The sequence below is a fragment of the Ixodes scapularis genome, unplaced genomic scaffold (assembly GCF_016920785.2).
Source record: "Ixodes scapularis isolate PalLabHiFi unplaced genomic scaffold, ASM1692078v2 PGA_scaffold6__148_contigs__length_123643588, whole genome shotgun sequence".
NCBI lineage: Eukaryota > Metazoa > Arthropoda > Arachnida > Ixodida > Ixodidae > Ixodes > Ixodes scapularis.
The window spans coordinates 69,170,450-69,233,881 of record NW_024609881.1 but is presented as its reverse complement, the minus strand read 5'-3'; the positions used below and the strand labels follow the sequence as shown (position 1 = coordinate 69,233,881).

General features: G+C 46.1%; 1 protein-coding gene across 1 annotated transcript; it reads right to left on the bottom strand.

Moving 5' to 3' along the window:
• Nucleotides 1-10,929: 10,929 nt before the first annotated feature.
• On the bottom strand, nt 10,930-47,364 carry LOC115317859 (collagen alpha-1(I) chain). Its single transcript, XM_029977607.4, has 3 exons — nt 47,286-47,364; nt 14,910-18,560; nt 10,930-12,659 (listed from the first exon to the last, which is right to left on the bottom strand). Exons 1-3 carry the CDS (start codon nt 47,362-47,364, stop codon nt 10,930-10,932), a joined length of 5,460 nt encoding a protein of 1,819 aa, XP_029833467.2.
• Between the last annotated feature and the right edge of the window lie 16,068 nt (nt 47,365-63,432).

The window sequence follows — 63,432 nt, the reverse complement described above, 5'->3', positions numbered from 1 at the left end:
GGTGGTAGCGGCAAACAGTTCTGATCAAAAGTCTATGTTCGTATATGGTTTTAATAAACGCGTAAGAGTGAAGTGTAGTAACTCTTCGTGGTCGAAAATAGGGTGCACGTGTTGTTTTGATTATGATCATACAGAAAGATGTAAGAAACGAATGCGCCGCGCAACTCTGTTTTGCGCGGACAGAGTGTGACCGTTCGGACGGCAGATTCCCGGCCCTGGGCGCGTGGCGTACGAATCATCTCGATCGTTCCGCTAGTCTCACCCTTCCACCATCATTTTGGATTAACGTGACTGAAACATCACGTGTACCATATTTTGAGCCATTGAGAGTTACTCCAATGCAGTTATCAGGTTTGTTTCTCGCGACCACCGCCAGGGTATTATTTCCAGCTTCTGGTTGGTCACATTCGAATTTCTGAAGACGCCCTGGAACACGCCCACCCCGCTTTTGGCCAATGGCGCCTCCTCATTCGTCTCCTATACTTCCCAACGAATGGCCAAACTCTCCACATTTACGGCTCTGACGGTACCGCTAGTACCGCCGCGTGAAGCCAGCAGCAGCTGACGCCATTTTACGAACGCCGTCTGCTAGCCGAAGCCGAACGCGGTTTGTCAGATCAACCGCCTTCGCCGGTGCGCCGCTGGCAAAGACGACGAAGCTGAGGCACGCCGACGGCGATTGAACAAGCAACAGCACCGCGGGACGACTGCAACGGTGGCATTTAGTGGGTTGATATCAAAGGCGCGAAATAGGCAAGGAGAATTTTTATTTGAATCATAACACGCGATGCCACGGTCGGCATCGTTACAAAGACAACAGTCGGACCCGACAAAATAATGAAAAGTGAATAAAAATTAAAAAAAAAAAAAGACGGGAGCCGTTCTCGGGCGGCGTGTTCTTTGATGAGTTAATTCCAGATTTGCCTGAAAATTTGCTAAACACACCAACAAACATCGCTGAAATAATAACCCAAATATTGGGCCAAAATCAATATTTTTCGCGAAGGTATCGAATTTACAATTTTTGTCCTCACTGTGTTGTTTTCAAGGTGAAAATCTCTACTGACAAACAATGCAAGCGAAGACACGGTTCACACTTTGGACTGCACACTTTGTTCCCAGCTGATTACGAGCAGTTTCACGGTTTCAAATGATTGCTTTGGAAGCTCGCTCCAGCAGCAGCACGAAGCAAACGCTCGGCATGGTCCATTTTTAGACTACCCGCTCAACCTGCAAGTCCGCCTTCCCCTGACTTCGCGGCACTGAAAAGCGTGGGTTTATTTAAGTGTAGGTTTTGGCATCATTTTTACTTGCCGATTTTATAACACCTAATCTGAAATTCGCGATACGAAATAGCATGCCGGAAATGGTAAAGGCCAGTGATTCCGAAAATATAGTTAGTTGGGGTCGCTCAAATCATTCCCGGAGTACCCCTTTTAGCTGAAACGGAATATAGGCGTCAAGTCACTAATTATTGCACTCATTCCACTTGCCTTCAAATTTTTTGTCTGTCTTTTCCCTACGCAAAAAAAAAAAAAAAAAAAAAAAATCACTTTAGAAAAAACCGTAACGCCCACGCCCTTCCAATGTCCAAAAAACGCTGTCGCAAAAAGAAAAAAAAAAACAAAAAAACAACGCTGTTGCTGTTAATTTATAAATAAAAAAATTACCTGCATTACTTTTTATTGGTAATGGTAGCGCGTTCCTTCTATTTTAAGTATAAGTAGTTCGGTAACACGTTCTTTTATTTTGCAAGTAACAAGTAACGTGTTTGGTTACTTTTTTTTTTTTTTTTTTTTTAGTAACGCCTACAACACTGCTCGAGACTAGGGGGTCATATTGTTCTTGAATAATAATCAAAATGTATTTTTTTTAAACAGAAATTATTTACTTTTGTTTCCATTCTTTTTTTACGTGGACCTGCGGCGCTTGTAGCGACAAATTTTACTAGGGCGGAAATCGCCGAAGTTTCCTGCAACAGCAATTTATCTAAGGATGTTGCTCGCGCTCTATCCGTTGAGTGCGCTTCTCCGCTGGCGCCAGCGCACTGCGGAGAAGCGACCGCCGCGCACAGGTCGTCGCGAGTTTGCGTCCCTTGTTTTTTCAGCTGTGCAGCCGCGTGCAAAAGAGAGAAGCGCTTTTCCGAGGGGAGAATAAACATGCATGCGACGGGCATCTGAAAGAGGGGAAAAAGCATTGTTCCAGGAGGGGTGGTTGAGTATAGCGACGTAGCCTCTAAACAACCTTGATTAGAGAGTTTTAGGAAAGCGTTTTTGCACGAACGATACGATACGATCGGCTCTCCGGTATGGACCGCGCATGCGCGGGGTCCCTACTGCCTTACCGTCGTCCAGTGTCCGTACCGCAAGATGTGATCGTGTGGGCTAAGCGGCTCACGGCAGAAGCGTCTCGACTCGAAGCGTCCCAAATTGCGGCCAGGCTCTTTAAATCGACCGCAAAAAATCAGTTTCTTAACCTATCGCGTCCCACAGCGTTGGCCGCAGGTGGTGCAGTTTTTTTCTATAAAATTCGGAAAAAGCGAGCTTACCCGAGGAAAAAGTAAAAAAAAAAGAAAAGGCTTAACTCCCATGGAAACGCAGCGAACCCACCGGTCTTCAAATTATAGAGCAGCCTTAGGTTTGAAGAAGAAAAAAAAAAAAAAAGGGAATGAAACGTGAACAGTGACACCGACGCTTTCTTAGAATCATATTGTTCGTTTGTCTCCGTTTGCGGGGATGTGGCATAGCTCAGTTGGTTAAAGAGTCGCTGTCCCATTTTGATGAAGGCGCCGACGACATGGGTTCAAACCTATTCCTAAGACCCAGCTGTTGGGGGTTAGGGTGTCTGGGTTTTGCAGCGCGGAGTGAAGATGAGCTACATCGGCTTTGTGGAAGACGAAGTGGCGCAGCCCATCCATTTCGTCCTTCGACGCGAGGTCGAACGTCCCGTCTCGCCGTCAACAATCTTCGTTTTAGGCTAGCCAAGTCAAATAAAAGTACTTTCTCTAAGCTTTCTGCATTGAATGAAGCCAATTCAAACTCATAATCAAAAAAATTCTAGGGCCATGATTGCCGCAAAGATCGTCTGCTCCTTTAGCAGACGAACTGTTCAGTCACAGTGGGGACGCCGCCGCTACATTTAGCGCTCTCATTCTAGCAAAACGAAAGAAAATGCGGTTATCACAATTTTGACTTCAGGCTATTTCTGAAAGGGGAAATGTTTTCCCGGTAGTTCTATGAAATGACCAAACACTATTCTCCCCAAAAAAGCATATTTTCTCTTAACCAACTTTACGAAGCCATTGCGCATTTCCGTTGCCAGGGTGGCGCGGCGACCTGCGCCGATCGCCTGCTAATCGTCTGGAACCGTCTGCAAACGCGGTTCTCGAAGAGCCGTTTCATGGAAAACGATCGTTCCGAGCTCCCGATCCGAGGTACCGATCGTTCGGACTGTCGACCGCGTTTTATTTCCGTTAACTGAGACTCTCCATTATCTGTAGCTGGAGTGAACTATAGGGTGGCGCAAGTCACCAGGCTTGGCCTAAAATGGACCGTAAAAATCGACGCCTACATTTAGCAATCTAAGATTTTCATCAAAGGCGTATTTCACACGTCGGTGTTTTCTTCTAAAATTACAAAGCGTATATTTCTTTCTGTAAAAAATAGGGCCGAGAAACTTGCCTGGGTCAACGGCGGGTGGCGAAGCAGACCAAGGTCGAGGTGCAGGGTGTGTTTGACGCTCGTATTGACAGATGACGCTACCTCCTTGGCTGTGTTCGAAATCTTACCCAAATTCGCGACTCCAGCGAAATGGACGCCACCAAGCGGGAAAACCGGGAACCAGCCGGTCCAGGTCGCTCCGCGCCCCTCCGCGTCTCTGGCGGCTTTCGCGGACACGTGTTGTCGGCGCGATGGCGAACAGTGAAATTTCACGAAGGTCCGAAAATTTCTTAAGTTTGCCTGAGTGTTCATTAGTGTGGTGAAGCCTCAGTAGATTGCTTCTTTCCATCACGTGTTTTCGATTTCTTGGATGGGGAGGAATCGCGGAGAAACGTTTTGATTTCTTGTCTGCCTCGAATCACATTCAAAGTGACGACTGCTTGGTAACTGATAAGGGGTTTCTTTATAAGGATGTAGAACAGTGGGAGGACGACAGACGAGGCATTTCACTGGAGGGAACACCAATGCCACCCCCTTTAAGTGAATGGGAAGGTTCGATAGCTGCTTTTCTTGGGTTTGGTTGGGTTCGATTAGCTTCAAGTTTGAGCCACCCACGCCGGTCGGTGCGTTGGCTAGTCATCTTGGCTGCTTTTCGCCGAAAAATCCTCTGGACCACTCTGAAGGAGTTGGGCTGATTTCGCAATTATTTGATTCAGGAAAGCCTGCTCGCTGCAAATAATAAATGAGGGAAATTATCTTTTTTTTTTTTTTTTTTTTTTTTTTCAAAAGGTGGGGCACGCGTCTCGCAACGTTAGAAGCTGTCACGGCATTATGATCTATCGCACCTCCAATATTTATATTATACCCCCGTCGAATTAAGCCAGCAGCAATATACGTCTACGTTGCTCAGGTTGACCGGCCACAAAAATACTCATTTTTTCCGTTAAGGATTCGAAGTCAAGTTCAATGCAGAGAGGTTCTACGTGAATCTCCAATGAGACTCTCTTCAGTTTGTCCGCATTCGTCTCCGTGCTACCGGCTAGAACCATTTCGCTAAGTTTAACTTAGTATCTCTCTGTCTGTCAAATAAACTTTTATTCAGCAGTTCACCTAATAGCTAATTACCTAAGCTCGTATTTCAAACTGAAGAATATACTAATATCGCTTTACTGGGACATAGTACGTAATATAATACATAACCCGCTCGTCAAAATGACTTCTCGATTGCTACTAAAACCTGAATTGAAATACGAGTATCAGCTGCTTAGTGGGGCGCCGGCGGTTTAACATGCACCTTGGCTCAAGAAGCGCTTGCTTAATTTTCGTAATTTTCCTGCAGCCTGTGTTGTTGACCGAGCAGACGACTGAAGCTGTTTTTTAAACGCGGATACGCACACAAGCCCGATTTCGCGGACAGATAAGTCGCATGGTCGAGGCATGCGAGTTGGCTAAAAATTACTGTCGGTGGGAGAATTCTGCAGTCATTGCCGCTTTCCTTAGATGATCAAAACTGATTAGTATATTACCGTCTCTCCAGAGCCCATAGTTTCGGTTTCGAACGAAATCTTCGAAACGAAAGTTTGACATGAAAAGAACAAAAAAACACAGTTCGAAAATAAAACTATGCTCTGCAAGTTTATGTGCACCGGCTACACTTAACCGTATCAGTTCAAATTACCTATAAAATAGGGCATTAAACAAAAGAAAATCTGTTAAATTGAACGCGCCACCTGTTCAGGCGGCCCGGCCGAGGCGACGCGACCTGGACTCAGCCGCCATGTTTGTTTGGTGGTGGTGACCCCTATAGGTTGCTGGAGTCGCGAATAGATCTGAGCTAGTCCGGCGGGTCGTGTCACGTGATAACCCAGATAAAGCGACGCTGGATGCGGGTTGGTTTTCGAACGCAAAAGTACAAAACCCTTACCCTGGAGTATGATCGAGTAAATTTTGGAACACGACCCTTGTTTCGGTCGAAGCTCCGGTTTCGGTCTGCTTTTAAAGAAATAGCGAAAGTGTCTGCGTCGACCGTAATTTATTAATACGAACATAATTTTCTTTTTTTTTGTAATCTACTTTTGGCTGAAAAATAAATGCAGACAATGATAGCAAAACTTCAAGTAACAAAAACAAAAGAAAACGCGGTTGCATTACGACGGCGCTCTTGCTGCCGGCGGATTTCGTCTGCATGTCGTCTCCTTTCTTTCGCTGGTCGGTTGCATCCTCCGACGCTGCTTCCGAGACCTTTTTGGCGCGGTTGGTGGCAAAACGGCCACAACCTGACCTTCCAAGAGAGGGCACAGGTAGTCCTTCGAGCTCATTTGGCCTCATACTCCTGCAGGAGTATGAGGCCAAATGAGCTCGAAGTTTCGAGCTACTTTTCGTAGGCGTCCACCCACCCCTCGGACTGTCATGCGCTGGGTACACCGATTCAACATGGAAAATACTGTGCAGACCAGGCTGCGAGTACTCGAAGAGAGGTCGCCACAGCAGAACAATCGTCACGCCGTGCTTGCGGCATTTGCATTGAACCCACGGCTGTCCGTGCAACAAGTCGCAAGACAACTTGGTATCAGTAAAAGTTTCGTCTGGAGGGTCATTCGCCAAAAAATCTGTCTGTTTAAGCCACAGGTCCTGTTCGAGCTGCAGCCAGATGACCATGAATGGCGAAAGAAGTTCTGCGTGGACGAACTTGGGCGCATCTCCACAAACAGGAACCACCTTCCGTTTCTGCTTTTCACGGACGAAGCTATTTTACATCTGGATGGGCACGTCAACAAGCAAAATACCCGCTGCTGGTCAGAGACAAACCCCCACTGGTTCATTGAAGAGGCTGTCCAGTCACTAAAGGTCGTGGTATGGTGTGGACTTTGGAGACAAGGCGCTGTCGGTCCATTCTTCTTTGAGGGCACAGTCACCGGCGACGCCTACCTTCGTATGCCCCAACACTAGCGGGACGTCTTGCCGGAACTAGAAGCTTCGCACATGCAAAGGGAGGTGTGCATCTTCCAGCAAGATGGAGCACCCCCGCATTACGCCACCGTAGTGAGAGACTGGCTTGACAGGACCTTTCCCGGCAACTGGATGGGTCGGGGGTGACCGACGGTACCCTGACCTGACAATTTGTGATTTTTTGTTTTGTTGGGGGTTTCATAAAAGCCCAGGTCTACACCATTCGCGTGCGCACGATGACGGGACTACGAGAGCGCATTTTATCCGCCTTCGATGCGATCACGGACAACATGCTGGAGGCAGCCTTCAGGGATTATGAGCGAAGACTGCACAAGTGCCTCCGAGTTCGAGGTGGACATGTGGACTGAAGAGCGCATATCTAACCATTTTGCACATATGACCAGCGGCTTGGACAACCGCGAAAACCGCGGACTTCTGCTGACAGGCCCTTTCAGAGCCATTAATTACTGTTTATCTGGAGTTTGCTTTGGTACGTATACCCACCCGTGTTTCAAAAAAGTGCTGTCCAAGTAGCGTCCAAAGTGACGCATTGTGGCTGTTTTCCCACCAACCGCGACAAAAAAGGCCTCGGAGGCAGCGTCGGAGGATGCAACTGACCAGCGAAAGAAAGGACAACACGCAGACGAAATCCGTCAGCAGCAAGAGCGCCGTCAGCGCCGTCGTTATGCAACCGCGCTTTCTTTTATTTTTGTTACTTGAAGTTTTGCTATCGTTGTCTGCATTTATTTTTAAGCCAAAGGCAGATTACAAAAAAGATTACGTTCGCATTAATAGACCACGGTCGACGCGGGCACTTTCGATATCCCTTTACGAGCAAACCGAAACAGGGAGGTAGCGCCATCTATCCATACGAGCGTCTAACACACCCCGCGCCTCGACTTGGTCGTCTGCGTCGCCGCCCGCCGTTGACCCAGGCAAGTTTCTCGGCCCTATTTCTTACAGAAAGGGAGCTACGCTTTCTAATTTTAGAAGAAAAACCGACGCGTGAAATACACCTTTGACGAAAAGCTTAGATTCCTACGTGCAAGCGTCGATTTTTACGGTCCATTTTAGACCGAGTCTGGTGACTTGGGTCACCTTATTATATAGGAGTTATAGTCATGTAAAAAGCCTTGCTTAGCGACCACCGTTTTACAGAACGCTGGTCAAATCGCTCCCACGAAAAGTGCACATCGCACAGAGGAAAGGTTGATTTCATATTGGTCGCTGCCAAGGAGCGTCTCTAGATAAGTTAGAAACGTTCGAAGTAATGGGGCTCTTAATTACGTTTGAGTAATTCAATTTTTATTAAGTAGAAATCTGGCCTCGGGCACTGCACTCTTTGATTCTACAGGATGTCTCAAATAGCGGCCAGGCTCTTTAAATCGACCGCGAAAATCGCGCTACGATTTCGTGCAGTGTTGCCCATAGGGGGTGCATTTTGTTTCTATAAAACTTGCAAAGAGAAAACTTACCTCAGAAAAAAGTAAAAAACAAACAAAAAAAAACTCAACTTTTGGAAACGCAGCGAAGCTACCGGTCTTCAAATTATAGGGCGCCGTTTGGCACGGGAGACAAGAGATGGCGCAAGCGGTCGCGACGCCAACTGCCGTCAGCAAACGAGCATACGGCGCTGAGAGCCGGCGTCAAGTAGCAGACGATATTTTTGACTAAAAAGCGGCGTGTGTTCCGCAGGCGGCGAGAACTCCTGCGAAGCAGACGACGTAAGTACCCCTGGAAAAACAGTCAAAATAACCCGACAAACCATTTTTTAATCGATTATGTGTCCATTCATTGTGTTTTATTAGTAAGGGTGATAAAATGATGCATTGGCAACTGACATCGAAGAAGCTCGCGCCGCTTTTGAGTCGAAAATATCGTCTGCCTTTTGACGCTGGCTCTCGGCGCCGAATGCTCGTTCGTTGGCGGCAGTTGGCGTCGCGACCGCTTGCGATATCTCTTGTCTCCCGTGCCAACGGCGTTCTATTGCTTGAAGACTGGTGGATTCGCTGCGTTTCCATAGCAGTTAAGCCTTTTTCTTTTTTTTTTCTTTTTTTACTTTTTCCTCGGGTAAGTTCGCTCTTTGCAAATTTTATGGAAAAATGCACCCCTGTAGGGAACGCTGCATAAAATCGTAGCGCGATAGGTTAAGAAAACTATTTTTGCGGTCAATTGAAAGAGCCTGGTCGCTATTTGAGACGCCCTGTAGTACACCACGCAAACTGCGTGACACTGTTAGCACGAACAAAGCAATCATCGGTTTTATTTGTTTTTTGCTCGTAATATCGGAAGTCTCTCATTAAGAACTGCTAATGTGATGGAAAGTGCTTACTTGGGGCACCAACCTAAGCGTTAAAGTATAGTGCCCACCTAAACCCTTTCGGATCAAAACGCGGAAGAGCGCCGATGTTGCGTTCACGCTAACAGTTTTGCGCAGTGTATACTCGTGGCGGGGTTGGGATATAGTTTCCAGCCAGAGCAAAAAGGACTACAAACGTTCGTCGCGAAGGAACAACCACGGGAACAGGTGTACAAGGTCTAACGTTTTATTCCAACACACACATGCAAGAAAACATAGATCATCTTTCGCGACTCAAACATCGAAGCGACATTCAAAACGGAGAACCCTGCCAGGGGTATCCCGCTCCCACGTACAAAGAAAGACCCAGACACCGAACCATGACAGCCTCCCAACCTCTCCTATGTACAGCCCGTTGAAAAAATTGCACCTTTAAATACTGCTAGATTTATAAAACAAACAGAAAACCAAGGTGGTGCCTACGAAAGCTCCCCCAATAAGAGAGGAGCTCCCCTGTATATAGAAACATACAGATTACAAGTAAAATAATGCGAGGTGTACACATATAAATAGACTTATGACATGGCTAGAGCGGGGAAGTTGAGCAATACTATGAGGAGCTCGACATAAACATCCCGACTTCAGTATAGTGACGAGTCCTTCTCTCCAGAGGTAATGAGGTGGATTCATGTTCTCATATTAAATGGCACAAGCAAATAGAGGAAGCGACTATAACAAAAATAATTAGTGAAGAATTGGCGTAAAGAGCAGCAAGCGCTGCTGTTTGCGAAGATGCTTACAGACATGTTGCTTATCTAATAGAAGCTTTTTGTTTTGATTTTTGCTCTACCGGTCTTTTTTTTTCTTAACTTGACAAACTTTGCGAAATTGAAAATGTAACCAAGCAGTTTTTAAATAAAAATACTAAGTCTTATTTAGTTTAAAAGTGACGAACTATTCCCCGTTTCATCTCAAGGTCTTCCGTCGTATATAGGCTGAAACGAAGCATAGATCGATATCGATTATATCCCACAGAGCTTGCTGCTGCAAGCGGTCATCTTCGAGCTAGACAAAGTGACTCTACCGTGAATCGCCCTGCGATGTCCTCGCAGATAAAGCATCCTTGGAGCAGTCTATGAAAGCTCGCCTTATTTTAAACGTCGGGTTACATGTTGCCGAGAACAGGTGAAACGCTTGGCGTTCTGTGCATGTTCGGATACTCTGTATGGCGGTTCGTCCTTGTACACCTTTCAGGGTGTCTGGTGGCTGGCAGCCCTTTACTTTTACCCGGCAAAAGCGAGCAGAAATTGTGTCACAGCAGTGGCCTTTGAAGCTTCAGTAGTAATGACGATTGTACCGCTTCCTTCACTTACAACGTGCTCAAGCAGCAGCATAAGCACTTATCATCTAGACAATTTTCACATTGGTGGTACAAATAGTAAAAAATGACAAGTAGTAGAAAGCGAATAGAGTGAGCGAGCAAGCATTGAATGATGGATGGTTCACCTGCAAAAGATGGCGTCTCCTAGACGCGTGATGCATTTCCGATGGTGCTTCCAGTGTGCCGTGCTCGCGGTTTTTGGCACGGTTTACAAGATACGAAAGGACAATAGCTTGTTCCTAAATCTACACCTGTGAATAAGCTCCCGAACACGTCCGCACGTAGTGCGTTGAAGGCACTTTTAGCAAGGACAACAGCCGTAACAACGAAATGTAGACAGTTCGGTTTGGCGCCCAACAAAACGAGCACGTCACACGAGGAGAAACACGAAGGAGGCTACTGTAATAAATACTATACGGCCACGCAAACGATTCGACACAAAATGGATCGTTTCGAAATTATGGCAGTTGGGCCGACTTGAGTTTTCTTTACGCTTCCTGCTGCACCTTGAACCTTGAACGGTTGAACCAGGACAGGTGTTCGCGGGCCTTTAAAACTCTCACGCACACACCGAAAAAAAAAAGTAGAAACAAGAGGAAGCACAAGATAGGACGACGGCCATACTACACGGATGCATACACTCAATCCCATAAGAAGCCCGGTCCAGCTTCAATGGCTGACTGCATGAAGTTTGCTGGAAGTCGGGCCATAAGTTCTTCGGACGGCGTCTTGTCGCACTTGAAGCTCTTTCGCTTGCGCCGGCAGAACTCGATCTTCGGATCAAACACATACTTATCGGGGCACTTAAACAACTCGGCCTTCTGTTTCTTGTTGCTGGTGCAACGGTAAAAGTGGATGCAATCGCCCTCGAAAGCGAAGTTGCCCATGCGGTCGCAGATGAGATCATCGAGTTTCTTGGCCTGTCGTCTGGACGGCGTTGTGGTCATCGGAGCCTCCGTCGTCGCGGCTGCGGTCGTGCTTTCCTCCGCGGTCGTCGATTCTGCCGGGGTCGTTGCTGCGGCCGTTGTCGACTCCATCGCAGTTGTGGCCTCCGTCGACATCGCCGCAGTGGTCGACTCCTCGTCGCTGGAGGTCGTCTTGTCACAAGGCGTTGACGTCTCTATGGGTTCTGGCCTGCTCGGCTGGTCTGGCCTTTCGGGCTCACCGTCACAGGGAGGAGCATCGTGAGCCCAGTTGCAGACGCTGTACCTCTCGTCGAATACTAGTCCCGCCGGGCAGTCGAAGTGAACTGCCTGAAGTTTCCCGTTCTGGTACGGGTCAACGCAACGATAGAACTTGTGACAGTCTGCAGGGTCTCGAAAGAAGCCTGTCCGCTTGCACACCGATGAGTCAGCTGGCCTCGGAGGTGGCATAGGTGGCTGCGGTGGCCGGGGTTGAGGCTGGGGTTGAGGGCCGGGCTGCGGTTCCGATGGGCCGGACGGTGGTGAGGGTCCCCGACTCGGAGCGCAGCTTCCCGCGCCTCCTTCGCCCCCTGAGCTGTCGCAAGGCGGGGCGTCGTGCGGCCAATTGCAGACGCTGTACCTTTCGTCGAAGACCAGTCCAGCGGGACAATCGAAGTGGAAGATGACGTAGGACCCCTTCTGGTAGAAGTCTACACAACGGTAGAACTTGTTGCAGTCGCCTGGGTTGCGGAAGTAGCCCGTCCTGCTGCACCGCGGCTCGCAGTCGCCCGCTGGTTGATCTGCCGGTTCTTCGGGATTTGGTTGCGGGCTCGGCTGTCCGCCTTCTGTCGGAGGATAACTGGGAGTGCCACCTCCACTGGGAGGGTAACTAGGTGTCTCTTCTTCCGTTGGTGGGTAGACGGGTGTGTCGCCACCCGAGGGCGGGGAACTTGGAGTCTCGCCTTCTGAAGGTGGGAAACTAGGAGTGTCACCATCAGAAGGTGGTTGACTAGGAGTCTCCCCTTGTTCGGCCGGAGGTGCGCCTCCGGTGGAAGGCGCGTCTTGACCGCCGTCGCAAGGAGCCGCGTCGTCGGGCCAATTGCATACACTAAACCTCTCATCAAAGACGAGTCCAGCGGGGCAGTCGAACTCATAGACCACGAATCCCTTGCCTTCGCTTGAGAGGTCAACGCATCGGTAGAAACGGTGGCAGTCGCTCGGGTTCCTGAAGAATCCCTGACTTGGGCACGGGAGTCCCGTAGACTCTGGCGTGGACGGCTGCTTTGGCGAGGTGACATCAGTGGCGGGGGGAGCGACTCCAGGTTGACCGGGCTCTCCTGGTCGACCCTGTCCTCCGGGCTGTCCTTGACCTCCGGGTGGCCCTTGACCTCCAGGCTGGCCCGGTCCCCCAGGCTGTCCTGGTTCACCGGGCTCCCCAGGTTGTCCTGGACCTCCAGGTGATCCTCCTTCTAAAAAAAAAATGGATACAAAATGATTTGTGAAAAATGCCAATATATCTTGCACGTATACACGTTTGTTGTAATTACGACCCCTGGGCTCCGCCATTTTAATGCCGGTGTTTGTAGATCGTCTTATAGGGAACCCTTGCTAAGATGTGCCCACGGTTGCCAGATTTGTGCCCTTACGTGTTTTTTACACACGGTGGCCTGTCAAGCTTTGGAAGCGTGGCTACTTGAGAACGTATACAGACACAGCCAATAAATATTTGACAGATTGATTCCCAGCGACCCTTTTACAGTTTGCTGGTGCCACCATCTGATCTAATTATGATTGTATTTGTCGTCGGAGTATGTGCTTAAATAATCACTGGCGTATAGACTTTTTTGCGCTCGAGGGTACATAACACTGACGTTCAATTATGGGTCACTTCCGAACGCCGAATAACGAAAGTCTTACTTGAATTATCTCACTGGCATGTTGCTTTATTTTTTCAAGTGAAGTAGCTACAACTAAATCTGCGCCCTCGCTCGCCTACCCGGCCAGATTTAGATAACTAAAAGAAAAGTGATCGCGCAAGGGAGCTGGCGACTCTTGAACAAACAAAAAAGTTTAACGTCTCCTTTCCTAATTTTATTATCTCAGGTTCTAGCAATGTCGAATTATAGAGATAAGACACGTGTTTTTCTGATATCTATAGTTGTTCGGTTTCAAACATGTTATTATACAAGCCGATCTTCAAGATCACTGTCTTCGGGTTTTCCTGACGAGCGAAGTGCAATAGGGCTGCCGAACCACTATGCAATGTAACCATTTTGCAACTCCATATGCCAGCGTATTGCAAAACCTTGATCTTTACGACATACTATCCCATGAAGTTTCGAAACAGTAACCACCAGTGTCATCGTGTTCCTCAAATAAAAAAGTACAAAATAAAACAAGTAGTATCATACGAATACCTGTCTATTTGTAGGCGCTTTAGGCATGCGTCACGTTGTATTGCACAATATTTTGTTCAAGACACTTAAGTATAGTCTCAGTTGTTCCGTCGTATTTGTAATCGTTTCTTCGTCTAGTTTATTTCTTCTTTTTTTTCTTTTTTTTTTAGGATTGAACTTTAGTTGACAACGTTCTAGGGCTTTAAAAGGGGTACGGAAGCAAAATTTTAGCACCTATTTCTATGTGCAGTCGAGTTGCTTTTATGACAGCAGCTCACAAACACCTGTCTTTTGTCTGTCAACGCAAGAAAAGTAATTAAAAAAAAACAAATAAAACGATTTCCCAATACCACCTGGTGTTTGGAGAGGGGGGGGGGGCGTGTTTCGTTGGAATGTTTGAAGTCATGGGTCCATCAGTAGCAGCACCACGGCGCTGCGTGTCCGATGGTGTATGGTGTAGACACCATACCTCGGGCATTCCCAATTAGCGGGATTGTAACGCGTTGACGATAAAGCTGGCGCCACCTAGTGACGACGGTCGTAATTATGGTATCCTTGGCCGTTTATGGGCCCGTGACGTTCCGTACGTGACGTCACGGGAATATATCCCGAAATGCATCGCGCCGCCTCGATGGTTGATTTCGAAGCGCTCGACAGGAGCCGTTGGTTGGAACGAAACATATAGCCATCCGCTGAAAAGACAAACGTGTGATTATAATTTACGGATATCATGTATCATATTTCACCCGTTTTTAAGTGTTCCAGGGATATGTTATGTTTCGATCCTGAACCCCTTTAAAGGATCATCATTTGTCACAAGAGCCCCAAAGGATACGGCACACGAGTTGTCCTCGAATACACAATTTGAGCTAGGTTTTTTTAGTCAGTAATATAACTGTCTTTACTAAGCTCCAGCGATTATTATTCTCATTCTTGTCCAGCTCGCTTGCACTTTTGCATTAATTTAATTATAATCATAACCGTAAAATCCAGGTGGTTAACCCTTGTTGGTGTTAGACTGGTGGCAGCTGATAAAACCCGTTTGCTCTAGTGACGTCTAACCCCTGGTTAGCTCAGTTGGTAGAGCGCTCCACTGGAAATGGAGAGGTCCCTGCTTCGATATCAAGACCAGGCGGATTTTTTTCGGTCGCGCACCAGTCACCTAGCTGTGTTTGGAGATTTCTGTTTGTTCTTTCTCCCCCTTGTTCCCCTTCTCCAGGGATTATTTTTGTCATTCTTGTCCAGCTCGCTTGCACCTTTGCATTAATTGCATTATAATCTACTTAACCGACCCCTGAAATCTAGAACTGCTGGGTAACGTACCTTGGGATCCTCCTTCCGGACCTGAAGGCGCTTGCCCCGGAGGTGGCGGTCCTTCTTCGCAAGGAGCTGCTTGTTCGGGCCAGTTACATACGCTGTATCGTTCGTCAAAGACTAGGCCTTCGGGACAGTCAAATTCGTACACAACGTAATTGCGTCCGGTCATGTAGAAGTCGACGCAGCGGTAGAACTTGTTGCAGTTGCCCGGGCGTCTGAAAAAACCTGTCCGGGGGCAGCTGAGCTCTGAAGGTTTGCCATTGGGTTCCTTGACAGCCGCTGGTCTGCCCCCGCCGCTAGGCGGTTGCTTTGTGGTCTTGTCGCAGTCCTTCTCTGTGGTCCCGTCTGTAGCGGGACCGGTAGTTCCCGTGCTGTCAGTACCAGTAGGTGGAGTACCAGTGGAACCTGTGCTGTCGGTACCCGTTGACCCGGTGCTGTCAGTACCGCCTGGAGTTGTTCCTGTGCTGTCAGCGGGAGTAGTTCCTGTGCTGTCAGTTCCTGTAGGCGTTGAACCTGTGCTATCTGTTCCGGTCGGAGTCGTGCCCGTGCTGTCCGTTGGAGTGCTGGTGCTTCCAGTGCTGTCTGTACTGGCTGGTGTGGTTCCAGTGCTCCCTGTACTATCTGTACCCATTGGAGTAGTTCCAGTACTTCCTGTGCCATCTGTACCCATCGGTGTGGTTCCAGTGCTGTCTGTACCACTGACAGTCGTTTCCGTGCTGTCGGTGGGGGATCCCGTCGTCCCAGTACCAGGTCCAGTGGTTTCTGCACCGGGTGTACTGCCGGGGGAAGATTCGGGACCAGAAGGCGTAGAGCCAGGTTGAGATGGAGATGGTTCAGGTTTTCCAGGACCTGGTTTTCCAGTGTCTGGTTTTCCGGAGCCGGGCTTCCCACCACCGGGCTTCCCGCCACCGGGCTTCCCGCCACCGGGTTTTCCGCCAGGAGCTGGTCTGCCTAGTGGAGGTTTCTGGTCACAAGGAGGCGCAGCATCAGGCCAGTTGCAGGTACTGAACCGTTCGTCAAACACCAGCCCTTCAGGACAGTTGAACTCATATGCTACGTATCCACTGCCGGTGTCGACGCAGCGGTAAAAGCGGTAGCAGTTATCGGGGTTGCGGAAAAATCCCTCGTTTGGGCACGGTAGGTGACTCTGTTGTCCTGAACCTCCAGGCTGACCGCCTTGACCTGGCTGACTAGGTCTTCCGCCTTGACCTCCGGGTTGTCCGCCTTGTCCTGGCTGACCTGGTCTTCCGCCTTGGCCTCCAGGCTGCCCACCTTGGCCTGGTTTGCCTGGCCTTCCGCCTGGGCCTCCAGGCTGTCCACCTTGCCCTGGGGTCCCTGGTTGCCCTCCCTGCCCCGGTTGTCCTGGTTGTCCTCCTTGTCCCGGTTGTCCCGGACCTCCACCCTGTCCTGGCTGCCCGGCACTACCGCCTTGTCCGGGGCCTCCAGGACGTCCTCCAGGCCTGGACGGGGCCTGACCTTCCGACGGCGGCATCGCCGAGTCACAGGGGGGTGCGTCAGAGGGCCAGTTACAGGTGCTATAGCGCTCGTCAAATACTAGACCTTCGGGACAGTTGAACTCATATACTACAAAGTTGTTGCTAGCACTGCCTGAATTTACGCAGCGGTAGAATCGGTAACAGCTGTCAGGGTGCCTGAAGAAGCCCTCCCCTTTGCAGGGCGGCTTTGTTGGTTCTTGATCTCGACCGCCCTCTGCTGGGCTAGGCCGGCTTGGACTCGAACCCTCGGTAGGACCTCCTTGTCCTTGCTGCCCACCCGATTCTGGTTGTCCTTGACCTGGACGTCCACCCTGTCCTGGCCTCCCTCCTTGCCCTGGCTGTCCCTGACCTGGTTGACCACCCTGGCCTGGCCTTCCTCCCTGTCCGGGCTGGCCACCTTGTCCCCCCGGTTGGCCGCCCTGACCTGGTCTTCCTCCCTCTCCGGGTTGGCCACCTTGTCCTTGCTGTCCACCCGACCCTGGTCGTCCTCCTTGTCCAGGCTGGCCACCTTGTCCCGGTTGACCACCTTGCCCAGGTCTACCCCCTTGTTCGGGTTGGCCACCCTGTCCTGGTCTTCCACCTTGTCCTGGTTGTCCTCCTTGTCCGCCAGGTTGTCCACCTTGTCCAGGTCGTCCACCTTGACCAGGTTCACCACCCTGGCCAGGTCTCCCTCCCTGGCCTCCAGGTTGTCCGCCTTGTCCTGGTCGGCCGCCCTGTCCTGGTCGCCCTCCTTGTCCAGGATGTCCACCTTGTCCTGGTTGTCCACCCTGTCCTTGTCCCGGTTCGCCACTACTTTCATCACACGGCGCTGCCTGATGAGGCCAGTTGCACACGCTGAACCTCTCGTCAAACACGAGCCCTTCGGGGCAATTAAATTCGTAGACATCATAGTCTTTGCCGCTGCCACCACTGTTTTCTCTCTTGACGCACCTGTAGAACCGGTAACAGTTAGTCGGGTTGCGGTAAAAGCCCTCGTTCGGACACGGTAGGTCTTGGCCTGAAGGCGATCCGCCCGGGGCAGGCATACCACCGCCAGGACTGCCACCTCCGGGTCTTCCACCACCAGGACTGCCAGATCCAGGTCTTCCACCGCCAGAACTGCCACCTCCAGGCCTTCCACCGCCAGGTTTTCCCCCACCAGGTCTTCCCCCACCAGGTCTTCCACCTCCCGGTGCGCCTCCTCCTGGTGTGCCTCCTTCCTCCTTGTCGCAAGGCTTCTCTGTACCTTCACCCTGAGACGATTGACCTGGACGACCTCCCGGAGGCGCGCTGCCTCCTGACGGAGGTGGTCCAACAGGCGGCGAAGGTCGCGAAGGCTGCCCTCCAGCTCCCGTTCCACAGGGTCCCGAAACGGCGTGGGGATAGTTGCAGGTGTCTTCGGCCTCGTCCCAGACCAGTGTCGGGCCGCAGCTGAACACGTACACGACATAGGATCCCGTGTCTCCGCTTACGCACCGGTAGAACTTGTTGCAGTCGTCTGGATGGGCGAAGAAGCCTTCTCGCGTACAGGGCGGCGTCTCTGACGGACCTTGCTGTTGGCCTTGACTAGGATCGTGCGTTTCTGCTGTCGACCCGCCGTCGGGTGAGGGTTGATTGCCTTCTCCCGTGGGTTGGGAAGGCTGAGACCAGCTAGGTGAACCGTCCGTGTTGGAGTCCGAACCTCGGTCACTCCAGGTGCTGCTGCTACTGTTCTGGAACTGTGTGTTGACACACTCGGAGTAACTCATCTCCGGGTAGTTGCACGTGCCCGAGTACTCGTCGAAGACGAGTGACTCAGGGCAGTTGAACTCGTACACGTTATAGAAGGAGTCCTGCTCGTAGCGGACGCAGCGGTAGAAGCGGTTGCAGTCGTACGGGTGGGCATGGAATCCATTTCCGCGGCACGGCAGTGGATGACCGTCTCGGAAGCTGGACCGAACGGGCGCCGGATAGTTGACGCGACGCCGCGGTGGTTCGGGTGCCCTGGCCACCTGGTTGAAGCAGGGGTCTTCCGAGTGAGGGGCCAAGCATACCCGCTGGTACTCGTCGAAGGCGGTGCCTTCAGGGCAGCCGAAGGTGTACAGGGTGAACACACCCGGTCGGTTCCGCACGGGGGCGCAGCGGTAAAACCGGCCGCAGTGGTCCTGGTCCCGGTAGAAGCCCTCTTGGTAGCAAGGGTAGCCTGCGAGGATAAAGAAGGGTTGCGTTAGAAGGTAGGTTCATTATCCTCTCCGCTTATCTCAAACCAGACCTTTTAACACGTTTGTTTGTTTTTTTTCATATAAAAAGCCATAACGATAAGATCACGCTTCAGGTTACCGGATGCGCTCCTAAACATATGGCGTAGTTAATAGCGCAGTGCAAGGGAAGATGAAGAAACCAGGACGAAACACGTATCATATACAGATGTGTTTTCTAAAGTGAGTTGTTCGAAGCATTTTGGAAATATACATTAGTTATGGGTTACGGCTCGTGCATGATGTGAATGTTTCTTGTCATTCCCTCTGCGCCTGCTCGCTTTGCGAAGTTTAGAGGTGCTTTATAGTTGTCTATTTGTCACTAACCTACGATTAAGGTAATTGTTTGTCTAACAATGTATAAAAACTAGGCGTTTTTTGTTTTTTTTTTGGCGCCGAGAAAACATTTTTATAAATTCAATATATTGTGGTCGTTAGAATGTTGCCGAGTACAAAATGCAATGTCTTTTTTTTCTAAAAACATCGCTTTTCTTGGAGCGATTTGGCGGAAAAATTCCATTGGGACGCCGCAGAAACGTCATAATCGTTTTCGTGTAAACGGATTTGAGGACTTTTCCTTTGTTGGCGCGCCGCAAGCGCTCTTTGTCCGAGCCACTACCATCTGAAGCGATCGTTGGGATGGCACTCACATGCAAATGAATGGAAGTTAAGGGGAACATAGGGACTCCATGTCCCAGGAATGGCGTTTCCGGAACAGACTTCTATACATGCCGGAGTCGGGTTATTAATGCTGTAAAAGGCGAGGCAGTCGCAAAGGCTCACAAATGGCTTCTCTGTTAACAAAGTATAGGACAAATATATTTCTCCCGGTTCCCACCGAAAACTGTGTGGAAATAGACCGTTTTGAAAATTCAGTCTGGCAACTTTGATCACTATCATCACCAGGTCTCCTGCCACAGGAGACCTGGTGGCAGGAAATGAGGCAGCGGATGGAGGGCATGGTAAACCGTGTGGAATAGGCCGAACTCCAATCTCAGACGGAAGAGACAGCGGAAGTGGAAGTGCCAGACGAGCCAACCGGCTAAATCCAGAACCCTAAGTTCCGATCACCCTTTACAAAGGGGGAGCCGGAGGAACCCAATCCAATTCAATCGAATCGGTGTATGGCACCAATTGCCAAACTAATGGCGGCCTTCTTGAGGCTCACGAAAAAAGGAGTTGAGGATACTACCAAGCGCGCAGCGGATACACGAGGCCTGTACGTTCGAGACTTCAGTACATGGACGACGCACAAATTAGGTACAACGGCAGCGTATAAGCGTTTATTTCGGAGTGGGGTTCAAGGTCTGATTAATCTCTTGGCATAACTCTGGCTTTAATGTCTTTTGATTGCGAAAATTTAAATAAGTGGTTATGGGCCTTCGCTTTTTACTGCTCGGTTCTTATGTTCACATCATCGAAACTGGAACAAATCAAGATATAAACATGTTGTGATCGAGAAAAACAAACAATTCTTATTTGTCATTGACGCACGAAAGTGAAAGTACCCGACGAGGTACAGTTGCATGGCCGCCATCACTTTGCCGAAAGTGCAAATGCTTTTTGAGCTACCAGATGGCACTGCATTTTGAAATAGTCTATTGATAGCAAGGTAAGAGAAAGCGTGCGCCAGCGTAGCACTCTTTGAGGAAAAGGTTCACTACGAGGGCTAAACAGAGTTAAACAATCTAAAAGGGTAGTGTATTATTTTCTTATTCCCAGCTAATGAATACTTTATATACCATTCTTCATGCCGTTGCCTGGACGCTCCCATTCCCCAGAACAAACGGGGAGAATCAGATGCTCAGGTGCCTCCCAATGTTTCAATTTGCTTTGTATTATCAGTCAGTGTTGAGGCTGAAAACAATGCAAGTAAATATTGTTACGCTCTTTGTCGTGTTAAGCTTATTTCAGAGACTGCATTTTGTACAAATGGCTTGGGTCTTTTTTAAAAAAAGGCTTAGATCGTTTTTTCCTGAGCTGGTACGCTTTCTTGGTAGTTGCTTCAGTTGCCGCCAGGGAGAGGAGCGGACTTTGTCCAGCAGTTTGTCAGTTCTTTTGTCACCTCTCCAATTCTTCAGCGAAAGTAAATAAATTTGAAACTTGATTACGCTACTAAAATGTAACGAATTACCGTTAACAGCCCAACGAGCTACCTTATAGTACAACCTGGAGGCCAGCAGAGTTGCGAATGCATTGTCCAGGACTGCAGTCTCTGCAAACTGAAAATAGCGCTCCTTCATTTTTTCATTTTTTTTTTATGGAGGGGGGGGGGGGGGGGGAGTGGAGGGGGAGGGGCGGGGAAGTTAGCTCGAGAATTTTTCCAAGATGATGTAATTATAAGATGTCGGAAGAAATAATAAATAGTCACAAAATATCCGCGGGGAAAATGGCGAGGCAACCAAACGATGACGACCTGGTGTCGACAGGCGGCGACGTCAAGGCGGATTTACCTTGTCCAGGAGCGGTCAAGGCTGCGTCCGTCGGAAAAGAAACGCCCAACGATGAAAGAGACTGAGCTCAGGCGTCCGCGAGGTGACGCGTGTCACTGCGGAGGCTTTTCTCGGCGCCGCAGTCGGCGGAGGTTGAGCCGCAGACAGGGAAATCACTGCCCTGGCAGGATGCGTCTTTCTATTTCTTTTTTAATAGCAGTTTCTGGCCAAGTACGTGAACTCGCGTCCTCGAAAGCAGCAGTCTTCGACAGGAGGATTTCGAAACAGCCTATGCGGGGCGCAAGTTCGCCTGCTTCTTGTGCGGCGGTTGCGGTGACGTCAGGACGTCGAGTTCTGATTGGCTGTGATTGGAAGGACAGTCGTGGGTAGACCTCAATGCTAGCTGCCTTGAGGTCTACCCACTATCCTTCCAATCGAGCCGCCCAGAGCTCGGTGTTCTGGCGTCACCGCAACCCCTGCGCAAGAAGCAGGCGAACATGCGCCCCGCCTTCTCCCTGTCAACTTAAGAGCCGCAGGGCGTAGAGACTTTCGAGGATCATATTTATACGCAGTAAATAAGATTGCGGCATTACTCGATAAGCCGCTGACGAACGAATCGCGAATCAAGAAACGTGAACAATGATACGCCACACCCTGGCATTTTTAAGTTGTCTGTGACTCTAGGTGGGCATTACGGGTATCACTGGCTTGGGAAGTTCCGGAGTCATTCTAGCTAGGTTGATCATACTGCTGGCATAGACTTAGTAAAATCTGATTAACTGAGGTCTAAAATTGAAATCCAACCGAAAAAATTCACTCTTGGATGCTCCTGTACGAATGCTGCTCCTCAAAGCACTGGAAACACCAATAATTAGTGTTTTTTATGAGTTTATCCAATCAGAATGGCGTGTAATACATATTTCGTCCGGGTGGTGATTCACTGACACCACTTTTGCTTCTGAGAGCTGAAGGAACTTCAAAATGGCGGCGCCAGTAAAATATGCACTATAAAAGTGGGTCCGTAACGATACCCAGCGCTACATGCGTGATGACCTCAGTCTTACTGCACTGGCTAAATTGCTTATCTGCTGTGTGAACCAGTGTTGGCATGACTCAAAGACAGAGATGCCTATCGCTGTATAAACACTTAACGTCTAACGTTTGCAGCTGATATCACGTGACCCTTAAAGCATTATGCCAATTGCCCATATCGTTGGTTGGACCGATGGTTGGTGTTTTGAGTGCATTGTAGTGCAATGTGTTATCGGGAACTCCTTACTGTTTACTTCCATGCGTACCGAGGGGAGATCTCGCCATTTTGATTTGCGCTGAAGGAACTTTGAAATGGCGGCGCCCATGGTAGACTTCAAGGTGGTCCGCAACGATACATCTACTTGCGCGATGACCTCAGTCGCACTGCACAGGCTAAATTGCTTATCTACAGTCTGAACCAGTGTGAACATGACTCAAAGACAGAGGAACCTCGCACTGTCTAAACACTTAACGTCTAATTTGCTTCTTTTTTTCGAGGGCATGCAGCATCTGAGAACAGGCATTTCCACATGCAAACTTGAATCTCCTTTCGACTACGACTGTTCAGTCTTGTAAAATTCGATTATACGTATTTAAGAATGCCACGAACACGGCGAGATTCGAGCTCGACCAGGTTTAAGATTATTTCGAGCTCTTAACACGACGTTTGACAGAAGTTAGACTGAAGTTTTTTTGTTATGCTCATGCGCCAAATTGAAAGCGGATAGGCAGGTCGGCGACGGCCGGTCGCGAACGTCAAGTGGTAAAGCAAGCACACAAACACAAAAAGGTGGTTTCAAAAGTGATTTTAGGCATCAGTCCTCGACATTAACATGTAGGCCTTGTGTATCGTGCATATACACTAATCGTTCAATGCGTTCGTGCAAACTGCACTTCTCCAGTCAGCGGATGACACAGTTGGCACAAACAAGCCTGAAAAGAGTATCCGGCTTTTCTATTCCTCAAGAACAAAGTAAGAGATTGTCATGATAACTAAGTACGGATGGGCACGATTTACCAGAGTTGTATACATAGCGTGATGAAATATGCTGATCTCAGGCGCTAGCATATTATGTTTTCTTTATGTTCTTGAAAAATTGAACCCATTGATTAAATATTACACGCGACCGAAAGAAAAATATGACTGGACAGCATGAACGAAACTCTTCGAAAACTGCTTAAGTGATGTTATGTATGTATGATTTTTTTTTGTTTATGTATCAGTAAATGTGTATTGAACCACAGCCACAGCAGACGAAACTGAAACAACATAATTATTCAAAATTTTGTTTTACTTAATATTCGTAAACGCGTGTTATTTTGAATCGTTTAAACTACAAAATATAAAAGCATGAAACCGACTACGGAATAGCTTCTTATTTGGTACTTATATATTTTTCTGCAAACGTGTTTGCACTGTTTAAAAGGTTGGACTCTGTCGATATTGCTTGAAGTTTTGACGTCTCTGGAACAAATACCACCTCGAAGTTCGACGTGGCAGCTCAGATTCTACAAACGTTCAAGACATCCGTATACATATATGATAAATATAGACGAGTTAATGGTGAACAAACTTAGATGAGGATTGGTCTAGGGATCGTAGGCTAAATGACTCAGGCTACCAACTATTGATGAATGGATGGTCGATTGCCCAGGCAACGAACTGTTCATTCATCAATTCATTCAGGGAGTGTTTAGCTCGGACAAGATATTCATTTAATGAAAGCTGGCGTAAAAAGAAACAACGACAAAACTGTTAGCTCAGATGTTGTTTATACTTAATCTCGCACACCGCTAAATACAATGACTCCTTATCCTAGCTCCGCAATATCATTTGCTATGACAAGCACTCAAAAGGAAAATACAAGGAAAAAAGAAAAGAAGACGTTCAGAGCCCGTTTGTTCTTAAACCTTTCATAACGATTTACAGAACTTGTAAGATGGGTTGAGTTCTTGATTTTATAGGTTTTTTTTTTTTTTTCTGTCACGATTCACGATGTAGCATTAATGTTTCAAAGAAACAGCTGTATTTATTAGTGTTTACCGTTAAGAAGGTAGGGTGAAACTCAAGCAGGTAAAATTGGTGAAAATATTATATAGCTAAGCAAGCAGCATCGGCGAAAAAGAGTGGGAATGCAGCAGTATGAAACTAAGTAGCTAAAGCTTTGGCTGCATGGGCATTACTATTCAGTCTTCAAAAAGGCACATTCCTTCCACCTCTGGCCGAGTACTTACTGCGGAGATGTCAGGAATAAAATTACCATGAACGCCTAATGAGTCATCACACATTCAGCTTTTGTTTATCAATTATTAAACATTATTCAGCTTACACTCGCAGTTTTTTTTTCATTAAGTACCGAACGCTAGAAAATTTAATTAACATTTCAGCTCGCCAATGTCTCTATAAGGTGATAACTTTTCTGAAGCTGTAGAAGGTTTCGTGAAAACACACCACAGACTGAAACCTGAAACAAATGCCAAGTTCATTTAGCCAATTACAATTAGAGTATGTCCCATATCAGTTAACCGATCCTGCTCACACCGACCGCACAGTATATTTACTGTAATCGAGACAAATAAGTTTGTTTTCTTTAAGAAAAATACGTGGGCTGACTAGCCAACAAATTGTTGTTAGTATGTTCATACAGCCAGAATTGTTAGTCTTCCTCCGTGGGCGTCTGATTCAGCCAGTGCGGTACAAGCGCTAGCCCAGGGTCTTTAATGTGCACCGCGCTCGTTAAAGACCCCAGGCTAGAGCTAGATTCAACATCTTATACCCGTGCCACACGGGCAACTCGAATGCCATTTAGAACGAATGACATTCGTGTGATCGACGAATCAGCTCGTGATCTGTCGCGCGTGGAATGCCTCACGCTCGGAATGCCACGCACTGATTGGCCGATCGTTCAAATGTCATTCGTTGTAAATGGCATTCGAGTTGCCCGTGTGGCTCGGGTATTAGATTAGACAGTGTGAAAGAATGCCTGCCAAGCCTGGGGCGCGCGAGCGCTTGAGACTCGCTTTCACGTGCCAATCCGCTCGTGCACTAGCCTTGGTGGTGTCTTCTTTCACAAAGTCTCAGCTGAGACGCTGATTCTGGCAAGCCGGCCCTGGAGTCTGGAACAAGTTCGTTATAATAAGTCGATAGTTGTTCCAGTCGCATCATGTGTAGAAGTGGACGTTTTGAAATCTGCATGAAGTGTGCCGCGCTTTCCTATTTAGGTACAAGTCATCAATAACTATTTGCCACGCGACTCGACCGTCGGGATAAAATGAGCTCTCACTTGCCCAGTGAGGCACTCATTCCTTAAACACACCTTAATTAGCTTAGCTACTGAGAAAGACGAGATGTACCGCGTGGTTTGTTACAAACAAACGTCCCTCACCCACATAAAAAAAATTAAGAAATCAATTGTGGCACTTATCAGACGGTAATTACTTCAAAAAGATGCATGCACAGTGCCACATGACTGTCTCGGCAAAATTTCTAAAAGAATCTGCAAAATCATGAGATCCAAAATGCGAAAAAGATCTGCCAAATCTTGACATCCGAAATGTGGAAGCAAATGGACCGTCGAAGAATTTGGTGTTCCCACTCAGGTCCCACTGCAAGGGCAACCGAGAAAGCGTACAGGGAACATCTGCGACTGACGTCCCAAAGCCCGGAGTTCATGTAAGAGAAACTAATGGTTTCTTTGCCAAGGAAAAGAGCAAGTGTACCATTTCTTAACGAAGTTATCCTATTGAGAGGAACGCAGGGCCCCAAAAAAATCACCGAGTTCCTATCTAGAACACTGACCGAAGTTGAGCCTCCAGCCCACTCCAAAACCGATTGCAGAGCTCTGCATGGCAAGAACCCTTGCAGACAAAGTTGTTTCAGAAAAAAAGGGGCCGATGCATTTCAGGGGCCGTTGATTATCTCCAGGAAAAAAAGCGAGCAACAAAAAATAAACAATAAAGACACGCGAAGTGGTTACCTACTTCAAGGAGAATCAACTCAAGCTCATGACAGCGGACAAAGAGCGGAGATTTGTGGCCCTTCCAGAGGGGCTCTTCGGTGGACAGTCGCACACCGCCATCATCAAGAACTTCAGGCAAGTGCACAAGATCTCCCTCAGCAATGTCAAGGTGTCGGCCAGGGACCTTTGTGATAGACTGCAGCTAAACCAACTTGTGAAGTAGGTACAACGGCCAATAAACTGAGCCTAAATTTGATATCCACTGCCAAGACCCACAAATATGAGGGTCCGTTTAGGGAAATAGTAAAGGAAGAAGATACGTGGCAGAAAGAAGTGGGCGTTTCCTAATTAGGCAATCGAAAAATCATAATTTGCACGATTTTTTTTTGTGACGAATTTAGTGGCGGTCATTGATCATCTGGTGACAGGTAGAGGCTTTTCCATTGACGTGAAGGACCTTTTCTATCCTATTCCTGAAGATAAGCTTTTCCCAGCAGTGAGGAAGTATAGTGAAGAAAATTATGAGATCAGGTGTAGAATCGAGCGGCGTTAGTGTGACATCTTATCTGAAGCTGCTGGAGTGCTATTTTAGATCCACCTTTGTATCTTTTGGGGAGTGTGCTTATGTCCAAAAGTGAGAAATTTGTATTGGCTCCCGTGTTGCGCGTATACTCTGCGATGTATTTTTGGCTCAATGTGAGGACATTGCAAGAATGGGCGGATTCCGAATTTGTTATGTAGATAATTACTTGGTGCTCGCTCTGGAGCATTTTAATGTCGGCATGGAAATTGTCAACGATGTACTAAACTGTTTCACCTTGAATTCACATGGATTAACGTTCACTTATAAAACTATGACAAATGGAGTGCTGCATTTTTGTTTATTTATGCCTGAACTTTGAAGGGGACCACGTGTTCTGTAAGCATCAGCCGCGAACTAAGAAAGGGGTCCTTCCTCTCAATTCCGCCTATTCCAAATTTGTAGCTTCGTGCCTAAGAGAGCCTCGCTGGCAAAGTCTTGCCACCATGTCGCGGAAGGAAGCTTTTTATAGCAGCTGGACCGTCTCAGACGAAAAAAACACCCATTTTTGTGTGTGTGTGTGTGTGTGTATGTGTGCGTGTGCGTGCGTGCGTGCGTGCGTGTGTGTGTGTGTGTGTGTGTGTGTGTGTGCGCGCGTGTGTGTGTGGAAGGGGGGGGGAGAGTAGTGAAAAATCTTGTTTCCAAGAGAAAAAAAAATTATGCCGCAACTACTCTTTCTAGAAACAAAACTAGACCGGAGGTGCTCCCTTAAATTTATAATCTGTCTCAGGATCTAAAAGAAGTGGCCGCACATTTTAATGTGCCTGTGGTGTTTTCCACACCGAAGAGGCTTTTCAATTTACGTTCAAAAATAAATAAGGAAAAGGGAAGAGGGCAAGGGGTGCCATGAGAAGCACGCAAAGCAGCTTGTAGAAAGCAGCTTGTGCACATCCCATAGGGAGGGGGGGGGGGTGTACGCCCCCCCCCCCCCCTGTCTTTCTGAAGGCACCCCCTTAGTTCGCAACGACTCCACTATTCTCAGTGCCCCCCCCCCCCCTAACCCCCTCCCCTTAAAAATTTAGACCCCCCTTAATTTCAATTCCTGGGGAAACCCCTGGTTTTAATTTGTTTCCGACATGCCCATGAGTTACAGAAAATCGTAAAATCGTATTTGGGCAAACGAGAAGACGCAGAAATGAGAGGGCAAGAGAACGTGGGTGTTCCACAAAACGTTTTTTGTCGGGCAGTCTGGCAGTGCACTGCGATAGGATCCGGACAATAGGGTCCCGGACATTAGGGTCCCGGACAATATGGTCCCGAACACAATGGTCCCGGTCGATATGGTCCCAGACAGAATGGTCCCGAGTGCTAGTCCGGACAAAATAGTCATTTAATTGTGCGTAATTTTTTCTCTTTTTTTTTCTTGCTTTTACAGGTTTGTAGATTGTTTTTATTTATTTTTTCTTTAAGTCTTACAGAAAATTGTTCGTAATTTTGAAGTTACTTTTTTTATTGATTGCTCTGCACAGGTTTCTGTTATTAAATGTGATTCGCAAAATACTTATGTGGCGAGCCGTTTGTCAAACTAGAGTTTATATTTTTTTGCGTGTAATTTTCCCCATTCGTTCTTCTTTTCGTGCGTTCAACTTGAGTTTGAACCAGTCTACCGAGAAATTCAACAGCGACTTTTAACAATCTGCACACAGTACGTACAAGATAGCCGTACCACGATTGACCCTCTGAAGGGCGTAGGCCATATTAATACGTTCCCGCACTAAGTGCCGCTTCAAGATCATAGACTTTTTGTTGGAACATAATAAAACTTATCTGTTCAAAAGCATGTTTATTGCCATTGTTATTTCCTAACATTGCATCGAAACATGCTGTATCTGCACGATAAATTGCCTTTATTCCCCCTATGACGAATCGACATCTGACGAATGGACCGTATTCTATTTCTATCACTCACCTTAAAAGTAATCGCTGCAGATATCAGTGACATTTTAGACAGAGCGTCAAAAGTGTCGAAAAATTGAATTGGGACCAGTTTGCCCAGGTTTTCACTTTGGACCAAATTGTCTGGGACCATATTGTCCTACACACCACTGCGATAGGTGCCAATGCGACTCTAAATTGGAAAGATATCAATTCTCGGGAGTTACGCAGATAAAACAGCCCAAGAAATTTACGAGGTATTTTGCTTCAGAGAGCAAGGAAAGAGCACGTGTATCAGCGCGCTGTCACTACACCTGACAGATAAGATAACTTTTGGATGAAAATAGAACACGTACTAAAGTATGTTATATTGTTTGTGCTGTCTTGCCAAGGTCCGAAAACGATGCTCTGGCCAATGGTTCCAGAAGAAATCTTATGATTATTCACTACCGGCGTTAATCAATATTGCGGATGATTACAATGCCTTTTCTTGTGTCATAGGTTACAGAAAATTGTTGTTTAAAGGCACTTCATGATTTGCCGAAAAGACACGATTAAAATCAGACAGCCTTTCGGCTGCCGTCAGTATACCTCCATCTCGTGGCGGCTGTGGCAACGAGAACCGGATACTTGCCTCGTTTGGTGATCGCGAGATGGCGCTTCCGATATCAAAACCGCAGGATTGACGCTTTTCCATTGATATTCTACGCTTGCTTTCATTTAATTTCATTTCATTTATTGACCTTAAAAGCATCTATTGATGCATTACATGAGGGGGGAATGAAAAAAATGGGGGATAAGTCGTGACTTGTACATATATGAGAAACTTTGAAGAAAGAAAAACGTATTGACCATGGCAACAACAAAAACGGCAAAGTGTACAAAAGACGAATATGTGCAATGAATTGCACACACATTGTGGAACTCGAACAGTACAAACACTGAAGTTAACAATAATAGAAAAACCGTCGTGGAATAACTCTGTTTAGACATTATCGGGTCAGATAAAACCACAACATCACTGGGGAGACTATTCCATTCCTTTATGGCTAAAGGGAGTGGTGAAAACATGAACAGGTTAGTACGTGATATAATGGGCTCAATTTTGAAAGAGTGATCAAGTCTAGCAGATATGAACCGTGGCGGTGAGCAGAGAAATGTTTTGAATAATGATCCGTCGTAATATCTTTGATGAGAAAAACATAAACGAGCAATTTTCCGCCGAATTTCTAAAGGGTCTAAGCCCAAGCTTCTCTTTAAGTCTGACATTCGTGAAGGTGGAGTACTCGTGACAAATGAATCGTGCAGCTTTATTCTGCAGAGCTTCTAGTTTTAAAGCAAAATCGTTCCTAACTTCTGCAAACGCAATTTTAACGCAAAATCTCGAATGTAGTGACAAGAGGAATAATGCGAGGCGCGAGGAATTCTGCAACTCCTGCTTTTGTTTGAATTAAAGGGACCGCGAGATATACTTGCAAAAACAACAAAGAATTTACTTGTAAGACCTTGAAATAATATTGTCAACCTATAATACTGTTATACCCCGGGTGTCCAGTTCGAATCTCGGTTAGGATACGCTCAATCTGATGGAAGCTTATGGCGGAGGTGGCGGGCGCCGTGTAAGCGAAATTTCGGTGGCACGTGCAAAAATCCCTAGTTGGTCGAAAATAGCCCCCGTTCTCCACTGGGGCGTGCCAGATGCCCTTCGTTGGTCAATAGAAAGAGCAATACATCATCAAATCAGGTTAACGCTAAAAACGGTCCTCAGCTGAACTTTGTGCTACTCGTCTTCGGCACCGACAAAATACAATTAATCAGTCGGGACATAACGTGTCTAAAGTGTTATTGTATAGTTATACTATGCATTTAGTTCGTGTAAGTGTATGCGAAGGTGTGTATCTAGTTGTTTGGCCAAATGCGGGGGAACGCTGGTCAGGTTGGTATTTTGTTTCTTGTTTAATAGGTAATATTTTCCCGAAGTACACTTTTACTTTACTGGAACTTAGGAAGCTCTAGGTTATTTGGCAATATTTAAGCACTTCGTATCTTTACAAATAACATACATTTCTTTCAAATAACATGAGAAAGGAATTCCAATCAATTGTGAATAAAAGGCTTCATTTTATTTAGCGGCCTTTGTTCGAGAAGACAGCGCTATTGTCGCTAAACGCCGTTTTCTAACGAATACAATGCCATCCTCACAATCTGCAATTGCTTCACTTCGTCGACGCTATCTTTACTGGACCCGCCAACATTTCCATTTAGCGGATCTCACGTGAACCACGAAGGCGTTATACTCCTTCTGATGTGAACTTAAACGGGTATCCGTTACAACAGGATAGTTAGTCGTAAAATAAGGCACCATATCTCAGCTGGTCGTAGCCAACAAACCTGTTACCCTTTCGGCGTTCCCCGCGGTACTCACCTCCTGACAGTAAACACTTTTATCGTCCCCGTAAACCGACCTTCCTTCCGGAATCTCGTCGTTTATGTGCAATTTTCTGTATTTCTTTTTTTGGGGGACGATTTTTGCTCTCCGAGGCGTAGTATGCTAGGAGTTAACCTTAAGGCAATCTTAGGCGCGTGTAACGCTTAATAGACCGTTTTCTAAAGTGTGTCGCACTACCTGTCCGCCATTGTTTGACCACGTGCTCTATGCACTTATTGAACACGATGGCTGAGTCGGCGTTCGACGACAATTCGGATCCAATCACAGGCTTTGTGCCCAAAGATGGATGGATTGGTGTTAATGGCTATACCCTTTGTAACGGGCGGTAGCTTGCGCCACCTATCCTAAGTATAAAAAGATCAAGAAAAGGTAACCACCAGTGTTGCTTGATATATTTTAGAAAAGGGTCTATTAGTGGCAGTAAATATCAATGAGTATCGATAAAGAAAACGCCATCGCTCTGCACAATGATACTGAGCGCTGCCTTTGCTATATCTTTTTTTTTTTTTTTTTTTTGTCGAGCACGGGCCCATATTAGGCTTGCACGTGATGTAATCGCACCATGCTGGTGGACATTCCTACTTGTTTGTGAGGAAAAAAAACAAAAAAACGTCGATGGTGCAAAATGTCTTTTGCAGACGGTCCGCGCTCAGCGGTAAGGCCACGACTATGACCGCTAACATGATGTCAATGCAAGTCGTGCGTTAAAATGACGTCATAAGCACGAGCGTGCGCTGCTTGAAAACCAGAGGCACGAGGGTGTAGGCACTGAGCGCGCGCTGCAGCTACTCCGTTCCGTAAACTGATCATGGCGCATGCGCGGCAACGGGTGTGCGCACTTACGCCGCCTCTTTGTAAACATTATCCTTCCAAACGATTCCCTACGTCCATCCTGTCGCGTCACATATATCGGTGCTTTTGAGCCAGTTTCTACCCTAGAGCTTTACAAAAAACCGGGTGAAGGGTTTACCGCATAATTCAATTTCATTTGTGATACTGTTCACGTGAAGCGTCTGTGTTTTATGCGGGTCTCTTTCATGGACCGATTGTTGAAGGCAATCTCGAATCAAGTCCTGTCAGAAGAGTTTCTATTTTCCGCGTATTGTGGGAAGACACGCGGAGCTAAAGGGCTACATGACATATTTTGTGAGTGTTTCTACCCGCTCGTCAACTTTCTCCGAAAAAACAAGTATTTCATTATTAAAAAAAACAACAAAAAAAAAACATAATACGATGCGTTCTTTTTATGCATCATTTTCTAGAAACAAAGCATATAAAGAAAGTTGGTGCCGTTAACTAAACTTTGCATTAATTTTTAGTGCCTGCAGATCTTAATTTCTTTTGCGGCATATCACACCCGGAGCCAACTGTGGAGTTAAGTTGAAGGCAATCAGTTTGAAAAGGTCAGTCGCGTAAAAGAAAGAACTGCTGGATAGTACGCTAGGATCTAATTAGGAACTTGCTTTTTTATGTATAGGACACGGCTGTAAATCCGCGGAATTCGCGGAATATTCTAGGCGCTCATCAAAGAAGTCACGCAGACTTCAACTCTTGCCGGAGATGCAATGGCGAGTCAATACGTCAATAAAGAGTTTTAGTAGATGTCACTCCGATATGACTTCGATAATGAAGCCCGACACTCTATCGGGTATCACTTCTGGGGGTATCGGGCGTATCGGAACGATCTACTAGAACTCTCGAATGGAATGGAACCCGTTCCAGAACATTTCTCCCAAAAGGGGCGCTCATGCAGATAGCCATCGCGTGAATTGCGCCAAGGTCAGCAGGCAGTCATAAAACTAGAAATGGAAACACTACACAAATACCCACACCGTTCTCTAATCTTTCACTGCCCCCCCCCCCCCCTTTCCCCCCCATCAAAGGTGACGTACACGGTCACTAGTCAAGCAACACTTTCTTTTTTTTCCTTTCTTCAATACTCTGACTGACTAAAAACAAATCACAAGTACACCACGAGAGAAAAATTGAGCTTCCGCCTCTCCTTCTTTAAGGGTATTAAGACAGAAGGAAAATGAATGATAATTGCGCATGCAAAGCTTAAAATGCGAAAAAGAAAAAAAAAAACACGAGAAGTAAAGGTGCTGCTTCGTTGCGGCCAGGTGAGGCCGAAGTACCTGAGAGTAACACGAAAATAAAAATTAGCGGTGTGCCCATCTTGAAAGTTACTGGACCTCCGCCTTTTCATCCGCCTACGTGTGTGCGTTCGCGTGTATGTTTGTATCTGTCCGTGCCTGTATGCAAGCGTCAGTGGTATACTGCAACGTGTTTTTGACTATGTACTTTTGCGTCTTCGTGTTTGTGGGTTTACGTGCGCATAATGGTGACTTAAATAGCAAATGCCGAGCTTTTAAAAAAATGCTCTACGCGAATGAAGAATGCAGTACTTTGTTAGCGAACGTCTTGCAACAGTGCCGGTATTCTTTTTTTATCGAGCCTAATTTATTGATTTATTGAGATTGATCAGCTAGATATCTGCATATTAATTTAAGGGCCGAGCTGTCAACTAAACAGTTTTAATGTGCCTTGAAAAAAAAAAAAAAAAAAAACCCTATCGACGTGTTTAGCAGATTGCACGCTTGGCGTGCTTATTATTTCTGGCATTATAAAAAAAAAGACGCCCGCAGCTAAACACGTCACACGCGCCCGCGCGTCGCGATTGCCGCGATGGCGCGTGCATACCTGTGCACGTGTGCGGATGCGTGTGTGCGCGTTTCTTTGCACGCGTGCGCGTCTTTGTGTGCATTTCTTTGTATGTATATGCCTGCCTTCGTGTGTTTCTGCGCGTGTGTGCGCGTGCCAGAGTTATCTGAGTACAAGCTGACTTTTGTGTGTGTGTGTGTGCGCGTGCGGGTGTTTTTTCAAGCCCGTATAGGCACGAAATAATCTTTCTGAATGAATGACGCTCTCCTCCCCTTCCGTAATTACCGACCGTTCGTTTCCCAGCGTTCTCGGACGTCGTCTGACACGGCGGTGAACACCCAGTCCCCCGGCCCCGAACCACCCTTTCCCGGACTTCGTTCATATTGGCGGTCGTGATCTCACTCACGAAGTCTATATATATACACGTCACTCATTCGGATAGGAATCGCGCTCATAATAATTATCTCAAAAACAGAGGTATTGTGAATGAACGCTCGGAAAGGTTCTCTGACGTCGCGATCGTATACGTTTTCGGTAAACACACATCCACGGTTCTGTGGGACGTTTTAGGTGTTTTGAGTAAGAAAGAATCTCGGATGACGGGCAGTTCCTAATCTCTTTGAGTCATAAACTCTCTCTGGGCAGAATCTTAACACGAATTCCTTTGGAAATCGGATGCCGTAACGTAACAGACCCACACACTGTTTTCAAAAAAGTCAGCGTTTTGCGCCAACAAGGTGTGGAGCTCTTCGTGTGCAGTTGCCCAATGACCGACAGCAGCGCCACCGCAAGGACGTGACGTCAGAGAGTTGAGTTAGTGTATACGGAGAGCAAGTCGTCTGCTTCTTGCACAGGAGTTGCAGTGACGTCATTCTGGCTTTCTTTGTTTGTTTGTTTTTTCTTTTTTTATTGAATTAAGGACAGTTTTAATTTGGGGCTTCTCCGTTTTCTCAGATTATAAAAAAAGCGGGTTTATCGGTATTTATCGAAAACACGGAAACCTAGCTATAGGTTAGCATGCGCTCTTAATTTTGTTCCCGTGTTATTCACGTATAGAACCTGAGTGCCTCAGGTTCCTACGTGAAGGTAGAGAGCGTCGTGAAATAAAATTGATAGTCGGGTTACCGAACAACTAGGGATGAACACCGGAACCACCGAAGTTTTAAGGGGCCCTTCAGTGATTTTTTAACTGTTTCGAAATTTGCGGTGAAACGGACCTCATCGAACGTGGGAACATGGAGGAAAAATAATTTTCCCGAAATTCAAATTGTTTTGGAAGTTACTAGCAAATTACAATCGCAAAAAAAAAAACAAAAAAAAAACAAAAAAAAACGCGTGTGCTTTGGTTGGTTTAGCTGGTGTCGCCGCTGAAAAGCGGGCGTGTCTTTAATTTGTTTCGTTTCTGCACATTTTAAATGTTTTTTTCTTTCATCTTTCTCGCCCAAGAAAAACGCTTCCTTCGAAAGAATAACAATATTTAGTCTGCATAAAAAAAAAAAAAAAAAAAATTCTGGCGGCTCTTGTGGAATGCCATTTACGTAAAGCTTACAGGTGATGTCCCTGGTCGCGCGTTTTCGACACACTGTGTCGCCACCGGACGTTGAGCAGTTTTTGTCCGATCGAATTAAGATAGGATGGGCTAATATTTTGTGGCTACTACTTGTTCCCCGAGTAGCCCGAGACACCAGTGAGGTAATAGCATAAATCGATGAGAAGCGCAAATATCGTTAGAGTGCCCCGTTAATTCTACAGGGTGTTCAGCTAACTTGTGCCATTTGCACATTGCAAAACTATTTTGACTTGCTCAATGGAAATGCGAAAAGTTTAATGCGCAAAACGCGTGCCACCCTTTTTTTTTAGGTCTTAATGCAAGTTTGTGTTTTTAAAGTGTATTTGTAGGAAAGTAGACACTCCAGGTACCTTAGAGTACACGGGGAATAAAGTAGTGCGTCCCCTCGATACTCGGCATACCTCTAAGTATACTCGATACTCGGCATACCTCTAGGTATTTTGTTCCCCTTTACGTGACGTGTATAAACCCATGCCATCGCCTAAAAAAAAAAAAAAAAAAAAAATCAGCGTGCAAGAAAAAAAAAAGATTAGTAACAATTTTTATCTTTAAATTTCCATCGCATAAATCGTGCATGTAATGCAGTATTTAAGAAGCGGTTGTTTAGCATTGATTTAGAAGACAAACAGTTGCTTCGGAGAGTGAAGAAGAGCGCATCGTTGACTAATTTTCCCGGTTAATTTAGTGCGGGAAATCAACGTCATGTGACTTGACCTGACGGTGTCCCATTAAGGTGTCACTATGCGATACGACTACGTCACGCAACCCATCATCACATGACGTCGGATCAAGTGACGTCGATTTCCTTGCTAAATCTGGCGGTGAAATGCACGAATGAGCGTATATATATATATATATATATAGGAACGGACGTGTTTCTTGGAGTACATTGATTTTCGTTTAAAGAAGGCGCGTGCTTTAAAACACTGAACTGGCGCGAGCCGAAAAACCTTTAGGAATACTTGCGAAAGACGTGAAAAACCTCTTGCAAGCGAGCGAAGCACGCGCTAAACTCATTAACACTTATAGTCATCCACATTTCCCAAGAAAGGCTGGGTGTGGCTCGTCGCGGTCGTCTTATTATTGCTTCACAGCCAATCAGATGTCGGCATTCGGCGATATGAACGCCGACGAACCAATCAGGGAGCAAGGAAGGTGAACGTAATGCGCCACACCTGCGCATCTTGCGTTGTCAGTCACTATGGAATAGCATCTGCCAGAAGGCCCTTTGTGGTACGAAAAAAAGAAACGGAATTAGGTGTCAGATGTTTTATTTTTTCTTCTTTAGAAAGTGATGTTGGTCTGCCAGAGTGTAACGACACAGTGCAGTACGGCAAGACTTGTGCCCGTTACTTGAAAAATGCAATGGATTACAATTACAAATTATCCAGCCTCAAATGTAATAAGTTATCGTTACAAATTACTTTCGCTGAAGAGTAGCGGATTACTTTAATCTTCACGCTAAAAATTGCTTTCACGTTACTTTTTCTGTACACTTATGGATAAAAAATAGAAACAATTTTCGTGTTTTCAAAGATGTTCTCAATGTAACGCAACTTCTCATTTCTCGTACGGATGAGAAGAGTAAAAACACGATGGAAGTTGATGGAAAGAGACAGAGCTTACTCGGCGTTGTCTTTTTATCTTAGTTTTTCGCATGTTTGTATACCCCTTGCGCGTTTTTCTAGTGGTTCTCGTGACCGGTTATACAAAAAAAAAAATCGTGTTTTCTTTCGGTTGTTCTTCTCTTCACGATGTTTTCTAGTTTGTTGAACTTGCTATATTTACGCTGCTTAATTGCCTGCTCATATTGCTTCAGTTTCTGTATTATGTTCAAACTTTTAAAAAGCAACGAGTAATTAAAGTAATCCGGTACGAATATTTAGTAACGAAATTACATTACTAAATACTGTCGCAAAAACGTAAGGTGCACAATTACAAAATTACTTGAAAATGTAACGGATTACAAGCAATGTTTTACTTGTAATGGATTACTTCCCACGTCTGAGTACGAGTGCTGTCGTGGTGGTGTGTTTTGAACGTGTGCGTCATTCAGTATAATTTCACACGGCCGCACGCCTGTGCGATGCTGTTGTGGAAGCGACTGCCTGATGAAACGACGCCGCACGTAAGAAACTCGACGCGTTTATCTCTTCGACTTCCGGAGAGTTTTTTTCTCAAGTACCGGGGTGGTCAGTTTAACGTAACTGCGTTAATCTTTGGCGTGTGCCGCGCACGTTGAATGCAAAACAGACTATGGTTCGTCAACAGTTTAAAAAAAAAGAAGGTACTCTGTGAATTGCTATCCTCACACGGCGATTCCAGCAGACCTTCTCCGTGATGACCACCGCGTAGTGCGTGCGCCAAAATTCCCGAGTCGCGAGAGAAAAGAAAGAAATTGTTTGAACGTAAACAGGATATGTGCGCAAGGTAACTATTTATCTTTAGAATGCCGGACAAGTACCTTGCTTACCTGTTTATTAGTCTCGTGCGAATAGTGGATTTTGAGTTCGAATCGAATTCGAAGCGAATAGTGGTTTTGCCCGAATATTTTCGATTCGAATTCGAATAGTTTTTCCACGCCTTTCACTACCGTTGCATAATTCTTAGACGAAAACCCAGCTAAACTTGTGAAGGTTGTTACGCTTGTTAATTTATAAACTTAGTTTAATCTATCCATATTTATGAACTGTGACCTCAGAAGGTCTGGTGTCTTGGGATGGCAAGTAAACGACGGATTTGACATAAAATGAATCCTGTAGAGATGGCCAACTATACCCAAAGGAGTGAATTCACAAATCTTGCTATATCAAATATTCTTCCTTTAATCTCGAGTTAAAAAAGAATTGTAAGGACATCTCTGCCTAACGCAGTACACTCTTGCACAATAGTTTAATTTTGAAACTTTTACTACAGTGTAGATATACACATTCACAAACTTTTTATTTATTTTGGAATACAGTCGGCACAGGTGCACCACCCCGCTTTGAATGTATCCTTTACTTCCATGCATGCAACTACGATAGTCATACCTTGCTAAGTGTTTATCGCGGCGGGTTACCCCATTGAGTGCGCTTCTTACCAAGCACCGGTGCGCTGCGGAGAAGCAACGCCCGCGGAGCTCGCTTCCGCGGGTATTGCTTCTCCGCAGCGTACCGGTGCTTGGTGAGAAGCGCACTCTAAGGGGCTAACCCGCCGCAATCAGCATTTCGAAAAACTCGAATAATGCAGTTGTTATCGAAGCGAATATCGAATAGTGTATTATTCGGAACTGCTATTCGAAATTTCGAATATTCGCACAAACCTACTGTTTATATATATTTCCTTGGGATACTAACCGAATTGTATTGAGTTATAAACTCTCACACGATCAATTGAGTTATAAACTCTCACAAGATCAATCAATTTAAACGAATAAGCTCGAGGACGATAATGCGGGTTCTAGTGCCTTCCCAGATTTATACGTTTGCTTTTCAATTCGATGCGTTCGAATGCTATCAGGCAGACAATAATAATTATCTTTCTCTGTGAATTCATTAAAATAAAAATTTAATCTCGATCACTCTCTTTACGTTTGTCACGATCCTCGTGCCAGATGACCTGGAAGTTAATTTTATTACGTTTCCTGACTTTTTAAGACTCTATCGCACTAGTATACAATACAATTATATTATATTGCATGGCATAATACTGAACCTCGGAAACTGGCATGCTTGGAAGCTGATCCTTATTTGCTTAGCTTACTAAGGTTACGAATGAACGGGCACCCAACAAAAGGAAAGGTTAACTCTGTTGGGCGGACGTTTGCTCCTGATATACTCAGTCTGAGTTAAAATATACCCTAGTTGTTGTTGTTGTTTTTTTTTTTTGTGGTCTTTGCACCGTAAAAAGGAAGTTCATCTACTGCATGAGGTCTTCAACGTGCCTCGCGTAGCAGTGGATCGCACAAGTGCACTATGCTCCTCGCATCGGAATCGGTGGGAGTTTAAATCCAGCTCGTGATATCTCAGCTCTGCGTAGCTATCAAGGCAACAGCCTCCCTCACCGGTGGTAGAATATGTATCGGCGTATCCCTATTATGACATTTGCTAGCGGGCGTTTCGACTGAACGTATAGTGAAGAATATTTCGTCGACAGCTTTAGCGCTTATCGCCCAAGCGAAAAATGCGGAGTCACTGGGCCATTAACGCATTTGCGGCCTCTTATATTTCTCAGAAGAGAACGTGTTACGCAGACCAGTAAGCAAAGATGGCGGCGCACAGCAAGTAAATAGTTGAATTATCTCTAGATATACGGAAGCTTCACTAACAAGCAAGCAAAAAACGCGTGTGCCAAGAAGCAGTATACCACCGTAAATCGCTGGAGTCCTAAAGCTTCTTTTGTCATGTCGATTATCGGTTTGGTTGCTTCGCTTATGTTCGGACTATCATTGTCAATTCTACCCTCTCAATGAACGAACGCCGGCGAAATAGTTTCCTCTCATTACTCCGGACAAGGTACTCAGTTAGCTTGCCACACACTCGCTACATCCACTCGGTCAACTTCCTAGCTGTCGTCTTTACGAAGCTGTACACGCCGCGTAATATTCAGCGCTTCTCGGGAAATCTACACCGGCGTGCACTCGTCTAGCCACCGGATGGTTCACTCAACCATCGAGCCGTTCCCGTGTTGCACCGACCAACTGCCCATCTCCACTAACTTTAACTGCATACGTGCATCCATACAATCAATTTCGACCTTTAACGGGCGATTGCGCCTTTCCGCAATCAGACGTCGATATTTTTGTTGTTTTTTGCTTATTCGACGGTGGCAGTTTCACTTGCGACGCGTTGTCGGTTTATCGAGCGCACCAATAACACGGTGGTTAGCAGTGACAATGAGACATCGCTTTACACTAGAAAGTGCGAGAGTTGTACTATAGTTCCATGCTCAACTTCGGGAAAGTGTAGGTATGCCTTTCTGCCCCATCCGAACATCCGATTTAGGCGAGGTTCATGCATGTTAGTTAAAACGGTTATTACAATGCGTGACCGACAAACGTTCTCGTTGATGTGTGCAAAAAAAAAAAAAAAAAAAAAAAAAACTCTTCCTTCTGCAAACACGTTGAATTATTATTTTTTTTTTTTTTTTGCGCGCGTATTTTGTTTAAGATACGTCCTCAAGCGTATTTCAAACTCCTGTGTGCAGTTTATATATAGCAATATAAAGAACTGCAGTAACGTGTTACACAAAAAGAAATATATAAAACTTTGATATTTTCGAGGAAGTCGTAGTTTAGGCCCATGCCGTGACAAGTAATAACATAATTTTATTTTCACTTCCTCGAAGCCACCGGAAGTTCACATTTGTGTAACCTAGATTGGGGGCCCTAGTCGGAAGTAATCACAGATTAAAAATTAGACGGAATTAATCTTCGTACCTGGTTTATTGGTTAAGACGTCAAGAAAGCGACACGCTTCGCACATCGACGACAAGGTGTCGGCAGAAACACCATAGTTTTTATTCTGCACCCTGTCTACGCCTGGTTCCAGGCGACTCGCGGCACACTTCGCAGCTAACGTTTCCCGGTCATCAAGAATTTCACGGTGTGCGAAGCTTCCTGAATAGAAAAACAAAGAAAGACGAATTACAAAGCATACAGCTGATCTGCTTTGTAGTTACTTTAATGGGGTCGAAGACAGCGGTCGAACGACCTATCTTTCCTCTTGCTTTCATTTGGATTCATTCTTTTTTTCTCTGAACTACAGGGTGAGGCCATAAGGACTCACACATTTGGCATGCCTAGCGAAATTTGAATTCCAAACGTAGATACCTAACATCGAACACGTAAATTTTGTTTGGCAAGACGTTTCATGTCTAATATTTTTAGAGCTCAACTGAGAGGTGACGAACAATTAAAAATAAATAAAATATGGCGACCGTGCACTTCTTATGTCATATGCCAGCCTGTCCGTCATCTGCTCACTGCATGCTTTGCGAGCTGGCTCCCGGGTCCAACGCAAAAATGACGAGAATACCGTATTAGATACTGGCGACCAACAAGACAATCACGATAAGTAATAAATTTAACGAAATCTATGAACGGTGACCGCCTCTGAGCAAGCTCGCCAACCAGAACCCAGACGACGAACATCCGGTATGGAACTTTAAAAAATGAACGGCCGTCATTTTTGCACAATTTTTAATATTTTATCACCTCTGAGTTGAGCTTAAAAAAAAAAAAAAAAGATATACATACAACTTTGGCAAAAACGACGTTCGCGTGCCCAGTTTCAGGTATATACGGGTAGAATTCGAATTGTGCAAGGTGTGGCAAATCTGCTGGTCCTTAGGCCTCACTCTGCACAAGACAGAAACGTTTCTTTCGTGGTGTCAACGATTAACTTGGCTGATTCTTCGCAAATGGCGTAAATATCATATGAAATCTACCCTCAATAAACAAATGGAGGCAATGTTTTTTTCTTGCGCTATTCTTACGCTCTATGTCCAGGAACTCACTTCCCTTGCCACATCCGTTAGATCTACACTCAGAACAGACCGTCAATTTCCTTGTTGTTTTTGTAATTAAATGTAAATGCCGGAGGACTATTGAAAACGGTTTAATCACTTCATTTTACCTTGGGCCCCAATTGCGATTGAGAGCATCACCTGTTAATATCCAGGAACAGTGAAAGGACGGGCACTGCTATTATTACCACAACACGTCATTCTCAAATTCAGCTGCCAACATACGCGAGGATAACGTATTTATATTATTTGTCGAGAAAACGTCCGACCCTTTACTCGCAGCTTCGCCATCCTTTCAGGTTAAATGGTCGTATTTCTGGTCTTGTTGCATCAAGATGTATCAAACCACATGCGTTTAACTTTTTCGGCTTTTAGGCGTTATCTTATATCTGTAAAATAAATTCTTTTTTTTTTCTCGCGATTTCGAATGACACGTCGACGTAATTCTCTGCTTAGTTATTTACAGTACCTATGTAAATATAAAGCTGCGACTACTGCGATGCCCCTGCGAAAGCAGCAAGCACATTACATCATCTATAACTTCTCCTACGTAAAAGTAAAAGTTAGGAAGCGATGACTGAAAAGTAAATTGATAATGTCTGCGCTATCATTAACGTTGCCACAGTTCCATGTCTAGTTGCTCAATCCTTCGTCATTTGTGGACGGCCTGCCTTTGACGGGGCAAGTGGGAAAACCACAAGCGCTATATCGCTACAGCGAAACGTGTTCCCTGTCAAACCGTTATCCCCCATATTGACTACGTCTAATGTCCAGTAGTTTTCTCTTCGACACTGCTGTGTGCTCAGGCTAGACCATGCGCAGCTGTAGCAGACGTCATGAGATTGTTTTGCAATGTCCGAGCCATTCATTCACGGAACTCGTCAGAGTAATACGCGATAAGTTACAAGACCCTGACAGAAGACGCGCTGGCCAACTCAACGCATACGGACGCAGCCTACAAGGTACGACTGATAGGTATCAACGAGTCCGTCAGTTTGACGACCACGTTCGACGCCTTCAAGGGTATATTACAGCGAAAGCGGACTTTCCTTTCGTGGTACTATATCCGCGAACATACTACGAAAATTCCTTACGTACGCTGTCACACTTGGATCAGACTCTGTTGCTTCTCAAATGTATATCTTCTTTTTTTTTTTTTAGCTAGTCTTTTATAGATAAGTGTCTGCTCTGTTCCACGGGCGCCGCCATGTTTGTTAATGCTGACGCCATGACACAGTAGGGGGGGGGGGGGGTGCGCTTTTTGCTTCTTGCAAGAACGTCACAAGTGCATTGTCACGAAGCTTCAAGAAATATTCACCGATGCTAAGAGTGCTGCAGAAAGCAAACATCTAGTTTTATGCGCGCGCCCCTCTCTTCACAAGAGCCTGCGTTTAAGATTGTGATTTTCCATTTCTATCGCTTGGGGTTAGGATTTGGGACACTGGTCTTCATACTTCTTGTTCACCCTAAGTTCGAGCGAAGCCGATGTTACGGGCCGATGGGACCTATTCAACAGCGCCAAAAGCACAACGTCATGGCGTTCGCCATCTTTCTCTACGTGTCCTATCGTCTGCTAAAGAAACCCTGCAGTGAATGCCCGGTGACTTGCGCTCTTAATTTGCATATGTTCCTGTCTTATATTACGCTCAGACTTACGATGAAGCGAAGTGCAGGTTACTTGGTACCCAAGGACCGGTGGTACCCAACATTTCGAGTGCTTTAAATACGAAGTTAATAAAGAAAACAAAATTAGGCGTTGTGAACGTTTATAGCAGCGCCAAAGGCAGCGTCAAAAATGTCTCGCTACGACGCTCGTTGTCTTTGTGCGTTTGCAGTCTCCAACTGAACCAATCAGCTGCAGAAAAAAAAACACACCAGGGCGTATTTGCAGCGCGTTATGCGGAGAGCAGTTGTCGTCTGCTGCTCTCGCAGGGGCTGCGGTGACGTCAGAACGACACGGAATTCTGATTGGCTTTGGTTGGAAGGATAGGGGGGAGACCTCAATGCTCGATGCCTCGAGGTCTACCCACTATTTATTTTTTCAATCAGCCAATAAGAGCTCGACGTTCTGACATCATGGCAACCCCCGTACAAACAGCAGACGAACTTTCGCTCCGCATTGTTTAAGCCGGTGATATCAAACGTGCAAAGATGGCGAACGCCTTGACGATGCAGGTACGACACTGCTTGATTACCACCATTGGATCGTAGCCGCTGCAGCGATTCGATGTATAAAACTGGGGGTAGACGCTTAAAGATACGGTCACTGGGCGCTGTCATATTTCTAGTGGGGTGTGTAAATGTAGTGTCCCCTCCCCCCTTTTTTTCCGCAAAAAAGAGATGTAATGTTTTTTTTCTTTTTTTTATTGCAAAAATAAAGTATGCATTACCGAACGCTCATTCTCCGCCCATATGTAGCGCTAACGGTCCCAACCATATGGCAACGTGTCAGAGGTAACTGCATGGTATCTCGTTCAAAAGTTCTGTGATTTTTCTGGAAATTTTCAATGAAAAAATGGGGAATGTTTTCGGTAGCTGTCACCATTTAAGATCCATGCATTCGAGTTCCGTGGGCCGCCGTTCAACCCATTAAAAAATTTAAAAAATTTTAACTTTTTCACGAGATAACGGCATAACTTTTTAACTTTTTAACAAGATAACGGATGGCTCTGAAACTTTGACATCTGGTCTGGATTTCTGAGGTTACATTTGGGTGGAGAATGAGCGTTAAACGATGCGTACTTCATTTTTGCGGTAAAAGAAGACCCTGTAACTTTCTGGTCGGGTACCCTGTAGAGCATCTTGCTAAAGCGTGCCGGCGGTTGCCAGCCGGGTGTCCAAACGTAACAATTTTATATTGATCGTGGACAGAGTAGATTTAGGAACATGGTTGCTTGCAGACGTCTATTAGATTGGGATCGATAATCCTTCGACGCTTCTCAGTGGCAGTTTAGCCAGCGCAGTCGTACTGCACTGCTCTCTTACCTCGTTTAAAGGGACACCCACGGGTCACAGGGTATTTATGATCGCCAAGGGTTTTTTTGGAATTAGAAAACCCAAGTACCTAGGGTACAATTTGCAGCTCGAAATTCGTTTTTTTTTTTCGCCCAAAAACCGACGATCAAGAACGGGTCGGTTTAAGTCGCGCTTACTCTCTTCTCCGTGGTCACGTGCCGTTCTGTACGGTTTAGACAAAACCACTAAATTTAATCAAAGTCGTTGGTTATCGAAGGCACATACTCAATAATAAAAATAGACCCGAAATATGATAAACATTGTTTGTGGCTTCTAAAAAACTGCAAATACGTGTATTGAAAAAAGAAAAAAAAATCCACAGAGCCGGGAGCAATCCGTGCATTATCTGCGTAATTCTCAACATGGCGTCGTATCGCGGGAGTCGTGGGCTGGATGGCTGAATGAAGCGGCCTAAGCGAAGGCGGCGGACGAAGGGCGTGGGACCTCTAATTCCGAACTGCTGTTCGCGGTACCGGCGAACCTGCCTAGCTTCCAAAGATAAATCTTTTACCGATCAAGACTATTAGGATTTATTCCGTACGACACACCGGACCTCCAAGCTGATTCGCACGAAGAAGTCGCCGAGTCGACGCCCCTTTTCCTGGCTGAAGACATCGCTCGTCTTTGCGAACACGTAACGAAGTTCCTGACTTTTGCGTCTTTCGTGCGACGTCCGCGTTTTTCGTCTGCTTCGCGCGCCTGCAAAACGAAGGTAAAACAAACAAACAAGCGCGGCATAGTTTAGTTACGTTACTTCTGGCAACTCTTTCCTCCCCCACATTACTTCTTCCTCCCCAGTCCAATATCAGTTTTGGTTTCAAACACTTTTTTTTTACTTTATTAAAAAATATATGTGAGTGCTGCAGCAAAGTACTCATTGTGTAGTCTTCTGATACCATAATAAATCGCCTAAAAGATTTTTAAAAAATTTGGGGGGCGTGTCAGTGTCTTTTTATTGTTGAAACTTACAAAGTCAGAGATGGAACCCATGTTTTCTGGTTTTTTACTCCACCTTCTCCAACAATGTGCACGCAGAATGTTTGGGTCGGAATAAAGTTTCTGAGCTTTGGCGTTTCCTATGTGTATACCCTGTGGATCGAATTGACTCTTCGCGCCCACGGCAACATAGTCGGGCGTGTTTTTATTTCTTTGAGAGTGGTGCAGACTAAGATTGCCGATTCGAGGAGCCTAGACAGGTCTTCGTTTTACAGCCTAAAAAAATGCCTTACAGTTTAAAAATATCTGCGCGTCTTGTACCATCATTCGTACCAACACGGTACAAGCGAAAAAAAAAAGTCACTGCGATAATGAGGATGAAAAAAACTTCAGTAAAAATGCGCACTGAGCACTGAGGCATCTATACTTCGTCTCATCCTACGATGGACTAAAGGCCAAAGCCACGGGCCGCCAGGTCCAATCACGTTCCGCGCTAAACTATGATACGGTTAGCATTGATTAGGTTTGGACGAATAATGCTCTGAATCTAAAAACGCTGCGTCATTCTTACTGTTCGACACTGCAAAGAGGCAGTACATTACAAAGGGTTTCTTTGTAATGTAAAATTGTTGAGTCACTCATTGTTCGATCCGAACCACTGTCCACCCATTCCCATCAGTGATCCAAACCGCGGGCACCGATACGTGCATCGAAGCGAAATACCACGCAATGTCTAAGTGGCTCGTGATTGGATCTGGCAATTCGTAGCTTCTGCCTTTAGTCCATCGTAGGGTGAGACGAAGTATAGTATGTGAAACTTCATGCTCAATACCTATGGTTACGATAAGAAAAGAGGGACGTTGAAGACAAACAGACAATGTCCCTCTTTCCTTATCGTAAATTAGAAACCAACACGCTCAACCATCTACCTATGGTTACATGGCATTTTTGAATATGATTTTGTTTGCGAGGGAGGCGGGGGGGGGGGGGGGGAAAGAAAACACTATCCGCGCATCTGGTTTTCTGCATGTTTGCCACTGTCAACGCCGATGAACAAAAAGAAGGCATTTTTATGCATACTTAGGATATGCGCTGGTACGCTGAACACGGAGAATCGAAATCCCAGTGTCTATATACTCACGGTTAATACCTAATTTCAGGCTCACTATGTTCTAGGCTTGGTCGCTGCTAACCTCCCTCCGTATTGGTCCCTAGAGATGGGCCTCAGCGAGCGCCCCGAATCTTGTACACCAGCTAAGGGCAACTTTTAGAACGCGTGCTACAATCATCTTATATCCGGCCAAATGACCAGCAAACACCATCACCCAAACCGCTGTGACAAAGTGCGAACATCGAAGTAACGCTCTTTCATATAGTTAGCCACACCTTCAGACTAATACAGAGTCTGCGGTTATAGGTTATTTCAAAGTGTAAACAAAAAAAAAATAAATAAAAAAAAAACGCTGCGTAATCTCCGATACGGTAAGGCCGGCCGAGCGTAGAAATAGCAAATCTCACATAGGGCCAACCCGATCTGACTTCGACGCCGCGCTGTCCTTCCTACCAGATGCAATTAACGCGTGTCATCAGAAAGACCTATGACGTCAACGGGGCTGAACCAATCAGTGGGGGGGCGTAGCCGGCCGACTCTTACCCTGTGCAGACGACGTCGCCAGACATCCGAAGAAGGCGAGCGTTACCAGGGGCAGCCAAGACGGCCGCGGTAGCCGCATCCTGCAAGGTCCTGCGGGAGACAGACAGACCATCAAGCGGACATCCCCGCCACGGCCACACGCGCAAACAGCGCGAGTATATACGCACGCGCACGCTTCACGACATTCGTCGGGCAGCAGCGTTCCTCGCGTACTGTCTTCGACGCCGTGTACACACACAACAAGGCGATGCCGACCGTGTCAAAGCTCAGCCGAACCTTGTCGAGCTTACGTCAGTCGGAGACACGTCGTTTGCGGACATGTCGTGTGGTCGGAAAGCGAGAAAAAAAAAAAGACCACAGGTGAAGACAATAGAGATGGCTGTCTGAGTCGAAGATGGGTCTCCAGTGGTGTTTGTTGCCCTTTCGATGGGATTGGCGGCGGGGGACACGCGGTTCTATCCGCGTCTTTTGTTCTTGCGTGGGCGGGTGCGGCAATGGTTAGAAGGGGAAGCGACTGAAGACGCCTAACGGGGATTGCGCATCCGCGTTTTCGCGATGGGACGCTCCTGCGAATGCCCGAAGGTCACTCACTTGCACGGAAGGAGTTCCCTGTCGGAGGAATTTTAAATTTCCAGGAAGTTTGCACCGGTAGAAATAGAGACTCGCGCTAAAGTTGGGAAATGACTAGTCCTCCTGCCGTGGCATCCCTGTGACTTCCGAGCCCGTAGTTTCTGGAATTACGGGAAGAGTAGAACGAAGAGGAAGGAAGGGGACTATCAGATATCTGATAAACAAAATGATCAGTCATGTTTGTTTTGGGGAGGGGGGGGGGGGGAGGGGAGTATTGTTTGCCAAAACAGACATAGACGCCGCACAACTGAAAGCACGCGAGGGTTAACCTAGTACTTTTATGCTGCACCTTGCTGCCTTGAGAAAACACACCTTGGTCGCAGATGTCAATCTAGAGAACAAGGGATACTTAAGGGTAATCGTAACTTATCTTAGATATTCGTACCAGTACCTGACCACGAGCTGCCTATTTGTTTCAGCAGGTATACCGAGCTCAGTTTACCTGCTGAAATGAAGCCATGCAGCTCCTAAACTAAAACGAGAAATAGTTGTCCGAACATAAAAATGGAAATAGTGGATCGAGAGAATATCATACCAGGCGAAACGTTTTTTGATGTGTATGTTCTAGGTCGACGTCTTCGGGTCGTTCACTGAAGGCGAAGGGACAGTCGAAAATTGCCACCGGCATATCGAAAGCTACTCTTTGATGACACAAGCAATTCGGCGCATAGACCGCTTGCTCCCGAGCGTGTCCTGCTGTGGACAGTTGCCAGAAACTTTCAACTAACACTCGCACGCGTTGTTTATTTGTTTAGCGCGACAATCCTCTTATTGATTTCACGGTCTAGCAGCTCCCTGGTGAAAAAGCCGTTTGTATGAGAATTTAGCAGCTTCTTAGAGGTAGTTATTTTACCAGAATCAAGTTCACAAGAACAAGCATTCCATGCAGTTTCCACATGCACAGAAACAGCATATCCAGACAATAAATCACGATCAAAAGAAGAATCCTGATCCTGGTGACAGTTCTACCGTGTTATATATATATATAGATATACATACTTGACAATTTAAACACGCTCATTCGCAGGTGTACGCCTCCACAATTACGAAGGTTACACCTACGTTGCATCAATGTTTTGCAGAGTATACCCAAGTTCAAGGAACGTACATTCCAGTAAAAAGCATTGGTACAGGCAACAATTATTCAAGATCGTCGTCATTATAATAACAGCTAGGCTAAATCGTCTTTTAGTGTGGCAAACACCCTTCATAAAGGGTGTTTGTCTCACTTTGCCCCAGTACCCTTTCCCACACCCTTCTTAGACCCTTCAACATAAAGGGCGTTTTAATGCAACAGTATCCTACTTTACGATTGAAAAGGATGTATTAGCTCGAAATATATGATTTTTGAAAGGGTATAGCCGTCGATGTAAATCCCAGCAGCCGCGTCTTTAGACCCTTAAGGTTGTCACATGTTTCAGTGTGCATTGCCAAGACTACGAGCCGCAAGGTTAAATCATATGCCGCGAGTAAGGGTCCACGAAGTGTGCATGGCGCTTCGACGTGTGAATCAAGACTCCGAGACGGGTGCACTGATGCTAACGTCGGAGCAAGATACACGTAGTTTCTAACTGGCTCCTGATTGCACCTGTCTCGGCTGTGGTCCATCGCAGGTTGAGACAAAGTATAACCTCAACCCTTAAAATGCACCGTAACTCGTGGTATGACATATGCGCCGAGGACGGAATCCCTTCTCGGCGACGGTTTCGTATCCAACGCCGGTCTCCGCACGTGTTCCCGTGCCGGCCAAAGACAAGGAGCCGCCGGTCATTGTTTGTAAACAGAGATCGTCCCGCGAAGGAGTCTGTTTTCCCCAACGTGTGTAGCAACCGGGCGCGCGCGCACAGGCGTCCTTGCCTTAAAGTCGCGAGGAGTGTCCTGCCCCTGGCCTTCTACCAACGCACCGACGGACAATGGGACATTGGAGGCGGCGGCCTACGAAGCATCTTTCCTTCAAGGCGAGCAGCCAGCCTCCGTTGTTCGTGTCAGAGTTCATCATAGGCCGCGCGTTTTTGATTGCAGCCGTAAGACAAAAGGGGGGATGGATGCCTGGGCGTCGAGTTGGAAGCGGAACCGACAGCTGCGGTGGATGCTCGTCCGCGCCACTTTTGATTCTTGATTTCGGAGCCTCCGCTGTCTTTCGATGAGTTTCGTTTTTGTTCTTTCTTCGTTTTCAAGGTTAGGTGACAACGTGCCGCATCGGTGGCGCCGAGGTCGGACCGAGGCGACGTTGCGGCTTACGGATCCTCGGTGAGAGTGTTGGAACCACACCAAATTAAGGGGTCGCAATCGAACAACAGGGCTGACTGTGGCAACATTGTCAAAAGTCAGCGTTTGCCCACTGACTTGTGACAATAATGATGCGGTGATATTGTGCTCCGCGTGCGCAGCAACCAGAATCTCGTGAAGGGAGGCTTCTGCGCATGCGCCGTGCTGACAGCAGCGCCCCCGTAGCGGCGTGACGTCATAACCGCGCGTTGGTGCGTGTGCGGAGCGCAAGTTCGTCTGCTTCTTGCACAGGGGTTGCGATGATGTCAGAATGCCGAGCTCTCATTGACTGATTGAAAAAAAAAATATAGTGGGTAGACCTCTAGGCATCTAGCGTTGAGGTCTACCCACTATCCTTTCAATCAAAACCTATCGGAGCTCGGCGTCCTTCTGACATCACCAAAACTGCTGCGCAACAAGGAGACGACTTGCTCTCTGCATATACTATATAGCAATGCACTTGAGCTACCAATAAACGTTCTTTGTGTCATTTCCCAATGAGAAGGCCGAGCGGTATCCCGCCTGGAAGGTCGTCCAGCCTCAGTGGCAAAGGGTCGTTCCCCCCCCCCCCCCCCCCCCCCCCTCCCCATCCTGACCAGTCATACCATGAACTACAACGCCGATCGGTCTTGAAATTGGTTGAAAGTACTTATAATGGAAAGGTCATTGACTTTTTTGGTTTATCATTTATGTGTGAATTGCAGTGCAGTATACAAAATCAAAAACTCCCGAAAATGCGTTCGGTTCACGTGCCAAAGTATATCTAGCCGAGCACCACGGCGCACGCACAAACAGTCTATCGTTTTCAACCTAACGTTTTTAACTACCACCTCTTTCCGAAAAGAAAAGAAAAAAGCTTAATGTTTTTCCGATTGCAAAAGCAAACTACAACCTAACGCTCAAACTCTGTCTACAATGTGGCGCTAGTTGTCCGGACCACAAGCCAAAGCTTCAGAGCTAACAGTTATACCCTATTAAAAGTGCATAAGTGATTTTCTGAAACTTTAAATTGGAAAATGCTGGGGCCCTTTTCGGGTAGTTTGCGCCATTCAGCCCCATGTATTTGTGATATTTTTCTGCCTTCATTTTCTCAATGAAAATTTAAAAAAAAAAGAAAAAAAAAACGATTTTTAAGTTTTTAAATAAGATTGCTGTTCGTTTTGAAGCTCTCGCAGTTGGTCCCAGCCACTAGCGCTACATTTCGAAGAGACTGATTGTTCGGGGATAAACGGTTCATTTTTGCGAGTAAAAAAATCAACAACAAAAGAAGCTTTTTTTTCCCTTGACTCCGTGTAGATTTTTATCAATCTATATGTATTGTTAAGTTGCAAGTTTCTACGATCCTTGCGCGATACCTGCAACCCTATAGAGCAGTTAGGACTCAATTTACTCTCCAGTTGCAACGAAATGCGGAGGGCTTTGTGCTTCCCGATCTTCGAACTCTGAGAACTTGCACACAAAGGCGGCAGAAACCCCTTACTTCCGAAAGCGGCGTCGGCTTAAAGAATGCACAAAGCTAAAAAGAAAGAAAAAAGAAACAGTAGCATAAAAAGTATTATTTGAAAACCGGTCATGGCCTTGAACTCAGGCTGGTCCATTCACTGACTCGAAGTGCTCCATCTTTCGACTGAAAAGCGCAACAAACTTGGGGCGTGCACAGTTTCCAGAGACCAGTCATAACAACGTCCTCCCTCAAGCCTTTTCATTCTTTTTTCCTTATCCTACAAATAACGAGCGAAGAAGAATACAAAGCCGGCAACGCAGAAGTAGTGCAAGACAATCTCGAAGAGCAACACGGGCGGGCAACTCTCACTTTTCTCGTGAAAAAAAACAAGAAAAACGAAAAGAAAACAAACACGGATACGCAGGAATCCATCAAAAAGTCAGGCACTGAAACTAAGCGCGGCATCCTCCTACCACGCCGAAGTAATAAAAGCCTTAGAACGCGTTGCGCGTCAAACAAGAAAGCGCGGAACCTGCTTCGAAAAGGTCAGACTCACTTCTAGGAACGCAAAGGAAAATGCCCGCGGGCCGGATCAGATCTCAAAGTCGTCTCGGTGCCCTACCTACCGACTTAGAGTCTCGTTTTAGTGTAGCATCTTTTATAGGAACATTATGACTGAGAAAACCCACAGTAAACCTGCGGAACTGCTGAATATAGGTGTCCGTCTTGAGGTATTGAAAAGTACTTTAGGTACATTGTACTTAAAGTACTACTTTAAGTAGTACTTAAAGTACTACTTTAAGTAGGTTAAGAAAAACGGTACTTTACTTGTGCTTTACCTAAAATGTCTTTTCTGGTACTTTCCGTGACATCATCATCTTTCGACTTCAAAGTGCATTCTCTGAAATTGGCCTTGTTAAATTTGTATCGCGAGATGATGTTTTGTCGACCTCTAACAAGAATGGCATATCGTCATGTGAATAGGAGCTATTGTCTTTCGAGACATCATCTGGTCATTTCTCTGAGTGAGGTAATGATGGCTATAAGACTAGCGATACAAAGTGCCCTATAAGTTGAATGATTTAAATAGTTTATCAGCGAGTGCAAAAGAAATACTTTGGCCACTTGACTTTATCCAATATTCACCGCCATTTCCGAAAATAACAGATGCACCTCTAATTACCCTCGAAACGGTGCATACCGGATTAAAAAAAAAATCACTATATGGGGGAATGAAAGGGCATCATTAAAAACTGTGTTATAACTTATAAGTACGTGCACTTTACTTTGAAAACACATTTTATTTATTATACTTTACTTCAATTAGAATCCACCCGACGTACTTACATTTTTACTTGGAGCACATATCCTCTTATTTACTTTGTACTTTACTTCAAGTACTTTTTAGGTGCACTTTACCCAACAATGCCGATTTGTAGTGTAAAGAAAGTAAATTTCGTGGAATAGAGTTAAGAAAAGAATCTAGACAGAAATGTCCCATGTCTTGCGGCCGCTTCGCAACTGTGGGACATCGGTGGTCCCATGGGGGGTCCCGATGGGCCCTTTATTATACACCTTGAAGCAGGAAAACAGCACTTGCTAGGTGTGTGCTCTTTTTTTTTTCCAGCTTTAGTTTATACGCAGTGAAAAGCAGCGGCGTCTCGCGTTGTATGAAAAAAAATAATAAAGTTGAGAAAAGCTCGTACAACTTCAAGTCGTCGAGGCAAAACGAACACGTCAACCTATCGTCTACTCTTTTCTGTCGCTCTCCTTCTCGTTTCTTTCTTTCGAGACCACCGATGTACACTTACAATTTGCTGCCTCCCGCTCCACGCCTTGTTTCATATATCTAAAGATGGTTAAAATTCCCTTTCCTTCCCATATATATTGTGCCTAGTGTCCTCTGTCGTATCTATCTGAGATTGTTATCATTAGTTGCTAACAAGCCTACTAGAGCTACAAACAGAGAAAACGACAGCGACAAGCCTCAAACCAGAGTCTTTCGCGATTTGACAGGCTTTGTAGGGAAGAGGAAGCTATACTCACACAAAAGCATCATGCACGCGAGGGTATCTTTGGCAGGCTTGCAATCACTCGTGCTTACTTATGAGCACCGAACGACTAAACGCCTGCCAAAGGTACCATCGCCAGCATGCTGCATGTGTTGGAGACTTGTCGCTGTCGTTTGTTTCTGTTTGTTGCTCTAGTGGGACTCGGGAATTATTGTTCTGCTCTGTGTGAACATGCCAAAGTTCCTACTTTGATTTATGTCTGCCGAGTTTCCTAGGTCCCAATTATCGTGTAATGTCATAATTAGCTAAATGCTGGTTTTCAAAACTAAACTGTATGTATTAATCCACCATAGATTTTTTTCTCCACTCTTTCAATTTTGCACTTATATGCCTATCTAGGATGATTCATTTCGTTTTTTTTTTTCTCTTTTTTCTGATTTATATCAGCTCGTTTATTTTCCAGGATCGGAGCAGTGACAGATCCCCGATCACGGCCCCTTTGCCAAAACTTTAGGAAACCCATGGAGTAAACCAACCGAAACCGACATGAACTGAAAAGGGTGCATCACGTAGTATTTAGTGCAAATATTCGTTTCTTTGGGCTACGATTATTATTGATTTAAGTAAGTACAAGCCAAACCAGCTTGAATATCGAAGCAAACTTTCACCGCGCGTATAACTCGCGCACCAAATCGCCATGCACACTCATTTTCTCTATCTCTCTCTCTCCTTAGGTTGTCAATAGACACGGGGGGTGCAATCTTTTTGTTTTTCTCTTCCTAAAGTGGAGATCTCAAAGCCCAAGATACAATGTATCACGTCAATTCTGTCCAAGGTGGAATCTCGTTCGCGTAGCTAGCTGCACGTGCTCAAATAAGCACATCAGTCACCTCCACTCCGTCTCACCTCACGATGGAACAAAGTGGCTACTGCGAGTCGTTCCAGCCAATCTGACGCTTCGAAGATATCACGTGACCTCGTGTCTCGCGCATTGTTGCGCCCCTACAGAAGCTCACGTGACCTTCACGCGTCCTTGGATTGGCTCTGACGACCTGTAGCGCTTTCTGGGGTTCATTGTAAGGCAAAAACAGTACAGAAATCTGCCGCTCCGCGGCGTTAGTGCAAATGAACCGTACGTAAGCACCGCCGCCGGCAGCGACGCCTCAGTCGTCAAACATGGCCACTGGCTCAAGGCACACAGAGCGATGACGTCCTTGAACCCTTTGAGGTACATCCAGTTGGCCGGGATGGCCGGCTTCACCCTACCCGCACCAGTCGCTTCTCATTAGCGATTCAAGGCACGACGTGGCGTCTGGCAGGCGGAGCAGTGTCCGAGCAGGCCGCACGTAATCGCTAACTAATAACTAGCAAAGAGCATCCACAACAAGACAAGGCGCTCGCTTTAATGTCTTGTTGCTTGGTTTCGCGGAGCACGCCGCCTCGAGCTTCGAGGGGGTTGCTTGTTTGGGGTACTGGCCTGATCGACCCAGGAAATGCATACACGAGGCCGGGTGGGGAGGGACTTTCGATTTCGGGCTGACGTCATACTCGGTACCTCCTTTCATTTTGGGTCTGCTCTTCTTTCTTTTCTATACATTCGGTCTCTTCTTGCGTAGGTCTTTGGCTGCTGATAATGTTTTAGTAATTTGGGACACGTTTCGTGCGAACTTCGGCGGAATTGGGGGTGCGAGAGCGAAAAGAATGCTTCGAGAGATGCTCGAGATATTAACGTAATTGGCTGGTAACACATTAAAGGGTAAAAAAAAATGTCAACGCAATCAATTTTGTGTTACTTGCAAAGTGTTCCCATAATCAAAAATAAATAATACTTAGGACGGTCGCTCGCTATCGAGTAAAAATATTTCCACCTCATGCCTTCGGACGTCTGAGTGTGTGTGTGTGTGTGTGTGTGTGTGCGGGGGGGGGGGGGGGGGCTATTTGAAGGTAATAATGATAATTGACATGACTAAAAATTCAAAGACAGACAGAAGTGAGGACTAGAACTTTCTTTTACAGACATAATGAGCCGTGTTATTTATTACAACACCTGGTAGTTAATTCGACTCGTTTTAGATTCTTAGCAAAGTTGTTCTCAAGCATGGATGCGTCGAGGACCACTGGAGGACCCTCCAAAGTTGAGGGGGACCCCATGCCAGCGAAGAAAAGGGATTGGGAGGGGGAGGGGGGGGGGGGGGATAAAATAAGACAACTAATTCCAATGTGAAGAGGGCATTTTTAACTGTTATAGACATTTTTATTTTCTAACTGAGAGCTAAAATGAATGAAAATAAAATGTGTCTCTCTACCTGCACCACCAAACAGTATAAGAGGTTTAAACCAATTTAAATAAATAAATATTGTCGAATATGACCAAATAAGAAATTCTTATTTAAAAGCCAACTAGCAAAGAATAACAGGGAGGCAGTGAAACTTATAAATCGGGTACGGGCTTGTGACGGGCTTAGGATGAATGGATTGAAAGATCGTAACAGCTGTATGCTTTATAATGGGCGGTAGCTTGCGCCACCTAGCCAGGGTCAACAAAGAACGATATTATTTTTTCAAGAAAAGAGGAGAGGCGGGGGGGGGGGGGGGGGGGGGGTGTTGTTGAGGACTGAGGGCTGCTGCGATAGCTTCGCGGTAAGTCTGCGGAACCCCGTTTGCGGACCAAGCTGTTTTGGCATATACGAGCATCATCGTTTGAGTACCAAATGATTTAGTTGGAAATTGTTTTATAATTTACCTAGTGCTTTTTTTTATTTTTCGATAATAAAGAGTAAACTCTGGCTCTCGATAATTATCTTTTTTTTTGTATTTTTAATAAACGAAATAAAAACAAAACAAAAAATACAAGCGGAATGCGAACTTCCACTAAAGTAAGGGTGATAACCACCCTGGCGACGGGCAAAACGAATGAAGGGTTAGTTAAAACAGATGTTGGAGCCGTTAATAACTAATGCGACTTATTGATAAAATAATAAAACTACCGGTTCACTAACTCCTTCTCACTGTGCTGACTGTTCAAGGATAGGCTGCCTAACGCATCCCAAGAAAATAAAATTGTCTTCGAAATATAGTTCAGGAACGAACTCCATGTTTCAAAACATGGAATTTTTGCTGCGTGATGCGTGTTAAAAAAAAGAAACGAATTAGCTGCTGTACTGCACTTTGCAAATTGTTGCTTTATTTTGGTTCATCCACTACCTTAAAGGAGCGATGCAACAATTTTTATATTTTGCGCAAATACCGTTTGGAACGGGTCCCTGACGTTAATGACCTATGAAACACGCGTTCGTTTTTCACCCCACGCAATAGAAGTCACAGAAAAAAAATTAAAGAAAGATGAGCAGCGTTCACCCTCTCAAATCGCAGCCAGAACAAGCGGCCACGTGATCTGGAGCCGATTATATGCCGCCAATGTTGATCATATCCTCGCTCTGGTGTTGGCAAAGCACAGAACACGCGCTGAGTTCCAGACATTGTTATGGCTCGGCTATTGTCGTCGTTGCAGCGATTAGACACGGGCCACTACCCGAATGCTTCTCGAGCTAGTAGTTATTTCGAGCCCAAACCGAGTGCCCAAGCAATTCTCGGGTCCAATCTATGAACCGCATTCAAATATCGTCATTGGGGTGTACTGCGATCCCCACGTTACGTCATCAAATTTTGCAAAGGAGAAAGTGAATGAAAGTGATCGCTTTTGTCCTTGAAATTACACCGCAACAAAAGAGTTTCTTGGCCAGTGGCGTTGCGTGCGGGTACCCTTGAGTCCCACTAGTGCCTGCAAGCTCGTGTAAAGTGAAAAACATTCCAATTGAATATCGTTGCACCGCTCCTTTAAAAACTCAAGGGCGCATCGCCCTCTCGCTGCATAGTTTTAGCAAGGAGCACGTGTCCCATGCGTTATCATGCTTTGAATTATTGATTGTTGGAGTCAATAGTCATCTTAAGATACGAAGGCGCCCGTTTCGAAACGATTAAGATCCATTAAGTATAGCCTCTACGCGCTTTCAGATATGGTCGATATCAATATTTTAAATCTTGACCTATGTCACCTGTCACAAATTTGAAAGCGTACAGCCATCATTCCAGTACCATTACCAGGAGGGCGGTGGTGCTGTAAATTAAAAAAAAGGCTATGAGAGGGAGTCTCGTAGCCTTTAAAATTCACAGGGTCTCTTATTTTATCCCTAAGACGACTTGAAGGTGAAAGCCTAAGCGCCAATGCATTAAAGACAGACACATGATTTACGGATGTGGCGGTACCGAGACCACGTCAGACTACTGAACGAAATGTCACTGGTTCGACGCCAGCCGAGGGACAAGAGCGAAAAGTATTTTTGAAGGAATATAACGCCTCCGCCAATTCTGGCATAAGTAACGCCATCTCGTGGTCCAGTGGCGAACCGTGGGTTTTGGTACCTTTCGCGTCGACAGTTTTTGTACCTTTCGTGTCTCGACGTGTTTTCGCTTAAGCACGTTCAAGGTCGACTGAATAATGAGATATATAAGGCCTTAATAAAAAAAATCCAGTTTTAGGTAAAGAGACACAGCACCACATTTGTCTGAAAGATAGAAAAAGACGGAGGTTGGGTATGAAACCCATATCAAGCACGACGAGTAACAACTAGCTAGCCCTCGCAGAGCGGTCTTGACCTCCGGTGGCCCCTGACACCGATACACAGAAGGCTTCTGGATCTCTGCCGAAAACAGGATTACGCCGCCAAAGACTCTCGCCCGCATCCTCACGGTCACACTCCTAGCATCCCTGCACGGACACAAAAGGCATCACGCTCTGCTCCGCGATCCGGTAACACGGGGCAAACCGGTTACCGGAATCCTTCTTCGAACACTCCGCGGTCGCCTCGTTCAGTTTCTCCGCGATAATTGTATCCAGCGCGTTTCCTGGCAATTCGTTGGCCAGCTGGGCATCTCGCTTCCGGAGAGCCCCATTATGCCACCGCGGAGTCACCACGGGCTTGCCAGGCGGGGGCGGCTCAGTCTGGCTAACCTTTAGCCCTTCTGGAGGCTTGCCTTGACCTTTGGATCCTGACCCAGACCGCATATACAGTGTATGTCTAAATGGCAAACACTCTTGTATTTGTAAAGCGGTACACTACAGGAAAAAAAAGATGTTCGTGTAGGTTAACGGACTGCTTACAAATAAGCACGGGTATTTTGTCATCATGTCTGAAGACAGCGTCTTTTGCACGATGTACGAGCAGCGGGGCTTTGGCTTTACGTGACAAAGGCCGGAAACAGAGCCAGGGCTACCGTGGCATTGCGCGATCCATGTAATGCGAATCTGCTTGCCCTTGAGCGCCCATTAAAGCGCAGTGCGCGCACGGACTCGTCATCTCTTTAGAAAGTCTGCAGAAAGTTAATCCCGAGTATGGCGAGAGCTCGTTCCAGCGAGTTCACATTGCGAGTTCTATCGGTTTCAAGAGAGGGGTTGCCGTGCAACCGAAGTTTTTACAAAGCTATTCAAGTATCTTCATCTAGTGAGTACGGGAGTGCGGATATATATCTGGAGATAAGTAATCCATATAAGAATAAAAATGTATACACAAGAACTCTCCAAAGAAACGTGGTGTCGGGGACGGAATTCGAACCCGGTTTTCCTAAGTACCAGTCAGGATAACCGTGGTGAGGTCATAAAGCGGCTCTTGAATTACGATAAATCGGCATCAATTCCAGTTATAAATCAGAAGAAGGAATTCTGCATCAGGGTTCTGAAACATGTTGCTTTTGTTTCTGCTTTTCTTTAAATTTAGATTGAATGGTACTGCCCATTCATTCCGTATCTTGGTTATGTATCATACGAAGTCTGATTTGGGCAAAGAAACTTCTTCGCATAATGATAATCATGGTAGTATAATATGCGTGTTCAGGGTTGCTTCCTTTTTGTTATCACAAGATGTAGCTATGTGTCATTTCATTCAGATTGTTGATGTTACCAAAGCAGACAGAAAGTATAACTATACATCGGTTGAGAACGAGGGGGGGGGGGGGGTGCAAATTACAAATAGAAGTCCCTGGTACTAAATTTGCCAATTGCTATCTCGTTATAGGAGCTGGTAAGCCTGTGCGGTAACTGAATTCCGAATAAGAAAACAAAGCCATCCAGTAGGAAGCATGCAAAAACTGGAGTGACCTGTTCGATCCCCTCATCAAATTTAAATGACAAAAAAATGACCTACTTCAGTCCCAGATAAAGAGGGAATAGAAAAAACTTACGCAAGGTCGGAATTCTGAAACGACCAGTTATTCTGACGTCATATAAATGGATATTCAAGAGGGGGTTCTGATTTTTTGTAGAAAAATGGAGGGGAAGCCAATTACTACATCAATATCCAGACACCCGAGTTTTCAGTTGGGATGATGTCACTGACACAGGTCACTCCTCGTTTGTTTTCTCGACTCCCTGCAGGGACTCCCAACCACATCAAATCGAAGACGGCATCAATCAGTTATTCGTAGCCCAAGGCGTCAATCAACAACAGTTTTTCGATATTCAACCGCCACAACGGGCGTCCGTACGCAACATTCCACAGAACTCCTTACGTGCGACGGACAGAAAAAAAAAAAAGCAACCCAATTTGTTATTTAATCCGCCATCTAAGGGACATTTTTGCTGCATTCGAGTGGCGCAATGAGCGCGCGCACGCCACAGTTCCACGCTCTCACGCCTAGGAAACAAATCCGACAACAGACAAGCCGCGAGCCTATCCGTGACTCAATCTCGGATCCAACGAAGCCGAAAATCAGAAACCCCGACCAAAAGACACACAAAGCAAAAGGTACAAAACGAAAAAAAAAAGACAAAAAAAGTTCAAGCCAAACTCGAATCAACACGATGAGCTTATACACGCGTACAAGCAACGTCAAGCGGCTGCCTCTGGAGATCCCCGACAAAAGCACGTCTTTCGCATTCGCATTCAGTCATGGAAATAGCCTCCCACGTCCTTGACGCCCCTTTTGTAACTCCCCTGACACGCGGACCCTTCGAACTCCTGACGCGGGCTTCCACGAGCATTCGTCAGATGGGCGGTGTACCGTTAAGGAACCTGCCTGGTACACAGAAAGAAAAGAAACAAACAAACAGAAAACGCCATTCCGCCGAAAGGGAACTCTATTCCTACATCCACGGATGTGTATATAGATATGCTCTCTACACCCGTTGCTCACACACACACACACACACACACACGCACACACACGTATAGTCTAGAGTGCTGCCCCTTCCTAATGCGTTAAGCCCTTGCGGCGTTGAGTGTGTGTAGGTTTATACGCTGCATGCGGATGGATGGATGTCTGCGTATATCGCCCGGTGCGCCCGAAGGACAAACTTGTATTTTAATCGCCGTGCTATCCTGGCAACTTTTTCTCGCTTTTGAAAGAAAAACAAATATGCGAACGTAAAATAATACCTAAGAAACGGGCGAACGTTGCTTTGGAGGCCCTTTGGAAGCGACGGCAACTTTATTTTAAAGAAACAGGCAAACGAATAGACACAAGCTAAATCAGTTTCGTTCCTTCCGCAAAACACGTTTCCTTGTTGTTGTTTTTTTGTATTTTAGTTGCTTACGCGTGGCACGCGTCGTACGGGGCTCGGGGAACGTGGCGATGGATTCCGTCAGCTGTCTGAATTTGAATGGCTGACGTGTGCGGCGGGCGGGTGCGGCTCGGCGCGGGATATATCGGTTTCAGGCACAAGGATTCATTCACTTCGGTCCGTCGAATGGCCCGTGCGTAAGCGAGAAAATACGCGAACGGGAACCAGCGTTTCTGTCGTGCAAAGTGCCACGAGAAGGGCTTATCGAAAACGAAAAAGAGCGCCCGGAACTTAAGTGGTCAGCGGCGCACTGCTACAGCTCGGCGGTTTCTGACGATCCCGTGATGATGATGGACTTCTCGGGAGAAAGCTAACCGTTGCGCCGTCTATATAGGCGTGAGTGGGGGAGGGGGAAAACGGCCGAACACAATGTGTGCTCAGCGGCGCTGAAAGGTGTCAGTGCCTTTGGTGTTCGAAAGAGATGGCACTCTTCGTAACGACCCGACGGGGAGGACCTCGAGATCGTTAGCGTACACCTTTTAGTCTGCCACGTGTTATCGCCCCTTGTGTGACGAAATATCTCTCGCGGAATGCCGGGAATGAAGTTGTACGACAGGGAGGAAAGAATTCTTTGAGCGGGACAGCTGAGCCCGACGACCGTTCAAAGAAGGGCCTATAATCCTGGCCACCAACGAATAATAAACTTCTTTTTTCTCCGACACCTAAGTTAAGATATTTGGCGACACGAATAACGTTCGGAACAACCCCTACTTGTTGCAGAACTGTTTTTTGTCGCCAAATAATATTTAAAACAAAAAGATAACATCGACATGTTTGCGAGACGTAACGGTTGTAGGAGCAATTACCTGCTTTTTTACTCCAATTAGCAGTCGTTTTTCGCTTGCACTATCCCGAGCGTGCGGCATCATTGAAATTAGTCATCATAGTGCGAAATTGTGATTAAGTCGAGCTTCAGAAATGTGGAGCGTAAATCTAGGGAGGACTCCTTGTGCACAAAGACAAAAGGCGCGGGAAGTAAGATGCCTCAGCGCACTATTTTATATTCCCAGTGATAGTTGCTGGGTATTTCCAAGTAATACAATGCCTCTATGGGGTTTTGGAGATGTTCTAAGAAGGGTGGCGATGTCAAAATCCTAGGAAGGTGACGTCGTCAAAAACATAGTAACCATTGTAATCGGACCGGCGACTCAACAAGCTGTATACCGAACAGGCCTAAAACTTTGAAATTGCCCTGAAGATTTTTGTAAGTTTTAACCACTTCATGGAACCATCATTATAATTCTTGACCATATAGGCTAAACGAAGCATTAAAAAAAAACGCACAAGTCGAAAAAACGTAATAATGAGTTCCACAGTGCATCGCAATACTCATAATGCAATTGAGGTATTATCTATGTAGCAACTTGTTAAAATAAAACCGCTTAACAGGTCTTGAGAGTTAATAAAGCGTTTGTTACGGAATCCACCTGAATAGATAAATGTGCTCACGTTGACAAAAACGCGCTCATACGAGCATGGTTGTTTTACCTTAAGTTTTTTTAATTATAAAAAAGGAGTTAATGAAGCATTTCGGCACCGCAATAATGATCTCTATAATCTGCGTCCTGATCAGCAGATGGGTTATGCATTACTTTAGGGTAGACAAAACAAACAGATTAAGCGTCTGCTCTTGTAACACTGCAGGGTTAAACAAAAAGTCGAAACTCCAGCCATTGCCTGACTATTTCCGTCATTACATTTCCGAACTCAACTGAGAAACTGACCAAAGCCTCCTACGTATATTATTCCATTATGCATCACGCAGCACCGCCTTTTAGCTTAATCAATTTGTTCTTCGTCAGCCTTCTGACAGGTTCGCCTCAAGAAGCTCCCCCCCCCTTTCCACACACATACACATACACACACGATTCTTTCAATAAAATCCAACGCAAGTAGAAGCCAATGGGTGTACGTCGACCTAATCGTCGAGACGAACCACGATGTAAACAAGAGCCGAGCAGCAACACCAGTAAACAAAACACGACGCCGTCAAAGAACTGCCCGTCGATGCTCTTCAATGTCCGGGCGAGTGTAAACCGGTTCAAGAAGCCCACCGCCGCATAGTTTGTTTCGCCGCCCCCTCCTCTCCACTTTCCATAGCACCGTGAACCACTGTCAGGGTTCTGTAACCCGGTAGAGCCCCGAAAATATGCGGTCGAATCAGAACGCCCAGAGAGG

Excerpts from the sequence above, each read along its gene's own strand:
- LOC115317859 (XM_029977607.4), bottom strand. The coding sequence starts at position 47,364 with ATGCGGCTACCGCGGCCGTCTTGGCTGCCCCTGGTAACGCTCGCCTTC. Across the intron at positions 18,561-47,285 it reads GGCGACGTCGTCTGCACAGG|GCTACCCTTGCTACCAAGAG; the intron begins GTAAGAGTCGGC and ends TTATCCTCGCAG. Across the intron at positions 12,660-14,909 it reads TCCGGAAGGAGGATCCCAAG|AAGGAGGATCACCTGGAGGT; the intron begins GTACGTTACCCA and ends TTTTTTTTTTAG.